This window comes from Crotalus tigris, unplaced genomic scaffold (genome assembly GCF_016545835.1).
Source record: "Crotalus tigris isolate CLP2741 ecotype Arizona unplaced genomic scaffold, ASM1654583v1 scf7180000018018.2415403412:4055106, whole genome shotgun sequence".
Taxonomy (NCBI): Eukaryota; Metazoa; Chordata; class Lepidosauria; order Squamata; family Viperidae; genus Crotalus; species Crotalus tigris.
This window is the reverse complement of record NW_024096780.1, coordinates 113,972-186,060: the sequence shown is the minus strand read 5'-3', so window position 1 is coordinate 186,060 and position 72,089 is coordinate 113,972. Positions and strand designations below refer to the sequence as shown.

At 36.8% G+C, this 72,089-nt stretch overlaps 2 long non-coding RNA genes across 2 annotated transcripts; both read right to left on the bottom strand.

Moving 5' to 3' along the window:
• Positions 1–13,641: 13,641 nt before the first annotated feature.
• On the bottom strand, positions 13,642–43,034 carry LOC120309466. Its single transcript, XR_005557087.1, has 4 exons — positions 42,869–43,034; positions 32,651–32,731; positions 31,026–31,103; positions 13,642–13,840 (listed from the first exon to the last, which is right to left on the bottom strand). It is a non-coding gene; the product is annotated as an uncharacterized LOC120309466 (long non-coding RNA).
• Positions 43,035–55,823: 12,789 nt separating this feature from the next.
• LOC120309465 lies at positions 55,824–67,833 on the bottom strand. Its single transcript, XR_005557086.1, has 3 exons — positions 67,641–67,833; positions 57,420–57,500; positions 55,824–55,872 (listed from the first exon to the last, which is right to left on the bottom strand). It is a non-coding gene; the product is annotated as an uncharacterized LOC120309465 (long non-coding RNA).
• Between the last annotated feature and the right edge of the window lie 4,256 nt (positions 67,834–72,089).

Below are 72,089 nucleotides of genomic sequence, written 5' to 3'. Positions count from 1 at the left end.
AGGTTAAAGATGGTATTTAAGCCAAAGTGGGACACTGGCCTTTCTGAACTTGACTTTCACCTGCTCTTGAAGCAAGAATCATGAGTTTTAAAGGATCTTCATGTTTTGATCCTGTTCTCTCTGAAAAAGGAGACATAACCCCATTGGGATTTAACAAAGCTACAGTGCTGAAATCTGAATAATTTCTGAATAAACTCTTGGTTTGAATTTGAGATTGTTTTTCCACCCAGTCTCTGATAACTTCAGATTTCTAGTGCATCTAAGCTGGATCTGGGGTGGTGAAATACAATTGGGTATGATCAGCACGTTGATAGTACCTCACCCTGAACTGATGGCTGGCTCAGGATTTCTGGGAGTTGAAGTCCACGAGACATAAAAGAGCCAAGGTTGCCTACCCCTGATCTAGGCCCTTGTATAATTATCATTGTCAGGACTAACTAAAACAGTTTTTGTTCCATAATCAGGTGTGAAACAAGATCACTATCAGCCTCATTAGTTACAACTAAATCAGAAAATTAACTCCACAGGAAAACTAAAGCTATATTGCTTTTAAAGACAGGCTGTAACAATTGAATTCTATAGGCCTAATTGTGCTTCCCTTCCCCTTTCAGAGTTATTGGATTCTGATTGCCCCCCCCCCCCATGGCTCATTAATTTCAGCCTGGATACCATTCCCAGTCTTTTCCCTAACTACTTTAATGAGCCAGAGATCACCAACAATTATTTCCTCTTGCTTGAGATTCACAGTCTTAAAATAGTACTCCCAAATACTATCACAATGTATACTGTAATCTCTGTCATTTCAACAAATTCTATCCATTTGTTCAACTTAGAACAAATCATTATTTATCCAAATAATGCTTGAGCAGATTATTACTATTTATACTCACTGGTTCTCTCAGTCCATCCTTCCATAATACCATATAGGACACGGGTGCAAAATTTGATTGTGTCATGTGATGTATTACGATGTTTTTTGACTTTGCGGAGCCAGGGTGGGTGTGGCCTGTGCATGATGCATCCAGCCCATGGGCTGCCAGTTTGAAACCCCTGATTTAGGACACTTTAACTGTTACAAATGGCCAACATTAACAGGAATGCAAGAAACGTGGAAAAGAATTTGTACTTTACTTCTGTTCTTGTCACCTTTTCAGCTCACACTTATATTCAGTCAAACTCACTTATTTTTTCATGAGTATTGATCCATGGATGTCAGTCCTTTAAGGTAGTAGTCCGACAATAAACCAAAACCATGAGTACTAACATGACCTTTATTATAAGGTTACACTAACAGAATCTTGCAAATTTGAAAGTACTTCTTCCCTTCCTCACCTTAATGTTCCAGAGAACTGGAGGATGTTGGGCTTTCTGAATCATCCCCCACATTTTAATTCCTCCCATGAGCTGAAATATCTCTTGTCTGACCACTGCCTAGGCTGTGGCTTCTCTTGTTTCCCTAGATTATTCTCTCAGAGCAGTATGAGTATCTTCGTCCATTTTATTCCCCTATGAAATGAACCCCTTTTCCAGTGATTACAAGATCCCAACAGAAACATACCCCATGCTGCAAATTCAAGTTAATCCCATTGTCATAACAAAGTGATCTGTCCTTTGCAAAGAACTGTTGGAGTTGTCCCCTCACCACCAGATCATATTTCATGGCCTTTGAAGTAAAAATCTAACCTTAATGTGTGATCAGCAAGGCAGGTTGGATCAGTGAAATTGGCATGAGCTCATGATTATTCTAGTGACCATGATCTTCTGAGCTGCCTCTGATTCAAAGTAGGGAAATATAAATCACTCTATATCAACAGCACAATTCCAGTAGTCATAGTATGGTACGCCAATACCTCATGAAGTTCCATGTGTCTTTGAACTGTCTTGAGTAAATAGCAATAGCCCTTAGATTTATTATACCACTCCAGAGTTCTTTGCAGTACTCTCTTCTGAGTGGCTTACAATGTCAACATATTGCTCCCTACAATCTAGACCCTCATTTTACTGACCTTGGAAGGATGGAAGACTGAGTCAACCTTAAGACTCAGAAAACATAAAGGGTTCAAATAGGGAGAAAGAACTGAAACAGTATTTCCCCTTTTCCTGTCAACATATATTGCTCATTGATTTAAGCTGTTCGAATAAATGGAATATCAGTATTAGCAGCAAACTATAGATGGTAATAGTTTATTAAATAAGCTACTGTGTGGATAATGTTGGTATATATAGATGGCATCTTCAGACTTCACTCTTCTCTATATTTCAGTGACTTTCTAAACCTAACATAAAATACACATCAAAGTTTTAAGTGCAAATAATAAAAGTTCTTCTTTTCACCTCACTATATTGCCTACACAAAGTTTAATGCATTTTTAATATATATATTTCAGCTCCTGTTGCTATTGCCAGTTGGTATATAAATTTAATTCCTTTTTAGATTAAATGGCTGGTTTGGTAGAATCTTATTGTAATGTGAATCTTGGAAAGATAATCAATCTCAAAAGAGGTTATTTGAAGAAGTGTTATCATATATAATTTACCTCTGAATTGTTGTATTAGTTTCTCATCTTCTATTATTTTTTCTCCTACTCACTATTTTTTCCAGTCTTATTAAACTTCCTAGACTTTGGCTGGATGAAAAAATGAATTATAATTTCAGATATATTGGAAGTAGCTATAAAAACAGATAAAGTATTGTCATCTTTCATTACCAGATCTTCTAATCTGAGTTCACCAAAAATTAATATTTTCAGAATTACTGATTGACCATGTTCATATTGATTAAGGTTTTTTAAGCTGATAACCAATAGCTATTAATTTCAATTTTCATATTTTCTTTGATACTTCTAATCAAATAATTCTATCAGTCTGTTTAATAAACCAAATGCCCTAGTACTTGCCTTAAAAGGGTATCTTTTTTTAAAAAAAGCAATAATTTTTAAATAGCTCCAGATTCTTTAAGGACTAAATGATAGGCACACAAATATAAATGAACTGTTACCATATCTGTAACCAATTTCTTCAATTCCCTTCTTCCAAGGGAGGTCAAATGAGTACAAGTGCCTTGTATCCTCAGGTTTCAGAGACTTTATCAATTCAATTCAATTCTATAGCCACCCAACTCAACCAAGTGATTCTAGACAGCTTGATTATTCAACTAATAATAAAGTCAAGTAGCATAAGAATAAAGCCCGTAACATGTTCCGAGCCCCAGGCCCAGGTGCATAGCCAAGTTTTTAAAGCCTTGTGAAAGGCCAACAGGGTTGGGGCCATTTTAATTTCTGATGGAGAATATTCCATAAGGCCAGAGCTACAGTAGAGAAAACCTATCTTCTAGTTGCTGCCAACTGACACTCTTTCACTTATGGGATCCACAGCATGCCCAGTCTGTTAGATTTGATCCGAAGGGTAGAAACTCTTAGGAAAAGATGATCTCTCAGGTAATCGAGGACAAGACCATGTAGGGCTTTAAAGGCGACAACCAGCACTTTAAGTTGCACTGGAAACACACTGGCAAACAGCACAGTTCACATTATTATTATTATTATTATTAGTGTATTAAACAGGAGATCACAATGTAATTGCAGAGTAGTAGTATGGCTGCCAATTTACCAACTTTGTTGTGGGACATGCTTCTGTACTTCCCAAGGTGTGCTATAGGAGGGTGAGCTGGCTTCACACCAGAAAGAAAGACCAGTGGCTCTTCTTGCAGCAGCATCCAAGATCCCCTCCCTTCCCTAGAGCGGTCTCACAAACATGTGCTGCAACCAGGAAGGTTCAGAGCCAGCAGGATTCTGATCATCTGCACAAATCACCGGGTTGTCTTCCTATCAAAGTGGTACCTATTTATCTCCTTGCATAGAACATGCTTTTGAACTGCTAGGTGGACAGAAGCTGAGGTGAGTGATGGGAGCTCACCCTGCCATGCAGTGCTAGGGCTCAGCCGAGGTGGCGCAGCAGTTAGAGTGTAGTACTGCAGGCCACTTTAGCTGACTGTGTTCAGCAGGTGAGCGGTTCAAATCTCACCGGCTCAAGGTTGACTCAGCCTTCCATCCTTCTCAGGTAGGTAAAATGAGGACCCAGATTGTTGGGGGCAATGTAAATATATATATACATTGCTTACTGGTGTACACCGCTTAGAGAGTGCTTGCACTTAAAGCGGTATATATAAAAACAAAACAAAAACCGCTGGAACAGAGATCATCTCCAGCATCATTAAGCCACTGATCCACCAGCCCTCTTAGCTCACATAGTAGTGTTGTTACATATGCCACATAGCCGGCACTATTTATTACCCACTATTTATTACACAAGTTTACAAAGGTATGGGGGATGGTGAGCAGGGCCTCCTGCTCACATATTCAATTGAATTATTATGGTCACAGACCACAATTAAAAATTAAAACATAAATAAAATAATAACAAAACAAATAAAATAGAACAGAACAAGACAAAATAGTATATTACACTTAGTGGTGAAATCACTGGTGGGCCTAATTTTACAGACAGTATAGTAGAATTTAGACACATTTGAAGAAACTATATCATACTGACCTGATAGTAACAGTTGTATAAAAGAGAGATCAGAATTTCCCAGATGTTTGGTCAGGTAAATAATTACAAAATGAGTCCATGAATCTTCATAAGGGTGCAATATAACAGGACATGAGCTGTGGTTTCAATGGTCCCTTGTCCACAGGGGCAGCTCATATGGGACTTTTTTGTATCAGCCTTATAGAACTGCAGGGAAAACACTACAGCTTGCTAGAGTTAATGTCTTCCTAAATTCAGAGACTGTTATTTAAGTATCTTGCTGGTTTGTCAAAGGGGGTCTAATTGCTCAAGAAAGCATTCTTAGGTAAAGCAGACAGATCCTGTTGCACTGCCTGATCTTTAATTCATTGTTTAAATGAACTAAGTGCATGCTCCAAGCCCATCATTAAGAACTTCTCCTTGGAGAGGCCAAGATGTTGGAGTTTTTCTGAAATAGTCCCATGTTGTTTTTTAATTATCCTCCATAAGAGGATGGCTCAGACCTGTGGGAAAGAAAGTAATTTCAGCCAGTATACTATAATACAAGTCCATGTACCTGTTTTGACCTTAGATAGACCTGAATCTCTCCACAATACAATGTTTGGAATGCAGGGGACAACCTGAAATAAAGCTTTAGAACAGTGGTTCTCAACCTGTGGGTCGGGACCCCATTTGGGGTCAAATGACCATTTCACGGGGGTCGCCAAACAAGGCTGTCCGCCATTTTTTCCCCTTTTCATTGGCCACACCCGTGGCACCCGGTGATGTATAAGTGGTTGGGGGGTCACCAAAACATGGGGAACTGTATTATGGGGTCACGACATTAGAAAGGTTGAGAACCACTGCTTTAGAAAATTGGGTTAAATCTGTTGAACTGTTTCTTGCACAGTCAGCCAGATGTTCCAACTGGATTTTTGTATGCATATTGAGTCATTCCCAAGGAATGAGCCCTTATTATTTATTTATTTTTACTACTACTACTACTACTACTACTACTACTATTATTATTATTATTATTATTATTATTATTATTATTATTATTACTATTACTATTATTATTAGTATTATTAGTATTATTAGTATTAGTATTATTATACAGTGCCTCACTGGGGGATGATGGTGGTGATAATGATGGTGATATTTATATGCTGCTCAGTTCATTGCTTGAGTTGAGTCTGAGCAGCTTACAATGTAATAAAACATATAGATATAAAACAATTATAAATATAAAAGCATTAAAATTACATAGATTAAAACAAACTAAAAAAAAACATGGATTTGGAGCAGGGCCCCATGCCAACTGACATAACTAAGCTTTAAGATATGCAGAGGATGCTGTGCTCCTCTAGTGAAATAAAAGGGTTGGATTGCAGCCACTGCTTTCTGAGTATTTTGTATAATGTAATTTTGATATGGACTGCATTTGGTGGAACTGTAGAAAATTTTGCCTGAATATTTATTTACTTGTTCAATATTCTGCCCAGTTATCCTCTAGGCATGCTGTTTAGCTGGCCAGGGCATTAAGGGGTCATTTGACTCTGATTAATGCTAGTGACAAAAGTAGAGTGGCCTAGAGGTAGAGCTCTTGCCTCACAATCAGGAGACTGTGAGTTTGATACCAGGTAGCGGCCAGATATTTCTCTCTCTAGGTGCAAAGAGAAAATCTCTGCTGTGAGCGCTGCTTAGGTGTCAGGAAAGGCATCCGGCCAATAAGCGTTCAGCTCCAGTCACCTCGACTGCATCCTGATGCAAGGGATTACAGGATTGTTAAAAGAGAAAAAAATAGTTTGTGACGAAAGTATTGTGTTGTATGTATACAACAAAGTTGCAACATGTCTGTTTGCTAATTTTGAAGGGTGATATTCTTATTGATTCATTTTGGTCACAAGTGGTTTATATACAAATTAAACAATAGAAGTGCTAAAATACATCCTTGCCTCACTCCTCTGTAATCTTGTTGTATGGTGGCCTTGCATACTGCAGCAAAACTTTAATCTATTATTCTTTTAAAGCTTATGCATCAGCAGTAGTAACCATCTATCAATAGAGTGTGGAGAAGCTTAGTCCAAAGCCTTGCTCTGGGAAGTAGATCAAATGGAGACCTAAAACTGATAAATTTGGTCTATAATGTGGTCTATAATCTGGAGCTTGGTTTAGATATATATTTTTTTTAGTCAGATGTTGGAGTATAAGGGCATGCTCACAGGTAGAATGTCCAGATCGAAAAACCACTTACTTACAAGCCAATATTGCTCTGAATCAATCCAGTCAACTAATTTATTATACAGTATGGTGTATGGAGTAGAGGTTGCTTATCATGCTTAAAAGGCAGATTTCCAATATCCATTTTTTAAATGGTTATAGTAGCTAAGCCCCAGTCCTCTGGAATTTGCACAGTGCAATCAATAAAGGTGAACAGGGAAACAAGAGCAGGGATCCACTACTTATAATATTTTGGGCATAATAAAGCTATTGCCTGGAGCTTTTCCAGGCTTTAACTATTTACTAAGGTTATGTATTTCAGCACTTGTGACTGGAGCCCAGTTGGGGACCTGTCACATATATCAGGACAATTATAATTTATAGAAGCCCCAAGGCTGCCACAGTAATCATGAAATTCCTGGCTGATCCCATTAAGTGGATTATAACATACACATTATAACCTCCCTGGAAATCAGTCTGCAATTCTCCTACGCCATTGCTGAGATCAGCTTAGTAAGTTTTCCAAGGTTTCCAAGAACATAGTTACTAACCTTCTTCACAAGAATACGGGAAGTAAATAAATGACTGTGATATTCCACATTCTGCAATACAGGCTTATTGACCTGTATCTATTAAAATTTGATATTTTTCAGTTGGTGGACTGCGTGTTGCTTGGGTTGACCTTTTAGTGGATAATTATAGGCTTTTGATTCATATTAACGGGAGATATGCCTATCCAGTTACGAACTCCATTAACTTTCAACATCACCTTTAACGCTTTTGTTGTTGTTGTTCACTTGATTAAGTATTTTATGGACTCTGTGCCTTAGCCCCATACACATAAAGCCAAATTCTATTTTTCTTATAGCAACTGTAGATGACAAAGATTTTTTTAAAAAACAAAAACAAACAAACAACAACAAGTGACCAACACAAGTTTGGTGGTGAAATTGCAAAGTGGAATCAGGTTCAGATCCTTATTAAATTGCTGAATTCTTTGGGAAGTCTTCAGCAAATTATTATTGTTCTGCTGAAGGTTTATTATGAGGAAGGTAAAATAAAGTTGCCCTAGTATGTACATACTAGAGATTTGGAATGCAAATTTTATAAATGCTTCTATTAATTACATTCTAAAATGGAGAAAGCAGCCTGGCTCAGATTACCATTTACTGAGCAGTTCATATAATTCTGCCCGAATGTGTTTTTTTCCCCTACATCTCTGTCTTACTCTCTTTCCATGTATCACTAATCATCCTAATCAGAATAGAGTAATAAAATAATAATTAAAATCCATAAAATCAATGTACGATTCATCAAAATGTCTAGTTAAACAGAAAAATGTGAATAATGCTTATTTTATGATACTCTTCTTTTATAATTATAGCTATTAAATATAGTATATATATATTTATAACTCCAGGGAAAACAAGCTAAAGCTACATCATTGGGGTTAATATAATATGTAGTTAATTCCCAGGTCAAGATTATTTTGGTGTACCTGACAATTTATCAATTTATAATATAGAGTGTAATCCTTCAGGCACAACTAATAGCTCCACAGCTTAATAAACTGTGATCAGATCAAGAGACCTAAATTGGGATCAGGTTCTGTTGAAGCATAGGAATCAGTACAATATACACAGTCTACATAAGCATTTCTCCAAGATCTCCCTTTTCCCTATTGGATATATCTTTGTATAAAATGTGGAATAGATTTTGATAAATTTGATAACATTTTACTTAAATTGTGGAGGAAGGAAACTGCTCAGAAATTCATATTTTTCTATACTTTATTCCTACAGATATGCATTTACCATATAATTTCTAATAATGTCAGATTGTTAGCCCTTCCAGGTAGACAGGATCAGAAAACAAAAGCCTTGCATTTGAATGCTACTTTCATTATAAGACTACAGGAAGTGAATCTTGCAGGTCTGAATGACTCAGTGTCTCAAATAAGATCCCCCTCTCTCTTTATTTTCATGAGAACTGAGTAGGGTCTTGACTGAGATACTTGGGTTACAGTTCTGCCCCAGACTCAGACTTCTTTTATCTGACCATTGTCTTGGTTGTAGCCAGTGGTGGGATTCAAATATGTGAACAACTGGTTCTCTATGCAGATGCCACTTCTGGAAGTCCATTCTGGACCAGGTCAACAAAAAATTAGCTACCGGTTCTGCCAAAGTGGTGCAAACTGGCTGAATCCCACCACTGGTTGTAGCTCTTCCTCCTGTTCTCCAGGGTTATTCTTTCTGCCCAATTCATATGTTTCTGTCAAAGTGGATTTCAGAAATGCAAATAATTTCTACTTAGATGTAACAAGCTATGTTGTAATGGGATTAGTCTGGAAGATACATTCTTCAAAAAATGGTCCCTAAAGTCAATCTTTAGAACACTAATGGCATATTATTCCAATGACATATCACTCTAAGCTCCAAAGCTACATTTGTCCCCCCATCCCCAATGTGATATTAACTGATTAAATAATAATTCTATCTAATTTGATTAGTTAATTTATTTTAATTAAATTGAAATCTTATTTAGCATACATCATGGGCCCATCTCTCTCTGAGTGGGGATCCAATCCACTATTGAAAGTCTAAGTACAGCCTGTGGCATGATAAATGCTGTTCATCCAGTGCACCCCGTAGCAAATCTAAGGCTAAGCTCCAACTGTGTTTTGGAGATCATCCTATTTACAGTATACTACTAGCTGTTGTTTTCTATAAGTAGGCTAAAAGCTATTCCTTTCAGGAAGGAAAGGTTCCTTAAATGTCACTTAATGCTGAATGCTACTTAAAAAAAAAAGATCCATACCTGGCCAATACTACATTTTCTGTAGACTAAGCAAGGTGACAAGTTAATGAATATTACTGTACTACTGAGGATAAGATTGCATATTTTTAAGCCACATAGATAGATAGATAGATAGATAGATAGATAGATAGATAGATAGATAGATAGATAGATAGATAGATAGATAGATAGATAGATAGATAGAAACAGAGAGAGAGAGAGAGAGAGAGAGACAGACAGACAGACAGACAGACACAGACAGACAGAGACAGACACAGACACAGATACAGACACAGACACAGAGACACAGAGAGACTAATAGTTTCACTGAATATATAAACTGATGCATATTGGATGAAGATAAATCATAATTTCTTATATAGATTTGTGGAGTTTGGGCTAGCAATGATTCATTAGGAAATGGGCTATGGAGGCATGACAGACTCACTAAAATATTAACCCTTGAATAGATGCTATAAATAGTTTGAATGTTAAATACATATATTGTACATCCATTATGTAATATAGAGAAAATAATATTTTACTATCACAACTTTTTAAAATAAATCTAAAGAGCAACCATACTTGGAGTATTGTTAGAGTTTGGAAAGTATACATAAGCAAACACTTAAATGACTATAAATCAGGATTAAATCCCCTTATAAGGAAACATCATAATGTTTAGCATTATTCAGCTTATCAAACAAGGGAATAAGAAGAATGGGATAAAAGCTGCATGAAAAATCCTTTGACACAATGTCAGAAGCTGTGACTAGTTAATGAATTTGATTGGAATGACATTCACAAAAAAAGAAGTGATTCCTAAATTATGAAAGTGACTATAGTCTTTGACCCTTCCTTATTTAAAAGGTGATTTGATAAATGAAAGATATGGATATGCATGAATAAAAAAGATGCCTCACCTTACCAGTTGCTGTGAAGACTTATGATCTGGTGTCCTGATTATAGGAATCCCATCAGCATTTGGTGGAATTCCAGACTAAACAGCCATTTATCTATGAAAACCCATTTTAGTTTTACCTCATTGACTCATTCAACTACATTCCAGACTCAAAATCTTACAAGATTTTGATTTCATTCTATATTTTCTGATATTGTGAACTGCATTCAAAATAGGTGTATCTACTAAAATTATTTAAATAGATAACAAATTTTCACAAAATTAAGTGGCCTGAATGACAAATGCTACCAGATGTATTGAGCATCAAGTTTTCCTTAGACCACATCCATATTACAAAAGGTAATTCACATTTTAATTGAAGATGTTACCTTTCACTCTTAGATAAAAATGTTTTGTTCTTTTTTTCTACTGTGCTACGAGTTTATTTTTATCCTGAATGAGTGGATGACAGCATAAGAATATAACAAGAAGAGTTCTTATCAAATAATCTCTAAAACAGTTTTTTAAAAGCTTAAAAGAATAGTTCTCTGCAAAGCAGCTACCCCATCAAAAAAAAAAAAACAAAAAACAAATCACCTTATGGTTTTATCTGTAACTGACTTTGAAACTGAAACAGAAGAATAGGCATTTTGGAAGAATTATTTGACATAAAATGTCAGATCGCCAAGATATTAATAAGCTGGCAAATTTTCTCACTCACAAAAAGAATTATTAAAGTGTCTTAAAAATGACTGATGTTGAATGCCAGAATTCCTTAAAATCATCATGTTATTATACACTGTGTTAAAAATATTTTTTTTTCAAAATATTTAATGCTTACATGAATAAAATGTAACACAGTTAAGATTGTGTTACAGAAGCTGGTACCAAGTTTTCAAGAGAATCTAAAAGTACTAAATTAAAGATTAAGAAGGCCTCAAAGTAGAGCTTTTCCACAATAAGATGGATATATTTTCCTTTTTTTAAAAAAAATATGATGCTGTTACAAACAAACACATAGTCACGTTACATTCTTCAACTTAATAAAAAATACAAATTAAGGATGCAGAGAATTATGAGGTTTTTTAAAATTAAAATACAAACAACATTATAAGGAGGAACTTTGATACTAGGTTTTCCCCTTCCATTCCACTCATCACTTCACAAGTATGTGGTTTGTAAAAATATTGGCTATTGCTTACATTTATTTCGTTGTTTATTTCAATCATTTCAACTTGAAAAACATTGTAGCTTCTATCTATACTATTTGTAGTTACCCTGACTAATATGCTACATTTTTCCACTCATTATATTGCTTTCCCGGTATTTATTTTTAATTATTTATTTCATTGTACATGTGTGTGTCCCGATATGTATTCCTGCTACAATATATAGTTTTGTATGTAAAGCTGCAAAGTATTGATCTGGTTACAGGATCCCAGCATTGCTATCTGCTCTGTCTGTTCAGTCTGAAATGATTTTATTTCATTTTTTAATTCAACTTAGAAGAAGGAAGGAAGGAAGGAAGGAAGGAAGGAAGGAAGGAAGGAAGGAAGGAAGTTGTCTTTCTCCAGAGCCCATAGATTAAACAGCATCATCTGATGGACCCTCTGGCACAACATATTCCCTGAAATCTGTATTGCTTGTAGCTAGCCTGCTTAAACAAGTCACTAAAACTAGGACAGGGGTCTTCAAACTTGGCCCTTTTATGACTTGTAGACTTCAACTCCCAGAATTCCTCAGCCAGTGTACCTGGCTGGGAAATTCTGGGAGTTGAAGTCCAGAAGTCATAAAAGGGCCAAGTCTGAAGACCCCTGGGCTAGGAGGTGGTCCCTTGGATGTGCGTTTGGAATGATGTTGCCTTTATTTCTATACTTGCTATGGAACTGGACAGCTGTGCCATTTTGATAATAGAAAGACAGATACATTGTCTGTCTTTGACAATAGAAGAGACAACACTTGGAGACTATAAGAACAATCTTGAATTGAATCAAGGTCAGGTGAGTTCCATGTTCATTTCTAAAGTGAATATGACTAAAACGTCTCATTCAAACCTGAAACAAGGCTGTGAGGTTGACTATTTGTATTCAGTATTGATCTTAAAGGTAGAAGGATTATCATTTGAATATAGATCAATACTGTGAATGCAAAAAGTTCCAAGTTTGAGGCATATTTACTCAAAAGGATCTCAAAGCAGCTGATGGCAATGATTTTTACCTAAAACCCAAAATAGCTGCTACATAGTCAGTTTGATATGTATCAACAGATATTTGTCAGAGGTAGAAAAAAGATATGTAGCTATTTGCTGGTATTCTTAAGTATATCTCCAGACTTTATAAAATTCTTTTTAAAGCCATTACTTTTTGGTTTTCAAGTTAGGAAAGTAAGCAACAAGCAATAACAAATTGATAGCTCTTTTGCCAATGTATAGATTTATACAAAATCATTTTTTGTTCTTCTTTGATGACAAAAGAAGGGTTATAACCCACCTTCACCATTCATATTTGTCCTGGTCTGAGAACTCTCTCCTATCAACTATTGTTTGGGATAAATATAATGACACTTCTTGAATTTTTAGTTTTACTATGAACTAGGAGCAATATTCTGGTTGCTACAACAAGAACAATTTTGTTCTAAATTATGGTGATTATGCTTTTTTTTCTTTAGTAAAATATAGTAGTCTGCAATTAAAGCAATTCCTTATATTTTGTAGTGATATTAATAGTTACTTAAAATACATTCAACATCAAATCTTTATTCTACCCCCTACCTTTTAAATTGTACACATACACTATGATGTTTGAGAGCTAATAACTATAGATATTATAGACTTAGACTTTATTGTAATATTCATTTAGCTTCCATTATACTCATTTTTAAGATTACCATAAGGTGATAAATATTTGTCAGTTGCATTCATCAGATTGAAATAGTCACAAATACAAATATACAAATACAGAATAATGCAATTAATACATCCATAACGAAGGCATAATGTATAATTCAGTATCAGTATAGTGAACCTGTGGATGCTTTGGAAATTGTTTAAAAGAAATACTTTGGATCTTGTATAAGCATGGGACTAAACCCTTCTTAATCTAAATCATTTGGAAAGCACACAAATCAAAATTCATACTGTATATCTGTTCAAGTCAAGAATTATTTATTCATTCATATGCCACATACCTTGTGCAGATACAGGATTTGTATGCTTCCTTCTGCTATAATTATATCCTTGATTTCTGCTTCTCTATACCTGCTGGCAAGGAAGAAAACAATCTTGGCAGAGTTAATCCCTTTCACCACTCCAGTACTCCTCCTTTAGACTGCATCAAGATCAGTCCCACTCAGATGATGACTTATCAGGTAAAAAGGGAAAAATAAATGGCTGGTTTTCTGGAATCAGTTGGGCTGTCACAAAGACATCATTATATGAAAAGAAAAAGAAAGATTTTGTTTTTGAAAATGGCTATATAGATATCATATTCTTACATGCAATTCTCAACTTACAACCATAACTGGGATCACAATTTCCATCATAAGTTGTTGCAATTACAAGACAGGTCTGACCCAATTTTATGACAACTTTGATGATGGCCCTTAAATCAAATCACATGTTCATCAGGTGAATCATGCAATTGTTAAACAAATTCAGCTTCCCCCAATAGGCATTTTTTTTAAACAGAACTCAGCCAAAAAAAGTTGCAAATCACAATTATATGACTGCAGGTTGCTACAACTGATTCTAAATACAAGCCAGTTGCCAAGCATTTGAACTGAACACCCCACATAACTGCTGGGTGGGGTTATAGTTGCAAGTACAGATCCTAAGTTGCTTTTTCCAAGGTTATTGTAACTTTCAACTGTCATTAAACAAATGGTTGTAACTCAAGGATTACATGTATTTCTCACTTTTAACCACACTAAAATCTTATTATTTTGCTACAGTCAATAATTTAAGTGTGGTTCTAATCCAGGGGTGTCAAACTGCCGGCTGGTGGGCTGGATGCGTCAGGCCAAAACTGCACCCACCCCATTACTGGCAAAGGAAAAAAAGTTGCGATACATCATGACACGTCACGTGAGGTTGCGAGTTTGACACTCCTGTTCTAGTCTATTTGTATGAATTAAACAGACAAAGGACTTATTTAAAGATATGATATTAATAATTATTTATACATCATGACAATCAGTTTTAGGTACAATTAAATATCATTCCTAATGTCTGAATATTCTTTTATTCCATTTAACTGTCCTATTAAAATCAGTTTGTCAGGGACCTTTTCCCAAAGTCCACTAGTCAGCTAGAACAGCTCACGTGTAATTTGAACTTCCAGGTCTTCTTTTGCTATGGACACAGGTTTAAAAAATGTATTCCAGATGTCAGTGACTTTATACTCACAGCTCCCTGAAGTGAATTATCTAAATAATTATTGAGCTGATATTGGACATGAGGATTGCCTTATCAATGACCTCTCACATGCTCTTACTTGCCAGTCTACTGATCAACATTTATAAAATTGCAAGTAACTAAACCTTTCCCCTTCCTGATTTTTTTTTATTGAAAATTTTTAGATTTTACAAAACAATACAATTCCCTTCCCTGAACCCCCCCCCCAGCCCTACCCTACCCTCCCCCTACCTTCCCAGAGCTGAATACAGGCTTAATTAATTTTTTTTCAAAAAGTCTTAAAACAGATATAAACCATAAACAAGTCTAAATACATTAATTAAACAAGTTGTAAAATAGTTAACAATAATATATGTATAAAAAGACAAAAATACAAGGAAATACAAGAAAATAGGAAGAAAGAAAAAGAAAAGAAATAAAAAGAAAAAAAGAGAAAAAAAGTCTATAAAGTCTATAAAATATCTTAAATTTTAAATATAGGTTATTGAAAAGCTAAATAGTATTTTTTTATATCCAACTTATATTATATAAAGTCTATCCATTTTTTCCATACCAAAAAATACTTCTCTTGCGATTGGTCTTTCAAGAAAGCCGAAATCTTTGCCATTTCCGCCAAATAAGAAACTATAAAAAACCACTCTTGCAAGGTAGGCAAAAATTCCTTCTTCCAACATTGCCCTACTAACAACCTTGCTGCTGTAATTAAATTTAACATCAATGTAGTCTCTTTAGTATTACAATCAGAAACAATACCTAACAAAAACAATTGTAGGGTAAATTTTACCCTTCTTCTAAAGATTCTTTGGATATTCCACCATATCTTAATCCAAAAAGCTTTTATATTTTTACATGACCACCAAATATGATAATAAGTAGCATCCAAACATCCACATCTCCAACATTTAGGCTGTAAGTCAGGATACATACGAGACATTTTTTGTGGATCAAGGTGCCATCTATAAAACATTTTGTAAAAATTTTCCCTTAAATTTTGGGCTTGTGTAAATTTAACATTCCTCACTCCCCTTCCTGATTTTTGAAAAACAAGAAGTATTTAAACTTCTTCCACTGACAAGTCTGCTAAAATCAGAATTACTTCCTTATTAATACAAGGGGGATAGAATCAAGATCACGTGAAGTATTAATACCACTCTTCAATGCCTTGGTAAGGCCACACTTGGAATACTGCATCCAGTTTTGGTCACCACGATGTAAAAAAGATGTTGAGACTCTAGAAAGAGTACAGAGAAGAGCAACAAAGATGATTAGGGGACTGGAGGCTAAAACATATAAGGAACAGTTGCGAGAATTGGGTATGTCTAGTTTAACGAAGAGAAGGACAAGGGGGGACATGATAGCAATATTCCAATATCTCAGGGGCTGCCATAAAGAAGAGGGAATTAAGCTATTTTCCAAAGCACCTGAAGGCAGGACAAGAAGCAACGGGTGGAAACTAATCAAGGAGAGAAGCAACCTAGAACTAAGGAGAAACTTCTGACAGTGAGAACAATTAATCAGTGGAACAACCTGCCTCCAGAAGCAGTAAATGCTCCAACACTGGAAGTTTTTAAGAAGAGACTGGACAGCCATTTGTCCGAAATGGTGTAGGGTTTCCTGCCCAAGCAGGGGGTTGGACTAGATGACCTCCAAGGTCCCTTCCAACTTTACTACTATTACTATTACAATAGTAGTCAATAAGTTCTATTCTATAGCTTTCTTGGAAACATCATCATCTGCAGCCAACTGTGGTGACCCCCAATGATGACCCCATGCAATGATAGCCTTATGGAAAAGCCAAGATGCATCCCAATGTCTAATGGAAGGACATAGTGTGGCATTTGTGTGATGACATCATGGGACATGTTTTGTCAGTTGCTCCCCTATGCCCCTTCTGATGATGCCCTTGCATTTGGAAGATGACAGGCTAACAACAAGAAGACTAAGTTACAAAATAACTATTAGACTTGATTCAGAGATAATCTTTTTATCTTTGCTTTTTACTGCTTACTAGAAAATCAGTACAAAATATGCACATTTATAAATATTTATAACATTTGAATACCACTGAATACAAGAGCCATGGTGGTGCAGCAGTTAGAATGCAATATTGTAGTATTTGCATTTCACTGCCTGGAGTTTGATCCTGATCAGCTCAAGGTTGACTCAGCCTTCCATCCTTCCAAAGTCAGTAAATTGAGGACCCAGATTGTTGGGGGCAATAAACCGCTTAGAGAAGGCTGTAAAGAACTATGAAGTGATATGTAAGTCTAAGTCAGGGGTGTCAAACTGCCGGCCCACGAGCCATGTGCTTCATAGCAAAACCGTGCCCACCCCATTGCTGGCAATGGCAAAAAAGTTTTAATATATCATGTAATGTTACCCCTAGTCTAAGTGCTATTGCTATTTTTTTACCTCAGTATTTCAATAAACACCACTTGAATCTCAATCTCTCTCTCTCACACTGGCTCTCTTTCCCATATGTATGTACATTGTTTCTGCTGCTTTGTCTCTTTTTCATTACGAAAGATCCACCTGCCATGCCATGCCATTTAGTCTAAACTATGCTTGGAAAGCTAGTTTGATATAGTGGTTAAGACACTAGTCTAGAAACCAGGAAACTGTGAGCTCTACTGCTTCTTAGGCACAAAACCAACTGTATGATTTTGGGCCAGTCACTTTATCTCAGCCCTGGGAAGTAGGCAAAGGCAAACCACTTCTAAAACATTTGCCAAGAAAACTGCAGAGGCTTGTTCAGACAATCACCAGGAGTCAAGTGGAAGGAAGGAAGGAAGGAAGGAAGGAAGGAAGGAAGGAAGGAAGGAAGGAAGGAAGGAAGGAAGGAAGGAAGGAAGGAAGGAAGGAAACACACCAATATAGTTAATAGTTTACTTTCAGAAAGCAATCACAATACTTGCTATTCTTAATACATTGCCTGACACATGATATTCACTAAGAACCTACAGACTCTAAATTATTAAAGTAGGCAGCTACATGGTTTGAATGGAGCAATGTCTCCCTTTAGCGTGTTAAAGCTCCAAAATTACTTTTCTTGTTTAACCTCAATCTGCAGCATGACAGATTGCAAGGAATCTGACACACCGGACTATAGGAATACATTTGTGTATGACACAAGAACAGGATATAAGCTGTTTGTTCAAAAGAAGTTAGGAAAGGGGGCATTCTTGATTCCTGGAATAACATGTGTATTAGAACATAGCTGTAATCCATTCCAGTTTTCCATTTCACCAAATTTTTTGATGAGAGAGAGAGAGAGGGAGAGAGAGAGAGAGAGACAGAGACAGAGACAGAGACAGAGACAGACAGACAGACAGACAGACAGAGACAGAGATTGTACAATACACGTACAAACCCATGACAGAGTTACACAGAAATTGAAAGACCGGCTTCACAACTGAAACATATGGTGAAACTGAAATATTCCAGATTAATATAAACTATTATTTTCCTGGCATGTGAAAGAATCCTTAGCTAAAAAGCAATAGAATAGTAACAGGACATATGGTCTTTAACTAAACATACATATAGAAAAATGTATTTCAGCACTTGATAAAATGCTACAAATAAGATAAAAGGAGATCAAAACAACAGTATAAGTAAAGATAGTTTTCTCTTTACTGAAAGGCAAAAAAATGCAATAAAACATAAAACAGATTTGCTGCATCTTACATTACAATTCAGATCCTGGATACTTCATCACTGTTTATGCTCAAGAATGGAGATTTAAATAGGATCTGGTTCTGTTTCAATAACTTAGATTGACTATGACGTGATGGGCTTTTGTTAACAAAAGAGGCAGAAAAATATCCTATTCTAGAAGCAACTAAAAATCCATCAGTCACCTGGGGTGGACTGTTTTAACGTCTATTCTATAAACCACCTAAAATTAACTAAAGAGTAATTTACCCGGTGCAATAGATTTCCCGCAGTCTGAAATCACACAAAGAAAAGAAAGAGTCTGATCTATTTTCAAGGTGAATTTATCTTAATTGTTAACTATACTATCTTGAATTGCTTCTTAAAATTTACTGGCCACGTTATTCTCTGTTTAATACTTTGTTTGCTTAATTTTGCTGGTTATTGCATTGTGTGTTTGTGTGTCTATACAGTATATATGTGTGCAAGCACACACACAAACACTTTATTTTGTCAGGCACATACATTCCCACATACAGAAATACAGAATAAAATTACTGGAACTATACCAAGTGAAAAACATGTGGATTGTTTCTGTATATACCACATTAGGGAAATGAAAACTGAAGGTACTCCTCCCCCAAAACCAAAAAGAAGTTAATACATTCTAAAAATTAACATAGGGACAGTTACATTTTACTGAAACATTTTCATTGTTTGTTTTCAAGATATCATGCAGGTAGAATGTCAGTGGTATTTCCTTTTCCCTTCTGATTTTTTTTCTATGTCATTATTGATTTTTAAATTGTCCACTTGACAGCAGAGATTGTTGTTTCATACTCATTTGCAAGGCACTCCAAATAAAACAGTATTATGGCTGCAATAAACATTCTACTCAACAGAATAATGGTACTGGGCTATCAAATTTCATTGAGAACCTCAATCTTTTTATGAAGATAACATAAAATGAATGTAAATTTCATGCTAACAATGGAGATAACATGACATTATCTTTATTGAATATCAAGAGTATCCCAATATTTGAAGAGTTTTAGTTTATGTAATGAACAGAATATGTTGCAGAATTCTTTCATATAATATAAAGAACATGGTCACATAATATACAAGACAGTAAAGATGACACTTTTTTACTGCTAGCAGGTTTCAAGATCCTGCTTGAGAAAATTATTCTTAGAGTCATAACTACAAAGGTTATAGATTGCTTACCAGACTCTCTGCTCACATAGATAAGACTGAGAATGAGAATACTCTTAAGCAGCCACAGTCATACTCCACTGTGAGCCCATTGCAATTATGGAGTTGAAAATGTGACAGTATGAACACAAATTTAGCCTTGGCTTTTAAGTGTAACTAGACCCCAAAACAGAAACAAATTCCAAGTGGAATTCATAAATTATTAAGTAGCAGTGACTGTTTTATTTCTGAATCTAACCATATTTATGAATTCTGGAATCTCAACATCTCAGATATAGGGATGAACAAGCAATTATAGCACTGAAGGGAAAAAAATGCCTATTGAGGGGTTTGTTTTTTTGGTACTTATAGAATACTGTATACTTTTCAGTTAGGAGCCAGCCAATATATTTTTTCCCCCTCAAGATTGATATTATTTCGGTTGTGCACTTTGATGGAAACACAACCAATTACACACATTCACAGACATACATATCCCATGTAATATAAACTCTGGCTGTAAACTAAGCTTAGGGAAAAGTCAACATGTTCTGCTTCTTCAAAAGAAGGAACTCCCCTCTGCTAAACTGCACAGCTATTAAGAACTTTAAAAATGCAAAGTACACATGGTAGAAATAGAAATGAGCAGTCTAATGGCTTGTAATGTAATCAGCAAATTTTTAAGTATTATTTGGAAGTTTTTGAAAAGATATTTTTTGAACTATGCATTCCAGGGATGATATTGTTGCTAATGATAATAAAACCTCTGCATAACACAGATTGCAAATAATGTGTCTCAAGAGAAATATTAATCAGAACCTATTTGGCTCCTAATTGAATTGAATGTTCATGTGAACCAAATAAAAGTTTTGGAAAAGCTTGTGGGCATTGCAATCTACCATATTATAAGTCTATGCATAAATTCCAAGCAATGTTATTTTCAGATCCCCGAAGGAGTTTTCAACTGTATCTTCCTTTTCTTTCTTATTTTTTGAATTGAACCAAGGATTATTTTTAAGAAAAAAAAATCTATATTATCCATTGAGCAGCATCATAATTGTAAGGGTTTTTTTTTCTGAAGCATTTGCTCTATTATTCCCCTTGACTAAATTGGCACCATATACTCTACATTTTCACCTTTTTTTCTATGGATTATATTTTACATTGACAGGCCTCTGCTTCTTCAAACACCTATTCATTAGTTGGGTTTTCTTATGGATATAAAAATGGAGGTAAGAAAAGAAAAAAGAGAAACAAGAAAAACAATTCTATCAACAACCTGCAAGAAAGATAAAAGCTGTAATTTTTGCTTCTGTAGGGGTCAATGAAAGAGTCTAAGATGGAGTTCAGTAGCCATATACAACAGTGACACAGTATGAGCTGACTTTTCAACAAATCTAGAGGAAAAAACAGAGGAAAAGAGAAATTCACAAAAAGTGAGAAGTAGAAAGATAAACATTTAAGCTAAAATAATTAGCTGAGTGATCTATGAGAAAGCGTAAAGATTTCCACAATCCTCTTGATGGAGCAGGACTCAGCACGGAGCAGATGGACTTGTACAAAGAAACTCCTTGCTGGTTACAAAGAATAGCCCTTATGGAGGCCGTGGAATAGCTACACACTGGGAAGTCAGGAAAGGTCAAGCTTTCAAGACTGCAGGCTAAGTGAAGTACCACATGATAAGACTGTATTTGGGGCATGGGGAAAGGAGAGTGGAGAGAAGAATGTGTTAGTATTTTGCAAAAGAAAACTGGGGAAAAAAGCAACATTTTGGTTTGCTTCACATGCAAACAAAAGGCATTTGTATCCAGATTTTCTTCTACAACCCGTGCAAAGATTTGATCATCAGCTATATATCTGGAGTACAGTGAAATCAGAAAAGGAGTGTGGCTGTGCAAAATGGGGTGAAACCTAGAGAGGTTCACCATGACTTGAGGCAATGAAAAACCTACATGAGGGTATCTTAGGATACTTATTAAGCCATAAGTGAGATATTCATCAACTGTGAGCTAAAACTTTCAGTGCAATGTAACTGAACTGCTCTTCCCTCCAGGACATATATAATACAAAGGCATTTCCTTTCTCTTCTCCAAAATAATAATAATAAAAAAGCTTATGGCACCAGCATTTTTTTTTCTTTAGCCTACATTCAAGCATAGTTGTCATCCAAATTTGAATGTGATCAAAATAATTGGAAACAAAGGACCCAAACAATGTGGGCATACAAATCTGCATAATAACAAAAGACAGACAAAAACAATGCTAATGAAGGAGAATATTTGTAGCTCAGGATTGAAATGAGGGGTACTTGGTGCTCTCTGAGTTTGCTTGTTTTCTTACAGATGTTTCATTACCCTAACTAGGTAACATCATCAGTGCTAGTAAGGAGTGCTGTTTGCTGTCAGTTTATATTCTAGTGTCTTGCCTGTTTGGGTGGGTGGGAGCAGTCTTAGGGATTCTTTGGTTGAGCTGTTTACTCATGGTTCTTTGGCAGTTTCTTGACTGAGGTTGCTTACTTGATTGTTGGTCTGAAGGTGACCTTGAGTTAATCTATGCTGATCTGAGTGCTGATTATTGGTGGAGAGGTGCCAGTCTTTTTCTCTTTTGGGCTATTGACTGTCTCTTTTGCATAATCTATAGATGTTGTTAATGTCTATGTGTCTATTGATGGCTGATTTGTCGGAGTGCCAGGCTTCTAGAAATTCCCTGGCATTTTGGGATTTGCTCCCAAAAGATGCAATTACTTGTAAGCACTGAATTGGGGACTGGCAGTTTGAAAGAAAGAAAGCAACAGTAGCAGCATTTTTTCCCTGCTTAAGAATCTAAAAATATCAGTTACTCCTGACAACCTACACAGTACTAAAAGCATCAGTCCTAGGAGTGGGCAGGTGGGAAGGAAGTTGGATAGTAGAATGACTGAAACACTTCTCCTCCCATCTATAGCCATCCTGCACATATAGATAAATATTGTGTAAATTATTTCTAAATTACTAATCTTTTTAAGTCAGGAAACATTAGTGTTCTTAATTTTAATTATTACATTTTGTAAATTTTCATTAAGACAGATAAGCTTTAGATGTGTAGCTTCCGGTCCTGTTTACAAAACTACAACTAACTCTGTCAGATGAGTGTATATATAGATATATATCTGTCAGATGCGTGTATATATAGATATATAGATATAGATGAGAGAGAGAGAGAGAGATGGATATGGATATTCAAAATTTTGTGGCTGACAAAGAGTTAGTGGGAGACTAGTATAGCTGTTTCAGGCTCATTAGCCCTCATCAGCTAGTCACACCCTTCAGGGATTTGAACCAGGGCAGCTTGCATGTTAGGCAGCTGTATTACCCTTTTGAGCCACAGGTTTCCCCTGACTCCTGTCAGCAGAAACCAGGGAGGATATATATCAAAATTTTAAATTTATAGTGTTTTGCAGGCAGACCATCAGATAGATAGATAGATAGATAGATAGATAGATAGATAGATAGATAGATAGATAGATAGATAGATAGATAGAACCATGCAATATTTTGCAAATATAGGTAGGTAGGTAGGTAGGTAGGTAGGTAGGTAGGTAGAGGTAGAGGTAGAGGTAGAGGTAGAGGTAGAGGTAAAGGTAGACAGAGACAGAGATAAAGGTAAAGACTTTGGAGTGATTATAATCCCACTAGCAAGAACTAAAGAAAAACCCCATGGGGCTGATTATGGAGGAATTGTCATTGTCCAAATTCAGCTAGTTTAGCACTTTGTTTTATCAAGTTTTTTTAATGCCCCCCATCCTGCCCTCAAACAAGTGGGGCAACTTAAGCCAAGTGAATTTTGTGTTGTTAAGAGCTTCCAATAAGTGTTGTCTCAACAGTAGAATGGTACCTGTATTTCTATACTTTCCTCTGCTATGAAAGTGAAACATTGATGAACAGTACACTGGTGTTTCTGCCTGTAATTTTCATGGTTTTAGGATGAAATGTAGTTTAAAACATCTTAAACTTGGCTTGAAAATTGGGGTTGTCACAACTGAGAGAGATCAGAGAATGTTTGAATCCTTAATAAGAAAGGCAAGGGAGTTTCATTGAATGTTAATATTCGATGCTAATTCACTGTGTTAGGAATTTAATTCTAGATTTTTTAAAAATGCAATAATTTCATTCCCTACATGTGTGTCATTTTATTGTCAAATCCACTAAAATCAATACACCTATAATAGAAATATAAAAATGATTGTATTTCCCATGGCAATGTGTAATTCCAGATGAAAGTGAAAATTTAAAATGATGCTCAGGCAAGGCATGGGAAATCTGTACTTTTAAAGGCTTTAAAGTGATTCCAGAGGCTTCAGCTTTGATTCTTGCAAAGGCACTAAGAAAAGGGAAATAATCCTTTCCTCAATCCCATTGTCTTAATCTAAATTGGCTTTGAAGCTTCTCTAAGCCTCCTGAGGGGGAAAATTCAGGCACTTTACCAATATCTACATTTTCCTCCTTACAAATCTAGTGGAAAACCATCATGTATTTTAAGTACAAAACATATGATACTTTATTCTACTCAAATTCAGAGAAAATGTCAAGATTGAGAAGTTCCCGTTATGTAACCCTGATAAATCTTGCTACAAGAAGTTGAGAAAACTGATTTTATTTTAGTCTACACTTAAGGTATACCTAGGCTTAACATTTCAACTGCTTTCAGTTTTATGTTCATGCCAACTTGATTCAAGATTGGTTTAAGGAAATCCTGCGTAGGCTGATAAACTTTGGTGACAGTTTACAAGATATTCAGATCAAAGTGCAGATTACCACATCTCCTGCCATTGAATAAAGTGAGGGGATAATTGGTTGTAGGGATGTCATTCATTTTTCCTCTAGAGGAATGGTTGCCAGCCAGTTCTGACAATGAGGTAAGACATAAGTCACAATTTCCTTGTTAGTGAGCGATTTATACCTACTTACACTACATACATAAATACATCTAGGGCAAGGATCAATATTTTTCCTATCTATCTTGGCAAACACGTAGATTATTGTTATTATCTGATAGGCACAGAAGAGGCCTGTTTGGTAATATTTTCAGTAACAAGGAGCACCTTTGATGAATGTTTCTATTTTTGGGGAAGTAAAAAGCAGATTCTCCATGTGGAATGTTGATTCTGATAAGGATCAGTTCCAGCTAGCTGCAGGTGAGAATTGCCTAGAAAAGTGAACTCTAGTAACTTTGAAAAAATCATTATAATGGTTAAAAATTCTTGAATATTAAATTAGCCATTAATAAGATAATACTAAGAATATTATGAGAAAAAATATTCCAAACTCAATATGTTTGAACTGTATTTAAAGTTATTTCTCCCCTTCCTAAGGGTCTTTCCCTCTTGTACCTGTGGGAGACATATCCTTTACATATGCATAAATAAAAGATATTTATTTACCTTTCCAGCTCAGATGCTATTTTGGCCAGGGGCACAACTGACTAAAGAACCCAACCATTATTTACAGCTTTGAGGTAATCCAAACAAGAAGCACAACAATGAATACCAGCTCTGTCATTATTGTTAGCTTATATTAACAGTAACTTGCAAATCTGAAAGTATTTCTCTATCTTCTTACATTTTCTGAAAAACTAGAAAGGGTCCCTTTTGAAATGCTTCCTATATCAGCCACATCATTCTGTGAGCTGAGATATTTTGCAGGTTGTCCAGTCTGTGGATCTTCTTCCTTCGCCTAAGGTCTTTTCTACCTATTATTGCACTTATATTTTGAGAAGGTCCAGATCCAAAGGAATTTAAGGCAGATGTGCACCCCAGACAAGCAGTGCAATGCAATCCTAAATTAATTTATTCCCATACAGTTCCATGGGCTTTACTACTAAGTAAGTGGGCACAGAATGTCCTTTGTATTATTAAGCAGATTGCTTGGAATAAAGCACAAGCACACATAAATACTGTATGTGGCTTGGAAAGTGAAAAAACAAAAGACAGACTCACCACAATTTAACTTGCAGAATTAGAAATGCTTATTGGAGTTCAAGTCAGGTAAGCAGTTTGATTTTGTGAAAGTGGGTGTGGTGAGGAATAGACAGCCAAGTGACTCCTGCATGGAGTACTTAAATTGCTGGCAAAGTATAGTCAGTGAGAAGAGCTGTGTTGAGATAGGAGTGGATGACTGATTGTGTTTCACATTTCTCTTTCTCCCCAATCTCTCAAGGAACCAATTCAGGTCTTCCTAGAACCCAGTTTGAGCATTGTAGAAAACGATAGGTGACCCAAGCTTTATTTACTCAGTTACAAAAATGTGGTTTAAATAGTTAAAAAATATGGCAAAAATAATCTTAAAATAGCTGCAGCTAAATAAATTATCTGAATGTGTTTGGCCATATTTCTTCTCAGCAGATCCAGCTTGAGGCAAGTAAAATTCTCATGTTTCCCGCATAGAGTTGCATATTCCAGATCATTACTCAGACAATGTCTTTCTCTCTCCCTCTCTTTCCCTTCATGTAACCATGGGGTAAAAAAGATAGGGAATAGGGAGGAGTTTGGACCTCTGATAAAGTTATAGATAAGGATCTCCTTTTATTATGATACTTGCAAGGCAGTTGTTTAAATGTTTATGTCACATCAAACCCCACAGATTATACTGTGGAAAGGCAAATGCAACTCTTTCCCATCCAAACATTGCTCAGTTTTAACAATTCCTTTGCAGGACTAAGAAGTTCCTTTATGTTACTTCCCAAGCTGTTTTGGATTGCATGGTTCAAACACATCCCAGTTGTGTGTGTGTGTGTGTGTGTGTGTGTGTGTGTGTGTATAATAAAAATAAAAGCTCTACCATGATAATTGAGGTGACACTTATCTAAAAATTAAACCTAACCCTTTACACATTGCAGTGCCTTGAAAGTTATGGAGGAATATGGAGATGACCCTGAAAAAGGGAATTCAGTGATAATTATATAAACATTTATATATCTAGCCTTGATAGACAGGAGGAAGCAAGGGGAAAAAAGATCAAGATGTTATCTGTTAGTTTTCTTTAGTATAAAAAGAGAGAGAGAAAAAAATCTGTTAGGCTTCAAGGTTATTGTTATTGTACACTCTAATAAGAAAGGAGAGTTTCATTAATTCATGTAGTGTCCATCTGGTCTGGCTCAGTTGCTTCTCTCACTTCTGATAACTTGGTGATTTTGTGGAATGTCTTTAGTCTGTTCAGTCAGCTTATCAAATGAGAGGAAAAGATGATGAAAAGAAATATGCAGTGTGGAGAAATTCTACAGCAGATGCCTACTTCTGTTCTGTTCTTTTTTCCAATTGCCTTTGGATTTTGATGCAGTGTTCTAATCCTGAGGACATTATTCAATTATTGTAGAGAGGGATGGTTTAAATTGCCACTAGTGTGTTTCTTGTTCAATTCTACCCTTTAAAAAAATAATATTAAAATTTGAGCAGGAGAAGCTAATGTAAACGAAATCTGGATGCTGGACCTGCATGCCACACAGAAGTAATAATAATAATAATAATAATAATAATAATAATAATAATAATAATAATAATAAAATACAAAGACCTACAAATAGAAATAGAAAGACTGTGGCAAAAGCAAGCAAGGTAGTACCAATAGTCATAGGCGCCTTGGGTGCAATCCCAAAACAACTGGAGCACCACTTGAACACCATTGGCATGGACAAATTCGCTATTAGTCAATTGCAAAAGGCGGCCTTACTAGGAACTGCTTCCATCCTGCGATGATATCTGTAATACCATCAAACATCCACATCTGCCTATCCCAGGTCCTAGGTAAGGACTCGATAGGTAGACAAAATGCCAAATCCAGTCTGAACATCTGGCTGACTGTGCGATGATCCATAATAATAGTAATAATAATAATAATAATAATAATAATAATAATAATAATAATAATAATCGCCAGCCAATTTGAATGTTCAGTTGACTGAGGTTCATGTCTAATGAATAAAAGATAATAATAATAATAATATTAATAATACAAAGATTGATGGCACAATGGAAGACACAATTGCAGATCAATGGTGAGAGACTGGGAGAGGTTAATATCAAGAGAGGAATATTTCAAGGAGATTCATTGTCATCATTACTATTTGTTATTGCACTGTTTCCTCTGTCAACAATACTGAATAACTCAGGCCATGGCTATCAAACATCAAAAACATCTACCAGACTATCCCATCTCCTTTGCATGGATGATCTGAAGCTGTATGGAAAAACATCATCTGAAATAGAATCGCTGCACAACACTGTCCATATATATAGCCAAGATATTGTTATGGAGTTTGGCTTGGACAAATGTGCCACACTTACTATCAAACAAGGAAAAGTAGTGAAAACTGAAGGAATCAAAATGTCCCACGAAAATAGCATTAAGAGTCTGGATGAGGAAGATTACTACAAATACTTGGGTATCCTTCAAGCTGACAATATCAAGCACACTGAAGTCAAGAAAAAGATTAGAGGTGAATACATCAAGAGAGTGAAGAAGATCTTAAAGTCCAAACTCAATGGAGGAAATACCATAAAGGCAATCAACACCTGGGCAGTTCCAGTCATTAGGTACACAGCTGGAATAGTGGACTGGACTCAAGCAGAACTAAAAGCAATGGATAGGAAGACAGAAAAATAATGACAATGAATCATGCCCTTCATCCACGCAGTGACATTGACAGACTTTATCTACCAAGGCAAATAGGTGGGCGTGGAATGCTACAAGTACATCAGATGGTTGAAGAAGAAAAAATGGCTTTGGAAGAATATCTGAAGAACAATGATGAAGATGCACTGAAATTAGTATAGCAGGAAGGCTTACTGACTACTGGAGAGACCAAACTGGCCTACAAGAAAGACCAAATGAAGAACAGAATAGAGGCATGGGAAGACAAGCACTACATGGCCAATACATGAAAAAAATAGCTGGGAAAGCAGATAATAATAACCTGGCAATGGCTAAGAGCAGGAAAATTGAAGAAAGAGACCGAGGGACTAATTCTGGCGGCACAAGACCAAGCCTTAAGGACAAATGCATACAAAGTCAAAATTGAGAAGACAGCAACAGACAGTAAGTGCCGCCTATGCAAAGAAGCTGAAGAAACAGTGGACCACCTGGTAAGCTGTTGCAAGAAAATTGCACAGACTGACTACAAGCAGCGGCATGACAAAGTAGCATACTTTGGAAGATCTGCAAAAAATATCATTTGCCTGTAAGCAAAAACTGGTGGGATCATAAAATAGAGAAAGTCACAGAAAATGATAAAATTAAACTGCTCTGGGACTTCAGAATTCAATTAGACAACCACCTGCAACATAACACCTACAAAGACCTACAAATAGAAATAGAAAGACTGTGGCAAAAGCAAGCAAGAGTAGTACAAATAGTGATAGGCTCCTTGGGTGCAATCCCAAAACAACTGGAGCACCACTTGAACACCATTGGCATTGACAAATTCGCTATTAGTCAATTGCAAAAAGTGGCCTCACTAGGAACTGCTTCCATCCTGCGACGATATCTGTAACACCATCAAACATCCACATCTGCCTATCCCAGGTCCTGGGTAAGGACTCGATAGGTAGACAGAATGCCAAATCCAGTCTGAACATCTGGCTGACTGTGCGATGATCCATAATAATAATAATAATGGTGGTGGTTGTGGTGATGATGGAAGGGATCTTGGAGGTCATCTAGTCCAACCCCTGCTCAGGCAGGAAACCCTATACCAATAATGGCGAACCTTTTAGAGACGTAGTGCCCAAACCGCAACCCAAAACCCATTTATTTATCGCAAACTGACAGGGCCGCATCACCATTATGGTGCCCTCAGAGGGAGGGGCAGGGAGGTGTCTCTGAGTGCTGCCTCTGGCATGCAAAAACCGGGGGCGCAAAAATGGCCCACCATGCTGCAAGGCGTAAAAACAGCCACTGTGATGCCATGGGATGAAGATACAAGTGGCTGTACCATGCAAGAATGGGGCAGGGCTACTGAGTATCAAACAGGTGCTAGCCCCGCTCCATTTGCAGCACATGCATGCTTGCAGCCCCATGCATGGATGCATGCATGTAAAATGCTTCCCCCTCCCTTTTCTTCCAGTCCACCAATTGACAATGGTTGGTGACCTCTGCTCTACCACCTCTACTCAAGCTTGCTAGTTGGCCGCTTAGCCTCCTTTGTGCTAGGTGGGGCTCCTGCTCCGGGTGGCAGTGGTGGTCTGATGGACCTGCTGCTGGCGGTAGTGGTGCGCATGCCAACAGAGAGGGCTCTGAGTGCCACCTCTGGCACACATGCCATAGGATCGCCACCACTGCCCTATACCATTTCAGACAAATGGCTGTCCAGTCTCTTCTTAAAAACTTCCAGTGTTGGAGCATTCACCACTTCTGGAGGCAGGTTGTTCCACTGGTTAATTGTTTTAACTGTCAGGAAATTTCTCCTTAGTTCTAGGTTGCTTCTCTCCTTGATTAGTTTCCATCCATTGCTTCTTGTCCTGCCTTCAGGTGCTTTGGAGAATAGCTTGACTCTCTCTTCTTTCTGGCAGCCCCTGAGATATTGGAACACTGCTATCATGTCACCCCTCGTCCTTCTCTTCATTAAACTAGACAAACCCAATTCCAGCAACTGTTCCTTATAGGTTTTAGCCTCCAGTCCCCTAATCATGTTTGTTGCTATAACATATGTTACATTTACATTTTTCATTTCATACTCTTAGGGCTCAGATGAAGGGAGCAATCCACCATCTTTCAACTAGTCAAACAGGCACATTCTAAGAGCTGGAACAGCAATTAATTCAGAAGCAAGAAATACAATGAGATCCTTTCACCCAACTATTGTTTAGCTCTCTTGAAGGTGTGATAAACTTATATGAGTGGAGCTTCAAGAGCTTAGAAGTTGAATGTAAGGGTAACTAACAAAAAAAGGAAAAATAACTAGGAGTTATACTGAAGAGTAGGGTGGGTCTCTTAAAATACAAAGTAACAATTTTGCAATTGTATTGTCTTCTTTCCTGGTAATTATGTATTCATTGCACTGTAAAATCTTTCAACCACTTGGTTGTCATCATCACAGAGAGGTCTTTGAGAAAAATTAAGACTTTTTTCTGCTTGGTAGAAGAATGGTTCTACTATTTTGACTATAATGTGGTTGCAAGACTTCATTCCTTTCAGGATATATTAGAGTTAATAGCAGCAAAATTATTGTAGTGTGGCCTAGCTGACCATGATTATTTCTGCTTTTTCTTTCCATCCTTCCCAGCCCTGTTTTTGTCTGTTCCCAAACAGAATGCCATTAATGCAAGCACACACATAAATCTAAGAGTAATGTATAAACAGTACATACCGGTAGTAAACCAGATCTTATCTGCTTTCCTGGAATTCACAACAGTCTGGAGGTGTCTTACAGAAGAAAGGTGTAGAACTAAAGCAAAACAAAATGGAAAATGTTATGTATATTGGATGGCAATTTAGTTCAGAAAACCATGTAAATCCAGCTAAACCAAGCAATTGTGCAAGGCTATGCCTCAGAACATATTTTTCCTTCGTAATAATTTTAAAATAGACCAATCTTTTATCTGCTCAAAGATTTTGCTTAGGTAAGCTGGGTCCTAATGTTGTAGTCTCACACATATTTAATGTGACCACAATGGCAAGTCATACATTAGATTAATGTAAAATATGACATATGTTTACCCACAAACGTTAGTAAGGAAAATATGAGAATTTGAAATACAGAGTGTTGCAAGCATGTGTGTGTGTGTGTGTGTGTGTTACATACTGTTTTGTTCCTGCATTTAAACTAAATAATAAATCAAAATAATAGTAAAAGCATCATTTTTTAACTTTTGGATGATCGCCTATCAGAAATAACACATAAAATTCAAATATAGTCTGATTATCAAACTTTCTCCAGGACAGATTACAAATTTAGTACAATTGTTATATGACATGAACTAGTGCATGATAAAACTAACAGGAAATGGGTTTTTTTTTAGGTATTGGATACAGTAAATCAAAGCTAATGAAGCATACATTGGCAGTTTTATGTTATAGGTTCTAATTAGGAAGTATGTTAGTGAAATTGGGGCATTTACTTAATTGCTGTGAACAATTATTTTCAAATTAAGGCTGGCAATTAAAATCCATGATTAAGCTCAGAGAATATGTTTTCTCTTGTCCTACAGATACCGGTAACTTATTTTGCTCAATGTGCTATGCTTGGTAGTCAACAATGAAAAGTATCTGTCAATTAACCAAAGTAAATCACATGTCAGGCCTGGTGTAAATCTTGACTGAGCACACATTAGGGAAAAAAGCAATTTATGTTCTATCTCAGTATTTAAGAAACTTAAGATCACCTAGGAATGCATTAAGCCAAATTTTTCCCCTTTCCCTAGGAATGCATTAAGCCACATTTTTTTCCCTTTCTAAATTTGAATGTAAATTGGAGCTGATAAGGTCAAAGAAAAACTGTAATTATCATTTATATAACTGGTTTATGCAACCAATCTTTATTTCCCAGCTAAATATTTTCCCTCTGTTGGCATATAGATTTTTCACTATTAGAATTTAAGATGCAATACCATGGTCTCTGAGAAAATATCCTTGAGACACAGGATTTTAAAGCACTTGTAAGAGGAGAAGGAAATCTGCAGACACAGGAGAATAGCAATCCCACTGAGACAGTGAAAATCTACTTCCATTGGTCCTCTGTCACTGATGTTCTTTTAGAAAAAAAAGAAGCATGTCAAACGCATGCTGATGATCAAAACAGATCTGGGATTTTCAAGATCCAAAGCTTTCTCATTCCTCCAACACTCTCAATAAGAAGGACACTTACTAGAAAGAGGCATTGCATTTCTGACTATAATGCAGATTTAATCACTTGCAAATTTAAAATGATATGCAGATTGTTACAAACATGGAATGAAATTACCACTACTTATACTATATAGTATACAAACTTACCATGGGAGCTTTAGTAATAGTGGCATCAGCAGAGTGATCAAATAAACCCCATGTGATGCAGATGTCATTAGATCATGAGTCCTATTGGATAGAATCTGTTACTTAAATCTCATCAAGAAAGGCTGCTAGCTGGTCCTCAGGTTAATGATTACCCTTCCACTTGTCTGTATTGACTTCAGGAACACTAGGCCTGTACATCTGAAGTGAATTCTATTTTGATCACCTTTAGAATAAATAAAGCTGTGATAAATTCATCATTTCTGTTGAGTTTTAAAATCAGCATCTTAAATGCGGGAGTAAAATCTACAAACTCTGTTTTCTACTTTTTTTCTATGCTAAACATTAAAGGTACATTTTTTTCTGCAAAGTTTAACTGGAAATATATGCACAGTTACCTATGCCAGCCCTCCATCCCCCCCCAAAAAAAACAAATTTCCAACAAGCAATGGGGAAAAAAATGAGCATAGCAGGGAAAAACATATTTTGCGCTTTTTTGAAGAAAATATAAAACACTAAAAGTTATTCTTTATACTGACTGAATCATTGATAATCTACCACTATAAATTGGTATACACTGTAGCTACTAACATATCTGAACTTGACATTATAATTAGTACTCCATCTTTTCCTGGTACTTATTCATAATGGGCAAGTAGGTTTTTCTGTTGTCTAAACATTCATTGGCTAATCTCCTAAAATACAATCTAAACAAAATGTACTTTAAAAAAAAGTTAGTAGATAAATCACTTCTGTCAATTTATTTGTCTTTTTGACATTTATTTTCCTAATTATTGTGTGGATTGTTAAATCACTTTGATTTCAAGTGTTTCCTCTGTATAATTGGCCAGCATCTACAGGGAAGAAAAAAAGAGAAAAAAAATCATTTTTTTTTGGGTGAGAGGAATTAGAGTAATTAAATACTTGTATTATTCACAGTTCAGTAGAATTACATAACTACACCTTATTATTAAAGGCAACAACTTTTCCTGACTGAAGATGTGCTATTAAGGCAGTATCAGCTCTTAGCAACCACAGAAATAGACTTTCTACAGGACGAGCTATTTATGTATTTATTAGATTTTTTATCCCTCCTTTATTAGTTTATAAGTAACTCAAAATGGCAAACATACATAGTAATCTTTCCTCCTCTCACTTTCCTCACAACAATCATCCTGTGAGTGGGTTGGGCTGAGAAAGAGTGACTTTATACCTAAGATGGGACTAGAACCAGCTGGTCTGGTTTCTGGGCCAGCATCTTAATCACTAGACCAAACAGGCTCTCTATGATCTATCCCACCCTGACTCTGTGAGTCTTCTGGTGATGCCTCCACTCTCACTGTAATAATCCCCTTTCTCCCTCTCTCTCCCTCCCTCCCTCCCTCTCTCTCTCTCTCTCTCTCTCTCTCTCTCTCTCTCTCTCTCCCTCTCCCTTCTCCCTTCTCCCTTCTCCCATTACAGATTTCTTAAGAGAGTTATATCTTCACATAATATGTCCAAAATAGATTAATTTGAGAGCTTGATTATTTCTGCCTCATGAAAATCTTGTATTGATTTTTTTCAGTGATTCATTAGGTAATTTTTTGGGCTATCCATTGTATTCTCAGGACTCTTCTCCAATACAAAAAGCATCAATAATCTACCTTACCTACTTTTCCAGAGTCCAAATTTCACTTCCATAGAATTAGGGCTAGCTTTAAGTTAAGATCAAATAGGCAATGATCCAGGGATCAAAACTTAGGAAACACCACTGCTCTCCCTTCTTCTAAAATATCAATCTTTGCATTGGTGAGAACCAATTTTTGCATTGGTGAGAGGTGGTGCCATTAATGTGTCCTTGGGACACCACGTATCCTTAAGTTGACAGGGTGTAGAATATCATCACTAAATCTAGTGCCTGCAAAATTCCTTTGTAAGTATAAACACATCACAGCATCTAACTATCTTTTCCAAGGTCCTCATTGCTACCAAGTTCTAGTCTCTGGAGTATTTCTTATAACTACGGACTTCTTTACTATTAATAATTGATTCTAAAAAGCAGAAGCTATCCAGTAATGCAACAGTCCCCAACCTCTGTGGCTTGGCAGTCCAGATTGGGGGAAGAAGAGAACCAGGCCGTGTGTGTACTGGCCCACTGCTCACACGAGTCGAGCTGTATATGCCACTTGCATGGCCCAGTCCCTAATAGGCCACAGTCCCCTAGTAGGCCATGGCCCAAGGGTTGGGGTCCCTGCTCTACTGAACAACGGTCTACTAAAAAAAAAATCTGAGTCTAAAGGAGAATCTCTTCTGAGATACATCCTTCACCTCTACTCTTCTGGACTTAGCTTTCTCTTAACAGAATGTTGTCTAGGCTGCAACTCTTCTTCCTTTCCCTGAAGGTTCACAGCCCTTTACAGGTATTCACTGAACTGACTTGATTTATTCTTCCACAGAAAACTGTTTTGTGTGTGATTTTGCACTAAAGTTCTGAAAAACTTCAATTAACCACATATTAAAATATGAATTTTAGGTAAACACTTATTTTTAGAGTGAAAATAATTAAATATACATTTTCATTAATAATGTTTATATTTGTGAGTTAACAATTTTAATATCCTTTTTTTCTCTCTAGACTCCTGTGTAAACTTACAAAAATGATACAGAACATAAATCGATTAATCTATCCATCCTCGATGTACTGTCTACCTTTGGGCCAGTGATCTTATCCAAGAGAGGAAAACCCGAAATAGCAAACAGAATATTCTGTTTGATTGGATTGGAAGAAACAGATGGTAACTTCCTATAAGGGTTTTCAACCAAACATTAATCCCTGTAATCTTTGTTAATTTATATTAATTTATATGGTTTCCCATCTCATCAATGCAATTCTCAGTGACTAACAGAAATTCAAATACAATAAAAGCACAATTATGTATGTATATTTATACTATGAATTAGAATAAACATACATTAGAATTAATTTATTATTTTTCCTTGATAAAGAAAGATTCCCAGTATACAAAGTCTATTAGCTTGTTGAACCCAACCACAATTAAAGAGACATGCTGGAAGATACGCAGCAGGATGAGCTTACATATGAATACCAACAATGCCTTTATAGGACCTGCCTCAAAGGAACACAAATATTTTTTCAAAATTCTCTAATATACTGTATGTATAAGTAACACAGTTTTTGAGATTGATTATCTCGGCAACATTTTCTCAAAATTCCATTTTCTTGGGGAGAGTAGCCCAACTATTGAAAAAGCTCAACAAAAGGAGTTCCCTTAAAATGCCTTCTCTTAGAATATAATTGGAGTATAGGAATCAAGGAAGTCCGCAAACCACTGGACCGATGATTGTACAATAAAAAGAAAGTCACGCATGTTCTATGTTGTAACTATGTATGTGCAAAAGTGCCACACACTCTACACTTGACAATTTAATTGAAATGTTGTCTACCTTTAAAATAATTCTAAAGTAATTTCTGTTTCATTAGATTGAATGACAAATGGTGGGGGGGAAATGCAGGAGAATTCTTTCTCTAGCCCTAAACTGTTATATTAAAACAAAACCTAATATAAATGTATAGTATCAATACATTTTTTGGTACCATTTTTGTTAAACCTATTCTTCACATGCCACCTTCTATCTATAGCTATCCAAATTTATATACTATTTTCCTCCAAGCTGAAGGCCAGGTTACAGTATAATTAAAAAAACATAACACAAACTTTAACAATCTAATTTTTTAAATATTATACTATAATGACTGTGAACATAATTAATAGCAGCAATAAAAAGATATAGCTTTCAGGCTTTTAAACTGTCCTTCAACTACAGTTGAACAGATGGGCATCAGTTGTGACAACAATGGAATTCAGTGCCATAGCTTTTCTTCGAGTTTCTTCCCCATACTAAACAGACTCCATAGGAGAGTGCATTGATTTCATTAACCTTGAATAAGTCCTTATTGAATTATATGGAATAATAAGTAGTAAAGCACATATTTGGCACAAAGAAGGTGTCCAGTTATTTACTAATAAGTTAGAATACTCTACTGTCCTTTCTCCAAGCACTCGAGACAACATACAAATGTTTTCTCTTACCTGAACAACTGAGCTAGTTACTGCGATAAAAGAAATAACCAAGCTGGAAACTAGGAGACCCTGAGTTCTAGTCCTGTCTTAGCCATAAAAGCCAACTGGGTGACTTTGGGCCAGTCACTTTCTCTCAGCCCAACCCACCTCACATGGTTATTGTTGTAGGGAAAATAGGAGGCAGATGTGTTCACCACATTGAGTTATTTATTAAAATAATGACAGTAAATAAATAAACAAACAAATAAATCCTCTTGTGTTGAACTGAGGAACATGACAGAGAGAGAGAGAGAGAGAGAGAGAGAGAGAGAGAGAGAGAGAGAGAGAGAGTCACCAGGTGGTTTTCCATGGTGGAGAGTAAAGCTAAACTTGGGTCTCCTCATTCCTAGTCTAAGTCTTTAACGAATGTACCCCGCTAGTGGTTCAGTTGGTAGATTTACCCAGAATGGCTAACTTTCAGAGAATTCCCATTCTTTTAATGAACAAAACTGACCAATCTAAGCCTATGGTTTTATCTTGTTATATAAAGGTAAAGATAAAGGTTTCCCCTGTCAAGTCATGTCTGACTCTAGGGGGTGGTGCTCATCTTTGTGTCTCAGCTGAGGGAGCCAGTGTTGTCCTATAGCAGCTTTCTATATGTCTCATTATATGAACAAGTTGATACATAGGCTCTTCCCCAGGGTATATTAATGTCAGAACAATTTCTAAACTGCATCTCTTACTGGACAGAGTAAGTTAAAAGAGAAGCCAAAGATTAAGATCTTTGTGAAATGGTGTCTTACAGGTGAAAGACATCATGCCAGTAGATGCCTTCAGATCTGAGCATTAGCAGATTATATTAACATCTGTATAAAGATGTGACAGATTAAAACTCAAACAATATGCTGTTCCTCCCCCCCCCCATTTTCCTTCTGTCTATCAAGAGATGTGTTGATTCTTGGTGGGATTTTTTTGTACTATGCAGTATAGGATGAGACAGGAAAGAGCAAACCCTCTTATAGGCATCTCTGTAAGGTACGTAAGATCCAACATTAATGGAGAAAGAAAATAATGTAGTAATTGAAAGGGACTAGCCTCATCTAATCTTAGGAAAAGCAACGAAGCTTCAATTTGTCTTGATTATTCTTCTTGGCATTTAAGTTGTACAGAATATCAACAGCTGCTAGGGCAGGGTTCTCAACCTTGGCAACTTTAAGACTTGTGGACTTCAACTCAAAGCTGGCTGAGGAATTCTGGGAGTTGAAGTCCACAAGTCTTAAAGTTGTCAAGGTTGAGAACCCCTGTTTAGGGCATGTGTACACCAGAAATGCAATGTTTTGTAATTTTCTTCAAGGAATCTAATTTTCTAGGACATGGGCTGAGACAGAACTAAATGTACTTTTTTTCTGTGTATTGTTATTACTGTCAAGAAATTCCAGCCATTTTAGATAGCTTTTCCCCCTCAATGCACCTAAAAAAAGGACTTATATTTACTTGTATTAAATAAATACTAATGCACTTTATTCATATTAAATAACTACAAATGGACTTGCTCCAGAAAGCAAAGTAGATAATCCCTTGCTCCCTGCCAGAAATGTAAATCCCATTCTTTAAATTGATTTAATCACCCCATTTTATGTCATTTCAAATAATTCAGACAAAATGTACCTACCTTCCAAAATATCTAAACTCTAAAAATCAAACAAATGAGTGTAGCTTTCATTAAAGTAATTCAGGGAATGGCAGCCAAACATCTGCTTAATTATTTTAAATCATTTAGTAGTAGGTTACTGCCTTTAGCCATATGGAGCTCTTCTTTTTGGCCATTCTGTTCCTCTTAAATCCTTCCTTTGACATTTATTTATCCTATGTACACACTTTTTCCCAGATGCTTAAAATGTTCTCAGTTTATTTTCTTTTTCATGCAGTATACCTGTCTTCCTAAATTGTTTTAATCCCTACCATTTTATCTCCTTACCCTCCCCACCTTCTGCTTTCTTTAATATTGAATTTCATTCAAAAACATACAGAATTCCTTCAAAGCAAGCAGCATGACCAATATCATTCACTGTTTTTTCTACTTGTCTGGTCTCTGTCTGATATTAGAGTACCATGTCCAAAAGCTTCACAATGATTACCACCCCTAAATTTCTTCATATGTTGTAGGTATGATTGCTGAGCATGCAGGACTGTCACATAGCATGGGTTTAACTAATGATCATTGGCATCTCACTGAACCTGGCTTGGCAATCGCTGCAAAAATTAGCTTTCTGATTTTATAATGTCATGCTTTAAGTCTTCTCCAAGACAGACAACTGTATCAAAACAGGGTAGAACTAAGAAATGGGTGAGTTTGTTTGGATCTTATCAGATGTCTCTTAACGGTTTCATTTATCTAAATTATTCTTAACTATATTCCCTGGCACTGCTTGAGTTTGCCTTTTAAGGGACTCTACACAACAACTGTGCGCAATTTAATGGAGTTGGATAAAAAATGGGATTAACTGAATCATGTCAATGGTAAACAGGGAGGAGGAGGAGGAGGAGGAGGAGGAGGAGGAGGAGGAGGAGACTAGAGAATGGAATTAATGGAATAACAAGCAAACCTGTTTTGATAATGTCACCCCAAAGTTAAGACCAGCAACCACCAGTCTTCTTAATTAGCATTATAGAACAATGAAAGAGTTAAGGCTTCCTCCCAAATGCACACCTAACACAATATAAATTGAAAAATTCCTTTTAAATGAAATAGTTGAAGGTTTTCAGATCAGGAAAAAAGAATTGTTGAGATTAAAGATCTCCCACATAATAGACCTGCACAGACCAAGGAATTGGATCAGGAAGAACTACATTGCAATCCAAATTCATTCATGATGAAATGCCTGGCCAAACCACACATTTTTTTCAAATCCAGTCTTCTTTGCAGAGTTGTGAGAATACCAGCAACTCTTAAAGCACAAGCAACATACAATAAAATGGAATGTGAATTAGAATAAAAATATTAACATTGCTGAAGTAATTACTTTAGATAGGATTGTTATTTGCTTATTTGGAATCTTGTTATTTGACGGTTTATTATGATTGAAACCATAGGTCATTATATAAAATTTACGCAGAGGAAACTACTGAACCAAGTGTATCAGAGGGAGCTCTTTATACTCATATACTTAAAAATTGTCCCATCACTTTAAGGCTTTGTAGCAAAAGTTCTGATTGATTTGGGCAACATGATCTCATTACACACAAACCTCATCATAGTTTAAGTGATGGGTGATAGTAACCTAGTGCTCTATTTTTTTTCTCAGCTCACAGATTAAGAACAATGAATATTTAGCCATTTATTTTTCTCACCGGTTGTATTTTCCAGTGGAAGATTCCTACAGAGGAGTTTATAAATCTAAGAAACTCAAACCAAATAACAAAATATCTGAATGCCAACCTTACTCTATATTATAAACAAATTTCTGGGATGGTTTTGATATTCTGAATCACAGCTGACTCTGTAGTAAATCCTTTTATTGTCATTATTATCTACAATCATGTCCTTGAGATGGGCAGCCATATAAATTCAATAAATAAATAAATATTTTTTTAAAAATGATTTCTATCACTGCAGAACTGTGGGGTATTCACAGAATGCTGTGGTGTGAACACACTATGTATCTCATGGGGAAGCAAGCTGCAATTATCAATTAAAAACTGGCTTGTCTGAAGTTTCTACTGCAGGGAAGGTCTTCTTATTCTGCGAAGCAACAATTAGGGGATTTATAATCAAAGCAGCCTTACCAAGTTCTGGCAGTGAAAGAAAGAACACAGCAAAGTCCTTCAGCTGATAATGCAATTAGAGGCTTGGTTAAAGATTGACAGGGTTACACCAGGCCATTGAAAAACCCTTGATTGCTGGAAAGCAGCTTGATTTGCTAGGAATGACAGAGATGGGGAAGGCTTTTTCTTTAAACCAAGGTTTTTATGAAGTAGGAACATAGCCTTCTTTCCAGCATTATAAATATAATAAAGATCAACACCAAAAGTAGGTAATATGATTCCTATAGATGTCACGGGTCTTCCACACTCCCCATTCTTTTAAAAGATTGATATGATTTAAAAAGGAGAAGAATCTTGTTCCTACAAAGTAAAGCATCCTCTTCTATTGTGGAAAGGTTTCACCAGTTTGAGCAACACATTGTAAACATTCTGGACAATATCTTCTAGAAACAAACATCTATAGTTATCTGCAAGAATGCCTCTCCCTGAGAGCAGGTTCATTGTCCCATCAAGATGGACAGGGTAGTCATTCTTCAGGTACCTTCCCTTCAACATTGTCATATTGTTCATCCTTGGAAGCAGCACCTGTCCTTTGGAACATCTGTCCCCTTGAGATCTGATAAGTCTTTTTTTTTAAAAAAAACTTTCTGAAGAATACTTAAGACCTGGGTCTTCCCCCAGCCACTAGGATAAAGTGAAGACAGAGTGGGAGAAGATTTTCATGGACTGCATCAGGCAGTGAGGTTATGACACCATGTTTTCTGTTTTTGGTTTTATTCTGGTGTTATTTATGGTTGCATGCCTTGCTTTATTGGTTTTCAATTGCCCAGAATTGGTTTTCAATTGCCCAGAATTGGTTTTTAAATTGCCCAGAATTGGTTTAAAATGGGTAGCTATGCAGATGTTTTAAATAAAAATAAATAAATAAATATAAAACATTTGAAAACAAAGCACATTGTCATAGAGGAAATTTAAGATGCCATTTTCATAAATAAAGAAATCCAGATGAGACCCACAAAAAATCTATGTGTGGTTTAGATACTGTCTCTAAATACTGCTGCTAAATTTCTATGAGTTTGGATCACATTCTGTAGGCCAAGATGCATATCAATTGGGCACTTTCAAATCTTGCTTGTAGCCAAGGGTGCTTTTGCTTAAACTGAAAGCATTTCTGGTTTTACAAGATAGTGCTCTCATGTTTCTCTATTTTACTGGAGTCCCAGGATCTTTAAAAAGCTATTCTACTTAACAAACCCAATGAAACAGTATGAATAAGATGCAGGGAAACTACATAAATAGAAAATAGGGCTGAAACTGAACCAATTCCTTACATGATTTATTTTTTTCCCCATACAATGTCCAAATGCTTCAGATGCTTCTGATAAGAAAACTGCTCTTCTTTCTCATTTGTTTAGATTTTTTTTTAGTATTTAATCTAGCTCTACATCTTAACATAATACATAATATCCTTTGTGGGATTTAGCAAACCAATTGGTATATGATGCAGTTAATTCTGGAGCCAGTGCACATTATTCAACTTATAATCCTTTGGAGCCATTTAAAATCTGTTCACCATATGTAGCAAATTCATCTTGCATTTACTTCTTGTTTAAGTGGGGGGAAATGTGATTCTTGAGGTATATAATAATTTGACTTGTGATCCCAAACTGTGCAAGTGTGTAATATATGTGTGTGTGTGTGTTTTCTGAGGTTTTCGCGGATGTTTGTATGTAGGTCTTTGGTTATTCGGGTTTTCTCCTGCATAAAATTGGAAGTGTCTTGGCAACGTTTCTATGAAGTCCCATTTGTCATCTTCAGGCTGGTCCCATTCGTCATCTTCGGGCTGGTGTTTTCAGCTTTGTGCTTCGAGGAGCATTGCTCCTCGAAGCACAAAGCTGAAAACACCAGCCTGAAGATGACGAATAGGACTTCATCGAAACATTGCCAAGACACTTCCAATTTTATGCGGGAGAAAACCCGAATAACCAAAGACATATATTAGTAATTTTCAATAACTTTCCTCAGTAATTCTTAATCATGAACCTCAAGACAAAAACAAATAAAAAATTCTTAGACATTTATTCATTTATTTATTTGGGTGTATATCTTGCTCCAATCTATTAGGACTCCAATCAGTTTACATTCCCTGAATTAACTAAATAATATTAAAAATAAACAGAACTATAATAGAAAAAAACAATAGTAAAGGAATCATCAAAAAGATTATGGTCACTAAACTTCCAAGCACAACTGAAGAGGGTTACTAACTTATAACAAAATCCCTCCTAAATTTTGACAGCTGTCCTAAAACACAAGAGGGTAGAGATTAGTTTGATCTCAGGAAAGAAATCATAAACTATTTCAGGGAAGTACAACTGTAATTGAAAAGACTTACCAGTAACTTGGTAGGCTCTGTAGATGACATCATGTAAATGCAGACTTTAAAAGATGGGATTAGCCATCCAGCCTGAGTCATGGAAGGCTGTGAAGATGACAACCAGTACTTTCAGCAGACTAGCAATCAGTGAAACATTTGAAATAGTTATGCTATATGGAAGCACTGCCACCTCATCACTAATCAAACAGCTGTATTCCAGATCAGTTGCAGCCAGACAATCTTCAAGATCAACCCTATGGAATACAAATTATAATAATTCAAATGGATGCACAATGGTCAGAAGGACCTTTTATTCCAGGAACAGTCAAAACATTTTCTTTATTTTAAAGTATTCCATTTGTGTTTACACAGAGAGAGATTTTATGTTTCTTCTTCCTCTTTTCACATTTATAGTCCACTCAGAAATTAGAATTTGACTGACCCAGGCTTAAGTCTCTTACCTTAATCACTTAATCAGTGTTAGTAGGTTTCTTAACAAAATTGCTTTGTGGGTCTTCTTTCAGTAGGATCAAAATGTGGGGGAATCTGAAATCTTTTCAGTTTCCCCAACTTATTCCAGGCTTGATCATCCCTCTTATGGATCTATTTATTTTTCTAGAAGATTTAATAATTTAATTTAATAAAATCTACCATGACAAGCAATTAGGTTCACAATGGCTAGTGGATCAGCTATCTAAAGGGACATCAATTTTCTCCAATAATTCTATAATGCAATTTAAGTTATGCATGAAACTAAAATGTTATATAAACATTTTATGTAAACACCCACACACCACAGATTTATTGTTCTATATAAACCACATCAATATTGAAATGTTAAATGCTGATCCATCCTTTAATTGAATAAATATATAACATATACTGTAATTTTACCATTTTATCTCTAATCTGGTGAACTTTCCTGTGTCAGAATCAAGAACCTCCTCCAAATGTTATGTTATGAATGATATTTTCACAATATCTTTCCATCTCCCCATATCTGGGAGAAGGTTATAAAAATGTTTCCATTTCTGCTGAGCTTTAAATAAGATAGAACTTCTTAAGAGTTTAGTGACAACAAATAAGTTATATCACTGGCTTAGATAATTAGATAAGTCTCAGAAAAAGGAGAGGAACAGAAATATTGATTCTCTATTAATTAATAAGTAGATATCTGGAAACTTTTATCAAATGTAAAAGTGATTAATGTACATAACATTTACCAGCTGCAGTGGATGAAACTCAAATAATCACTTACTGTCAGAATCCAATCATATTTCATCTTTAATTATCAAATATAGAAACGCCCAATTCTGCCTTCTTTGGATTCTGCCATAAGAGGGAGAGAAGGGGGAGAACAAAGGGGCTTTATGGCCCTCACTTCCTTCAGTAGACTTCAAAGAGCTGAATGCTGAATGTGTGTTTATTGGAACCTATTGTAACCTCAAAGCGTTAACACCAGAGAACATTAGCATTAACAAAGAAGAGTATTTGCCTTTCATGTAGTTATCTGAAGTCTCCATCCAGACGGAAGAAAGAAGAAACGGGGTGGAATTGTGATACTTGAAACTATCACTGGGAAGGGGGGTGGATTGGGTGGGACTACTGGGGAACCCCTTAAAACCTTGAATGGGAGAGCTTGGACCCCAAGTCCTGTCTAGCATGCCTGCAACCATTTTCTCTTAATAAAGGATTCCTGTTGGAAGAACTATTCCAAGAGTTCTGTCTTCTTAAGATGCAAAGTGGGGTGGGTCCTTACATTAGATAGGACTTGCAAAATTAATCCACCTGGAAGGTAGACCCTTGCCGGGGGATTTTGCAAAAATTTACCATGTCAGACAACGAAGCAAGAGAGGGAGAAAACTCCCTGGAAAGAGAGCCGCTGACCCAGTTGGAACCTTGCCAGATGTTGGGATCCGAGAGGCCAGATTTCTCAGAAGAAGAAGTGAAGGGAAAAAAATGCCTATTGAGGGGTTTGTTTTTTTGGTACTTATAGAATACTGTATACTTTTCAGTTAGGAGCCAGCCAATATATTTTTTCCCCCTCAAGATTGATATTATTTCCGTTGTGCACTTTGATGGAAACACAACCAATTACACACATTCACAGACATACATATCCCATGTAATATAAACTCTGGCTGTAAACTAAGCTTAGGGAAAAGTCAACATGTTCTGCTTCTTCAAAAGAAGGAACTCCCCTCTGCTAAACTGCACAGCTATTAAGAACTTTAAAAATGCAAAGTACACATGGTAGAAATAGAAATGAGCAGTCTAATGGCTTGTAATGTAATCAGCAAATTTTTAAGTATTATTTTGAAGTTTTTGAAAAGATATTTTTTGAACTATGCATTCCAGGGATGATATTGTTGCTAATCATAATAAAACCTCTGCATAACACAGATTGCAAATAATGTGTCTCAAGAGAAATATTAATCAGAACCTATTTGGCTCCTAATTGAATTGAATGTTCATGTGAACCAAATAAAAGTTTTGGAAAAGCTTGTGGGCATTGCAATCTACTATATTATAAGTCTATGCATAAATTCCAAGCAATGTTATTTTCAGATCCCCGAAGGAGTTTTCAACTGTATCTTCCTTTTCTTTCTTATTTTTTGAATTGAACCAAGGATTATTTTTAAGAAAAAAAAATCTATAGTATCCATTGAGCAGCATCATAATTGTAAGGGTTTTTTTTTCTGAAGCATTTGCTCTATTATTCCCCTTGACTAAATTGGCACCATATACTCTACATTTTCACCTTTTTTTCTATGGATTATATTTTACATTGACAGGCCTCTGCTTCTTCAAACACCTATTCATTAGTTGGGTTTTCTTATGGATATAAAAATGGAGGTAAGAAAAGAAAAAAGAGAAACAAGAAAAACAATTCTATCAACAACCTGCAAGAAAGATAAAAGCTGTAATTTTTGCTTCTGTAGGGGTCAATGAAAGAGTATAAGATGGAGTTCAGTAGCCATATACAACAGTGACACAGTATGAGCTGACTTTTCAACAAATCTAGAGGAAAAAACAGAGGAAAAGAGAAATTCACAAAAAGTGAGAAGTAGAAAGATAAACATTTAAGCTAAAATAATTAGCTGAGTGATCTATGAGAAAGCGTAAAGATTTCCACAATCCTCTTGATGGAGCAGGACTCAGCACGGAGCAGATGGACTTGTACAAAGAAACTCCTTGCTGGTTACAAAGAATAGCCCTTATGGAGGCCGTGGAATAGCTACACACTGGGAAGTCAGGAAAGGTCAAGCTTTCAAGACTGCAGGCTAAGTGAAGTACCACATGATAAGACTGTATTTGGGGCATGGGGAAAGGAGAGTGGAGAGAAGAATGTGTTAGTATTTTGCAAAAGAAAACTGGGGAAAAAAGCAACATTTTGGTTTGCTTCACATGCAAACAAAAGGCATTTGTATCCAGATTTTCTTCTACAACCCGTGCAAAGATTTGATCATCAGCTATATATCTGGAGTACAGTGAAATCAGAAAAGGAGTGTGGCTGTGCAAAATGGGGTGAAACCTAGAGAGGTTCACCATGACTTGAGGCAATGAAAAACCTACATGAGGGTATCTTAGGATACTTATTAAGCCATAAGTGAGATATTCATCAACTGTGAGCTAAAACTTTCAGTGCAACGTATCTTGCTGAACTGCTCTTCCCTCCAGGACATATATAATACAAAGGCATTTCCTTTCTCTTCTCCAAAATAATAATAATAAAAAAGCTTATGGCACCAGCATTTTTTTTTTCTTTAGCCTACATTCAAGCATAGTTGTCATCCAAATTTGAATGTGATCAAAATAATTGGAAACAAAGGACCCAAACAATGTGGGCATACAAATCTGCATAATAACAAAAGACAGACAAAAACAATGCTAATGAAGGAGAATATTTGTAGCTCAGGATTGAAATGAGGGGTACTTGGTGCTCTCTGAGTTTGCTTGTTTTCTTGCAGATGTTTCATTACCCTAACTAGGTAACATCATCAGTGCTAGTAAGGAGTGCTGTTTGCTGTCAGTTTATATTCTAGTGTCTTGCCTGTTTGGGTGGGTGGGAGCAGTCTTAGGGATTCTTTGGTTGAGCTGTTTACTCATGGTTCTTTGGCAGTTTCTTGACTGAGGTTGCTTACTTGATTGTTGGTCTGAAGGTGACCTTGAGTTAATCTATGCTGATCTGAGTGCTGATTATTGGTGGAGAGGTGCCAGTCTTTTTCTCTTTTGGGCTATTGACTGTCTCTTTTGCATAATCTATAGATGTTGTTAATGTCTATGTGTCTATTGATGGCTGATTTGTCGGAGTGCCAGGCTTCTAGAAATTCCCTGGCATTTTGGGATTTGCTCCCAAAAGATGCAATTACTTGTAAGCACTGAATTGGGGACTGGCAGTTTGAAAGAAAGAAAGCAACAGTAGCAGCATTTTTTCCCTGCTTAAGAATCTAAAAATATCAGTTACTCCTGACAACCTACACAGTACTAAAAGCATTATTCCTAGGAGTGGGCAGGTGGGAAGGAAGTTGGATAGTAGAATGACTGAAACACTTCTCCTCCCATCTATAGCCATCCTGCACATATAGATAAATATTGTGTAAATTATTTCTAAATTACTAATCTTTTTAAGTCAGGAAACATTAGTGTTCTTAATTTTAATTATTACATTTTGTAAATTTTCATTAAGACAGATAAGCTTTAGATGTGTAGCTTCCGGTCCTGTTTACAAAACTACAACTAACTCTGTCAGATGAGTGTATATATAGATATATATCTGTCAGATGCGTGTATATATAGATATATAGATATAGATGAGAGAGAGAGAGAGAGATGGATATGGATATTCAAAATTTTGTGGCTGACAAAGAGTTAGTGGGAGACTAGTATAGCTGTTTCAGGCTCATTAGCCCTCATCAGCTAGTCACACCCTTCAGGGATTTGAACCAGGGCAGCTTGCATGTTAGGCAGCTGTATTACCCTTTTGAGCCACAGGTTTCCCCTGACTCCTGTCAGCAGAAACCAGGGAGGATATATATCAAAATTTTAAATTTATAGTGTTTTGCAGGCAGACCATCAGATAGATAGATAGATAGATAGATAGATAGATAGATAGATAGATAGATAGATAGATAGATAGATAGATAGAACCATGCAATATTTTGCAAATATAGGTAGGTAGGTAGGTAGGTAGGTAGGTAGGTAGGTAGGTAGGTAGGTAGAGGTAGAGGTAGAGGTAGAGGTAGAGGTAAAGGTAGACAGAGACAGAGATAAAGGTAAAGACTTTGGAGTGATTATAATCCCACTAGCAAGAACTAAAGAAAAACCCCATGGGGCTGATTATGGAGGAATTGTCATTGTCCAAATTCAGCTAGTTTAGCACTTTGTTTTATCAAGTTTTTTTAATGCCTCCCATCCTGCCCTCAAACAAGTGGGCAACTTAAGCCAAGTGAATTTTGTGTTGTTAAGAGCTTCCAATAAGTGTTGTCTCAACAGTAGAATGGTACCTGTATTTCTATACTTTCCTCTGCTATGAAAGTGAAACATTGATGAACAGTACACTGGTGTTTCTGCCTGTAATTTTCATGGTTTTAGGATGAAATGTAGTTTAAAACATCTTAAACTTGGCTTGAAAATTGGGGTTGTCACAACTGAGAGGGATCAGAGAATGTTTGAATCCTTAATAAGAAAGGCAAGGGAGTTTCATTGAATGTTAATATTCGATGCTAATTCACTGTGTTAGGAATTTAATTCTAGATTTTTTAAAAATGCAATAATTTCATTCCCTACATGTGTGTCATTTTATTGTCAAATCCACTAAAATCAATACACCTATAATAGAAATATAAAAATGATTGTATTTCCCATGGCAATGTGTAATTCCAGATGAAAGTGAAAATTTAAAATGATGCTCAGGCAAGGCATGGGAAATCTGTACTTTTAAAGGCTTTAAAGTGATTCCAGAGGCTTCAGCTTTGATTCTTGCAAAGGCACTAAGAAAAGGGAAATAATCCTTTCCTCAATCCCATTGTCTTAATCTAAATTGGCTTTGAAGCTTCTCTAAGCCTCCTGAGGGGGAAAATTCAGGCACTTTACCAATATCTACATTTTCCTCCTTACAAATCTAGTGGAAAACCATCATGTATTTTAAGTACAAAACATATGATACTTTATTCTACTCAAATTCAGAGAAAATGTCAAGATTGAGAAGTTCCCGTTATGTAACCCTGATAAATCTTGCTACAAGAAGTTGAGAAAACTGATTTTATTTTAGTCTACACTTAAGGTATACCTAGGCTTAACATTTCAACTGCTTTCAGTTTTATGTTCATGCCAACTTGATTCAAGATTGGTTTAAGGAAATCCTGCGTAGGCTGATAAACTTTGGTGACAGTTTACAAGATATTCAGATCAAAGTGCAGATTACCACATCTCCTGCCATTGAATAAAGTGAGGGGATAATTGGTTGTAGGGATGTCATTCATTTTTCCTCTAAAGGAATGGTTGCCAGCCAGTTCTGACAATGAGGTAAGACATAAGTCACAATTTCCTTGTTAGTGAGCGATTTATACCTACTTACACTACATACATAAATACATCTAGGGCAAGGATCAATATTCTTCCTATCTATCTTGGCAAACACGTAGATTATTGTTATTATCTGATAGGCACAGAAGAGGCCTGTTTGGTAATATTTTCAGTAACAAGGAGCACCTTTGATGAATGTTTCTATTTTTGGGGAAGTAAAAAGCAGATTCTCCATGTGGAATGTTGATTCTGATAAGGATCAGTTCCAGCTAGCTGCAGGTGAGAATTGCCTAGAAAAGTGAACTCTAGTAACTTTGAAAAAATCATTATAATGGTTAAAAATTCTTGAATATTAAATTAGCCATTAATAAGATAATACTAAGAATATTATGAGAAAAAATATTCCAAACTCAATATGTTTGAACTGTATTTAAAGTTATTTCTCCCCTTCCTAGGGGTCTTTCCCTCTTGTACCTGTGGGAGACATATCCTTTACATATGCATAAATAAAAGATATTTATTTACCTTTCCAGCTCAGATGCTATTTTGGCCAGGGGCACAACTGACTAAAGAACCCAACCATTATTTACAGCTTTGAGGTAATCCAAACAAGAAGCACAACAATGAATACCAGCTCTGTCATTATTGTTAGCTTATATTAACAGTAACTTGCAAATCTGAAAGTATTTCTCTATCTTCTTACATTTTCTGAAAAACTAGAAAGGGTCCCTTTTGAAATGCTTCCTATATCAGCCACATCCTTCTGTGAGCTGAGATATTTTGCAGGTTGTCCAGTCTGTGGATCTTCTTCCTTCGCCTAAGGTCTTTTCTACCTATTATTGCACTTATATTTTGAGAAGGTCCAGATCCAAAGGAATTTAAGGCAGATGTGCACCCCAGACAAGCAGTGCAATGCAATCCTAAATTAATTTATTCCCATACAGTTCCATGGGCTTTACTACTAAGTAAGTGGGCACAGAATGTCCTTTGTATTATTAAGCAGATTGCTTGGAATAAAGCACAAGCACACATAAATACTGTATGTGGCTTGGAAAGTGAAAAAACAAAAGACAGACTCACCACAATTTAACTTGCAGAATTAGAAATGCTTATTGGAGTTCAAGTCAGGTAAGCAGTTTGATTTTGTGAAAGTGGGTGTGGTGAGGAATAGACAGCCAAGTGACTCCTGCATGGAGTACTTAAATTGCTGGCAAAGTATAGTCAGTGAGAAGAGCTGTGTTGAGATAGGAGTGGATGACTGATTGTGTTTCACATTTCTCTTTCTCCCCAATCTCTCAAGGAACCAATTCAGGTCTTCCTAGAACCCAGTTTGAGCATTGTAGAAAACGATAGGTGACCCAAGCTTTATTTACTCAGTTACAAAAATGTGGTTTAAATAGTTAAAAAATATGGCAAAAATAATCTTAAAATAGCTGCAGCTAAATAAATTATCTGAATGTGTTTGGCCATATTTCTTCTCAGCAGATCCAGCTTGAGGCAAGTAAAATTCTCATGTTTCCCGCATAGAGTTGCATATTCCAGATCATTACTCAGACAATGTCTTTCTCTCTCCCTCTCTTTCCCTTCATGTAACCATGGGGTAAAAAAGATAGGGAATAGGGAGGAGTTTGGACCTCTGATAAAGTTATAGATAAGGATCTCCTTTTATTATGATACTTGCAAGGCAGTTGTTTAAATGTTTATGTCACATCAAACCCCACAGATTATACTGTGGAAAGGCAAATGCAACTCTTTCCCATCCAAACATTGCTCAGTTTTAACAATTCCTTTGCAGGACTAAGAAGTTCCTTTATGTTACTTCCCAAGCTGTTTTGGATTGCATGGTTCAAACACATCCCAGTTGTGTGTGTGTGTGTGTGTGTGTGTGTGTGTGTGTGTATAATAAAAATAAAAGCTCTACCATGATAATTGAGGTGACACTTATCTAAAAATTAAACCTAACCCTTTACACATTGCAGTGCCTTGAAAGTTATGGAGGAATATGGAGATGACCCTGAAAAAGGGAATTCAGTGATAATTATATAAACATTTATATATCTAGCCTTGATAGACAGGAGGAAGCAAGGGGAAAAAAGATCAAGATGTTATCTGTTAGTTTTCTTTAGTATAAAAAGAGAGAGAGAAAAAAATCTGTTAGGCTTCAAGGTTATTGTTATTGTACACTCTAATAAGAAAGGAGAGTTTCATTAATTCATGTAGTGTCCATCTGGTCTGGCTCAGTTGCTTCTCTCACTTCTGATAACTTGGTGATTTTGTGGAATGTCTTTAGTCTGTTCAGTCAGCTTATCAAATGAGAGGAAAAGATGATGAAAAGAAATATGCAGTGTGGAGAAATTCTACAGCAGATGCCTACTTCTGTTCTGTTCTTTTTTCCAATTGCCTTTGGATTTTGATGCAGTGTTCTAATCCTGAGGACATTATTCAATTATTGTAGAGAGGGATGGTTTAAATTGCCACTAGCAATTTAAACACTAGTGTGTTTCTTGTTCAATTCTACCCTTTAAAAAAATAATATTAAAATTTGAGCAGGAGAAGCTAATGTAAACGAAATCTGGATGCTGGACCTGCATGCCACACAGAAGTAATAATAATAATAATAATAATAATAATAATAATAATAATAATAATAATAATAAATAGAAAGACTGTGGCAAAAGCAAGCAAGGGTAGTACCAATAGTCATAGGTTCCTTGGATGCAATCCCAAAACAACTGGAGCACCACTTGAACACCACTGGCATTGACAAATTCACTATTAGTCAATTGCAAAAGGCGGCCTTACTAGGAACTGCTTCCATCCTGCGACAATATCTGTAATACCATCAAACATCCACATCTGCCTATCCCAGGTCCTAGGTAAGGACTCGATAGGTAGACAAAATGTCAAATCCAGTCTGAACATCTGGCTGACTGTGCGATGATCCATAATAATAGTAATAATAATAATAATAATAATAATCGCCAGCCAATTTGAATGTTCAGTTGACTGAGGTTCATGTCTAATGAATAAAAGATAATAATAATAATAATATTAATAATACAAAGATTGATGGCACAATGGAAGACACAATTGCAGATCAATGGTGAGAGACTGGGAGAGGTTAATATCAAGAGAGGAATATTTCAAGGAGATTCATTGTCATCATTACTATTTGTTATTGCACTGTTTCCTCTGTCAACAATACTGAATAACTCAGGCCATGGCTATCAAACATCAAAAACATCTACCAGACTATCCCATCTCCTTTGCATGGATGATCTGAAGCTGTATGGAAAAACATCATCTGAAATAGAATCGCTGCACAACACTGTCCATATATATAGCCAAGATATTGTTATGGAGTTTGGCTTGGACAAATGTGCCACACTTACTATCAAACAAGGAAAAGTAGTGAAAACTGAAGGAATCAAAATGTCCCACGAAAATAGCATTAAGAGTCTGGATGAGGAAGATTACTACAAATACTTGGGTATCCTTCAAGCTGACAACATCAAGCACACTGAAGTCAAGAAAAAGATTAGAGGTGAATACATCAAGAGAGTGAAGAAGATCTTAAAGTCCAAACTCAATGGAGGAAATACCATAAAGGCAATCAACACCTGGGCAGTTCCAGTCATTAGGTACACAGCTGGAATAGTGGACTGGACTCAAGCAGAACTAAAAGCAATGGATAGGAAGACCAGAAAAATAATGACAATGAATCATGCCCTTCATCCACGCAGTGACATTGACAGACTTTATCTACCAAGGCAAATAGGTGGGCGTGGAATGCTACAAGTACATCAGATGGTTGAAGAAGAAAAAATGGCTTTGGAAGAATATCTGAAGAACAATGATGAAGATGCACTGAAATTAGTATATCAGGAAGGCTTACTGACTACTGGAGAGACCAAACTGGCCCACAAGAAAGACCAAATGAAGAACAGAATAGAGGCATGGGAAGACAAAGCACTACATGGCCAATACATGAAAAAAATAGCTGGGAAAGCAGATAATAATAAAACCTGGCAATGGCTAAGAGCAGGAAAATTGAAGAAAGAGACCGAGGGACTAATTCTGGCTGCACAAGACCAAGCCTTAAGGACAAATGCATACAAAGTCAAAATTGAGAAGACAGCAACAGACAGTAAGTGCCGCCTATGCAAAGAAGCTGAAGAAACAGTGGACCACCTGGTAAGCTGTTGCAAGAAAATTGCACAGACTGACTACAAGCAGCGGCATGACAAAGTAGCATACTTTGGAAGATCTGCAAAAAATATCATTTGCCTGTAAGCAAAAACTGGTGGGATCATAAAATAGAGAAAGTCACAGAAAATGATAAAATTAAACTGCTCTGGGACTTCAGAATTCAATTAGACAACCACCTGCAACATAACACATACAAAGACCTACAAATAGAAATAGAAAGACTGTGGCAAAAGCAAGCAAGAGTAGTACAAATAGTGATAGGCTCCTTGGGTGCAATCCCAAAACAACTGGAGCACCACTTGAACACCATTGGCATTGACAAATTCGCTATTAGTCAATTGCAAAAAGTGGCCTCACTAGGAACTGCTTCCATCCTGCGACGATATCTGTAACACCATCAAACATCCACATCTGCCTATCCCAGGTCCTGGGTAAGGACTCGATAGGTAGACAGAATGCCAAATCCAGTCTGAACATCTGGCTGACTGTGCGATGATCCATAATAATAATAATAATGGTGGTGGTTGTGGTGATGATGGAAGGGATCTTGGAGGTCATCTAGTCCAACCCCTGCTCAGGCAGGAAACCCTATACCAATAATGGCGAACCTTTTAGAGACGTAGTGCCCAAACCGCAACCCAAAACCCATTTATTTATCGCAAACTGACAGGGCCGCATCACCATTATGGTGCCCTCAGAGGGAGGGGCAGGGAGGTGTCTCTGAGTGCTGCCTCTGGCATGCAAAAACCGGGGGCGCAAAAATGGCCCACCATGCTGCAAGGCGTAAAAACAGCCACTGTGATGCCATGGGATGAAGATACAAGTGGCTGTACCATGCAAGAATGGGGCAGGGCTACTGAGTATCAAACAGGTGCTAGCCCCGCTCCATTTGCAGCACATGCATGCTTGCAGCCCCATGCATGGATGCATGCATGTAAAATGCTTCCCCCTCCCTTTTCTTCCAGTCCACCAATTGACAATGGTTGGTGACCTCTGCTCTACCACCTCTACTCAAGCTTGCTAGTTGGCCGCTTAGCCTCCTTTGTGCTAGGTGGGGCTCCTGCTCCGGGTGGCAGTGGTGGTCTGATGGACCTGCTGCTGGCGGTAGTGGTGCGCATGCCAACAGAGAGGGCTCTGAGTGCCACCTCTGGCACACATGCCATAGGATCGCCACCACTGCCCTATACCATTTCAGACAAATGGCTGTCCAGTCTCTTCTTAAAAACTTCCAGTGTTGGAGCATTCACCACTTCTGGAGGCAGGTTGTTCCACTGGTTAATTGTTTTAACTGTCAGGAAATTTCTCCTTAGTTCTAGGTTGCTTCTCTCCTTGATTAGTTTCCATCCATTGCTTCTTGTCCTGCCTTCAGGTGCTTTGGAGAATAGCTTGACTCTCTCTTCTTTCTGGCAGCCCCTGAGATATTGGAACACTGCTATCATGTCACCCCTCGTCCTTCTCTTCATTAAACTAGACAAACCCAATTCCAGCAACTGTTCCTTATAGGTTTTAGCCTCCAGTCCCCTAATCATGTTTGTTGCTATAACATATGTTACATTTACATTTTTCATTTCATACTCTTAGGGCTCAGATGAAGGGAGCAATCCACCATCTTTCAACTAGTCAAACAGGCACATTCTAAGAGCTGGAACAGCAATTAATTCAGAAGCAAGAAATACAATGAGATCCTTTCACCCAACTATTGTTTAGCTCTCTTGAAGGTGTGATAAACTTATATGAGTGGAGCTTCAAGAGCTTAGAAGTTGAATGTAAGGGTAACTAACAAAAAAAGGAAAAATAACTAGGAGTTATACTGAAGAGTAGGGTGGGTCTCTTAAAATACAAAGTAACAATTTTGCAATTGTATTGTCTTCTTTCCTGGTAATTATGTATTCATTGCACTGTAAAATCTTTCAACCACTTGGTTGTCATCATCACAGAGAGGTCTTTGAGAAAAATTAAGACTTTTTTCTGCTTGGTAGAAGAATGGTTCTACTATTTTGACTATAATGTGGTTGCAAGACTTCATTCCTTTCAGGATATATTAGAGTTAATAGCAGCAAAATTATTGTAGTGTGGCCTAGCTGACCATGATTATTTCTGCTTTTTCTTTCCATCCTTCCCAGCCCTGTTTTTGTCTGTTCCCAAACAGAATGCCATTAATGCAAGCACACACATAAATCTAAGAGTAATGTATAAACAGTACATACCGGTAGTAAACCAGATCTTATCTGCTTTCCTGGAATTCACAACAGTCTGGAGGTGTCTTACAGAAGAAAGGTGTAGAACTAAAGCAAAACAAAATGGAAAATGTTATGTATATTGGATGGCAATTTAGTTCAGAAAACCATGTAAATCCAGCTAAACCAAGCAATTGTGCAAGGCTATGCCTCAGAACATATTTTTCCTTCGTAATAATTTTAAAATAGACCAATCTTTTATCTGCTCAAAGATTTTGCTTAGGTAAGCTGGGTCCTAATGTTGTAGTCTCACACATATTTAATGTGACCACAATGGCAAGTCATACATTAAATTAATGTAAAATATGACATATGTTTACCCACAAACGTTAGTAAGGAAAATATGAGAATTTGAAATACAGAGTGTTGCAAGCATGTGTGTGTGTGTGTGTGTGTGTTACATACTGTTTTGTTCCTGCATTTAAACTAAATAATAAATCAAAATAATAGTAAAAGCATCATTTTTTAACTTTTGGATGATCGCCTATCAGAAATAACACATAAAATTCAAATATAGTCTGATTATCAAACTTTCTCCAGGACAGATTACAAATTTAGTACAATTGTTATATGACATGAACTAGTGCATGATAAAACTAACAGGAAATGGGTTTTTTTTTAGGTATTGGATACAGTAAATCAAAGCTAATGAAGCATACATTGGCAGTTTTATGTTATAGGTTCTAATTAGGAAGTATGTTAGTGAAATTGGGGCATTTACTTAATTGCTGTGAACAATTATTTTCAAATTAAGGCTGGCAATTAAAATCCATGATTAAGCTCAGAGAATATGTTTTCTCTTGTCCTACAGATACCGGTAACTTATTTTGCTCAATGTGCTATGCTTGGTAGTCAACAATGAAAAGTATCTGTCAATTAACCAAAGTAAATCACATGTCAGGCCTGGTGTAAATCTTGACTGAGCACACATTAGGGAAAAAAGCAATTTATGTTCTATTTCAGTATTTAAGAAACTTAAGATCACCTAGGAATGCATTAAGCCAAATTTTTCCCCTTTCCCTAGGAATGCATTAAGCCACATTTTTTTCCCTTTCTAAATTTGAATGTAAATTGGAGCTGATAAGGTCAAAGAAAAACTGTAATTATCATTTATATAACTGGTTTATGCAACCAATCTTTATTTCCCAGCTAAATATTTTCCCTCTGTTGGCATATAGATTTTTCACTATTAGAATTTAAGATGCAATACCATGGTCTCTGAGAAAATATCCTTGAGACACAGGATTTTAAAGCACTTGTAAGAGGAGAAGGAAATCTGCAGACACAGGAGAATAGCAATCCCACTGAGACAGTGAAAATCTACTTCCATTGGTCCTCTGTCACTGATGTTCTTTTAGAAAAAAAAGAAGCATGTCAAACGCATGCTGATGATCAAAACAGATCTGGGATTTTCAAGATCCAAAGCTTTCTCATTCCTCCAACACTCTCAATAAGAAGGACACTTACTAGAAAGAGGCATTGCATTTCTGACTATAATGCAGATTTAATCACTTGCAAATTTAAAATGATATGCAGATTGTTACAAACATGGAATGAAATTACCACTACTTATACTATATAGTATACAAACTTACCATGGGAGCTTTAGTAATAGTGGCATCAGCAGAGTGATCAAATAAACCCCATGTGATGCAGATGTCATTAGATCATGAGTCCTATTGGATAGAATCTGTTACTTAAATCTCATCAAGAAAGGCTGCTAGCTGGTCCTCAGGTTAATGATAACCCTTCCACTTGTCTGTATTGACCTCAGGAACACTAGGCCTGTACATCTGAAGTGAATTCTATTTTGATCACCTTTAGAATAAATAAAGCTGTGATAAATTCATCATTTCTGTTGAGTTTTAAAATCAGCATCTTAAATGCGGGACTAAAATCTACAAACTCTGTTTTCTACTTTTTTTCTATGCTAAACATTAAAGGTACATTTTTTTCTGCAAAGTTTAACTGGAAATATATGCACAGTTACCTATGCCAGCCCTCCATCCCCTCCCCCCCAAAAAAAAACAAATTTCCAACAAGCAATGGGGAAAAAAATGAGCATAGCAGGGAAAAACATATTTTGCGCTTTTTTGAAGAAAATATAAAACACTAAAAGTTATTCTTTATACTGACTGAATCATTGATAATCTACCACTATAAATTGGTATACACTGTAGCTACTAACATATCTGAACTTGACATTATAATTAGTACTCCATCTTTTCCTGGTACTTATTCATAATGGGCAAGTAGGTTTTTCTGTTGTCTAAACATTCATTGGCTAATCTCCTAAAATACAATCTAAACAAAATGTACTTTAAAAAAAAGTTAGTAGATAAATCACTTCTGTCAATTTATTTGTCTTTTTGACATTTATTTTCCTAATTATTGTGTGGATTGTTAAATCACTTTGATTTCAAGTGTTTCCTCTGTATAATTGGCCAGCATCTACAGGGAAGAAAAAAAGAGAAAAAAAATCATTTTTTTTTGGGTGAGAGGAATTAGAGTAATTAAATACTTGTATTATTCACAGTTCAGTAGAATTACATAACTACACCTTATTATTAAAGGCAACAACTTTTCCTGACTGAAGATGTGCTATTAAGGCAGTATCAGCTCTTAGCAACCACAGAAATAGACTTTCTACAGGACGAGCTATTTATGTATTTATTAGATTTTTTATCCCTCCTTTATTAGTTTATAAGTAACTCAAAATGGCAAACATACATAGTAATCTTTCCTCCTCTCACTTTCCTCACAACAATCATCCTGTGAGTGGGTTGGGCTGAGAAAGAGTGACTTTATACCTAAGATGGGACTAGAACCAGCTGGTCTGGTTTCTGGGCCAGCATCTTAATCACTAGACCAAACAGGCTCTCTATGATCTATCCCACCCTGACTCTGTGAGTCTTCTGGTGATGCCTCCACTCTCACTGTAATAATCCCCTTTCTCCCCCCCCCCCCTCTCTCTCTCTCTCTCTCTCTCTCTCTCTCTCTCTCTCTCTCTCTCTCTCTCTCTCTCTCTCCCTCTCCCTTCTCCCTTCTCCCTTCTCCCTTCTCCCTTCTCCCATTACAGATTTCTTAAGAGAGTTATATCTTCACATAATATGTCCAAAATAGATTAATTTCTGCCTCATGAAAATCTTGTATTGATTTTTTTCAGTGATTCATTAGGTAATTTTTTGGGCTATCCATTGTATTCTCAGGACTCTTCTCCAATACAAAAAGCATCAATAATCTACCTTACCTACTTTTCCAGAGTCCAAATTTCACTTCCATAGAATTAGGGCTAGCTTTAAGTTAAGATCAAATAGGCAATGATCCAGGGATCAAAACTTAGGAAACACCACTGCTCTCCCTTCTTCTAAAATATCAATCTTTGCATTGGTGAGAACCAATTTTTGCATTGGTGAGAGGTGGTGCCATTAATGTGTCCTTGGGACACCACGTATCCTTAAGTTGACAGGGTGTAGAATATCATCACTAAATCTAGTGCCTGCAAAATTCCTTTGTAAGTATAAACACATCACAGCATCTAACTATCTTTTCCAAGGTCCTCATTGCTACCAAGTTCTAGTCTCTGGAGTATTTCTTATAACTACGGACTTCTTTACTATTAATAATTGATTCTAAAAAGCAGAAGCTATCCAGTAATGCAACAGTCCCCAACCTCTGTGGCTTGGCAGTCCAGATTGGGGGAAGAAGGGAACCAGGCCGTGTGTGTACTGGCCCACTGCTCACACGAGTGGAGCTGTATATGCCACTTGCATGGCCCAGTCCCTAATAGGCCACAGTCCCCTAGTAGGCCATGGCCCAAGGGTTGGGGTCCCTGCTCTACTGAACAACGGTCTACTAAAAAAAAAAATCTGAGTCTAAAGGAGAATCTCTTCTGAGATACATCCTTCACCTCTACTCTTCTGGACTTAGCTTTCTCTTAACAGAATGTTGTCTAGGCTGCAACTCTTCTTCCTTTCCCTGAAGGTTCACAGCCCTTTACAGGTATTCACTGAACTGACTTGATTTATTCTTCCACAGAAAACTGTTTTGTGTGTGATTTTGCACTAAAGTTCTGAAAAACTTCAATTAACCACATATTAAAATATGAATTTTAGGTAAACACTTATTTTTAGAGTGAAAATAATTAAATATACATTTTCATTAATAATGTTTATATTTGTGAGTTAACAATTTTAATATCCTTTTTTTCTCTCTAGACTCCTGTGTAAACTTACAAAAATGATACAGAACATAAATCGATTTATCTATCCATCCTCGATGTACTGTCTACCTTTGGGCCAGTGATCTTATCCAAGAGAGGAGAACCCGAAATAGCAAACAGAATATTCTGTTTGATTGGATTGGAAGAAACAGATGGTAACTTCCTATAAGGGTTTTCAACCAAACATTAATCCCTGTAATCTTTGTTAATTTATATTAATTTATATGGTTTCCCATCTCATCAATGCAATTCTCAGTGACTAACAGAAATTCAAATACAATAAAAGCACAATTATGTATGTATATTTATACTATGAATTAGAATAAACATACATTAGAATTAATTTATTATTTTTCCTTGATAAAGAAAGATTCCCAGTATACAAAGTCTATTAGCTTGTTGAACCCAACCACAATTAAAGAGACATGCTGGAAGATACGCAGCAGGATGAGCTTACATATGAATACCAACAATGCCTTTATAGGACCTGCCTCAAAGGAACACAAATATTTTTTCAAAATTCTCTAATATACTGTATGTATAAGTAACACAGTTTTTGAGATTGATTATCTCGGCAACATTTTCTCAAAATTCCATTTTCTTGGGGAGAGTAGCCCAACTATTGAAAAAGCTCAACAAAAGGAGTTCCCTTAAAATGCCTTCTCTTAGAATATAATTGGAGTATAGGAATCAAGGAAGTCCGCAAACCACTGGACCGATGATTGTACAATAAAAAGAAAGTCACGCATGTTCTATGTTGTAACTATGTATGTGCAAAAGTGCCACACACTCTACACTTGACAATTTAATTGAAATGTTGTCTACCTTTAAAATAATTCTAAAGTAATTTCTGTTTCATTAGATTGAATGACAAATGGTGGGGGGGAAATGCAGGAGAATTCTTTCTCTAGCCCTAAACTGTTATATTAAAACAAAACCTAATATAAATGTATAGTATCAATACATTTTTTGGTACCATTTTTGTTAAACCTATTCTTCACATGCCACCGTCTATCTATAGCTATCCAAATTTATATACTATTTTCCTCCAAGCTGAAGGCCAGGTTACAGTATAATTAAAAAAACATAACACAAACTTTAACAATCTAATTTTTTAAAGATTATACTATAATGACTGTGAACATAATTAATAGCAGCAATAAAAAGATATAGCTTTCAGGCTTTTAAACTGTCCTTCAACTACAGTTGAACAGATGGGCATCAGTTGTGACAACAATGGAATTCAGTGCCATAGCTTTTCTTCGAGTTTCTTCCCCATACTAAACAGACTCCATAGGAGAGTGCATTGATTTCATTAACCTTGAATAAGTCCTTATTGAATTATATGGAATAATAAGTAGTAAAGCACATATTTGGCACAAAGAAGGTGTCCAGTTATTTACTAATAAGTTAGAATACTCTACTGTCCTTTCTCCAAGCACTCGAGACAACATACAAATGTTTTCTCTTACCTGAACAACTGAGCTAGTTACTGCGATAAAAGAAATAACCAAGCTGGAAACTAGGAGACCCTGAGTTCTAGTCCTGTCTTAGCCATAAAAGCCAACTGGGTGACTTTGGGCCAGTCACTTTCTCTCAGCCCAACCCACCTCACATGGTTATTGTTGTAGGGAAAATAGGAGGCAGATGTGTTCACCACATTGAGTTATTTATTAAAATAATGACAGTAAATAAATAAACAAACAAATAAATCCTCTTGTGTTGAACTGAGGAACATGACAGAGAGAGAGAGAGAGAGAGAGAGAGAGAGAGAGAGAGAGAGAGAGAGAGGGAGAGAGAGTGAGTCACCAGGTGGTTTTCCATGGTGGAGAGTAAAGCTAAACTTGGGTCTCCTCATTCCTAGTCTAAGTCTTTAACGAATGTACCCCGCTAGTGGTTCAGTTGGTAGATTTACCCAGAATGGCTAACTTTCAGAGAATTCCCATTCTTTTAATGAACAAAACTGACCAATCTAAGCCTATGGTTTTATCTTGTTATATAAAGGTAAAGATAAAGGTTTCCCCTGTCAAGTCATGTCTGACTCTAGGGGGTGGTGCTCATCTTTGTGTCTCAGCTGAGGGAGCCAGTGTTGTCCTATAGCAGCTTTCTATATGTCTCATTATATGAACAAGTTGATACATAGGCTCTTCCCCAGGGTATATTAATGTCAGAACAATTTCTAAACTGCATCTCTTACTGGACAGAGTAAGTTAAAAGAGAAGCCAAAGATTAAGATCTTTGTGAAATGGTGTCTTACAGGTGAAAGACATCATGCCAGTAGATGCCTTCAGATCTGAGCATTAGCAGATTATATTAACATCTGTATAAAGATGTGACAGATTAAAACTCAAACAATATGCTGTTCCTCCCCCCCCCCATTTTCCTTCTGTCTATCAAGAGATGTGTTGATTCTTGGTGGGATTTTTTTGTACTATGCAGTATAGGATGAGACAGGAAAGAGCAAACCCTCTTATAGGCATCTCTGTAAGGTACGTAAGATCCAACATTAATGGAGAAAGAAAATAATGTAGTAATTGAAAGGGACTAGCCTCATCTAATCTTAGGAAAAGCAACGAAGCTTCAATTTGTCTTGATTATTCTTCTTGGCATTTAAGTTGTACAGAATATCAACAGCTGCTAGGGCAGGGTTCTCAACCTTGGCAACTTTAAGACTTGTGGACTTCAACTCAAAGCTGGCTGAGGAATTCTGGGAGTTGAAGTCCACAAGTCTTAAAGTTGCCAAGGTTGAGAACCCCTGTTTAGGGCATGTGTACACCAGAAATGCAATGTTTTGTAATTTTCTTCAAGGAATCTAATTTTCTAGGACATGGGCTGAGACAGAACTAAATGTACTTTTTTTCTGTGTATTGTTATTACTGTCAAGAAATTCCAGCCATTTTAGATAGCTTTTCCCCCTCAATGCACCTAAAAAAAGGACTTATATTTACTTGTATTAAATAAATACTAATGCACTTTATTCATATTAAATAACTACAAATGGACTTGCTCCAGAAAGCAAAGTAGATAATCCCTTGCTCCCTGCAAGAAATGTAAATCCCATTCTTTAAATTGATTTAATCACCCCATTTTATGTCATTTCAAATAATTCAGACAAAATGTACCTACCTTCCAAAATATCTAAACTCTAAAAATCAAACAAATGAGTGTAGCTTTCATTAAAGTAATTCAGGGAATGGCAGCCAAACATCTGCTTAATTATTTTAAATCATTTAGTAGTAGGTTACTGCCTTTAGCCATATGGAGCTCTTCTTTTTGGCCATTCTGTTCCTCTTAAATCCTTCCTTTGACATTTATTTATCCTATGTACACACTTTTTCCCAGATGCTTAAAATGTTCTCAGTTTATTTTCTTTTTCATGCAGTATACCTGTCTTCCTAAATTGTTTTAATCCCTACCATTTTATCTCCTTACCCTCCCCACCTTCTGCTTTCTTTAATATTGAATTTCATTCAAAAACATACAGAATTCCTTCAAAGCAAGCAGCATGACCAATATCATTCACTGTTTTTTCTACTTGTCTGGTCTCTGTCTGATATTAGATTACCATGTCCAAAAGCTTCACAATGATTACCACCCCTAAATTTCTTCATATGTTGTAGGTATGATTGCTGAGCATGCAGGACTGTCACATAGCATGGGTTTAACTAATGATCATTGGCATCTCACTGAACCTGGCTTGGCAATCGCTGCAAAAATTAGCTTTCTGATTTTATAATGTCATGCTTTAAGTCTTCTCCAAGCCAGACAACTGTATCAAAACAGGGTAGAACTAAGAAATGGGTGAGTTTGTTTGGATCTTATCAGATGTCTCTTAACGGTCTCATTTATCTAAATTATTGTTAACTATATTCCCTGGCACTGCTTGAGTTTGCCTTTTAAGGGACTCTACACAACAACTGTGCGCAACTTAATGGAGTTGGATAAAAAATGGGATTAACTGAATCATGTCAATGGTAAACAGGGAGGAGGAGGAGGAGGAGGAGACTAGAGAATGGAATTAATGGAATAACAAGCAAACTTGTTTTGATAATGTCACCCCAAAGCTAAGACCAGCAACCACCAGTCTTCTTAATTAGCATTAGAGAACAATGAAAGAGTTAAGGCTTCCTCCCAAATGCACACCTAACACAATATAAATTGAAAAATTCCCTTTAAATGAAATAGTTGAAGGTTTTCAGATCAGGAAAAAAGAATTGTTGAGATTAAAGATCTCCCACATAATAGACCTGCACAGACCAAGGAATTGGATCAGGAAGAACTACATTGCAATCCAAATTCATTCATGATGAAATGCCTGGCCAAACCACACATTTTTTCAAATCCAGTCTTCTTTGCAGAGTTGTGAGAATACCAGCAACTCTTAAAGCACAAGCAACATACAATAAAATGGAATGTGAATTAGAATAAAAATATTAACATTGCTGAAGTAATTACTTTAGATAGGATTGTTATTTGCTTATTTGGAATCTTGTTATTTGACGGTTTATTATGATTGAAACCATAGGTCATTATATAAAATTTACGCAGAGGAAACTACTGAACCAAGTGTATCAGAGGGAGCTCTTTATACTCATATACTTAAAAATTGTCCCATCACTTTAAGGCTTTGTAGCAAAAGTTCTGATTGATTTGGGCAACATGATCTCATTACACACAAACCTCATCATAGTTTAAGTGATGGGTGATAGTAACCTAGTGCTCTATTTTTTTTCTCAGCTCACAGATTAAGAACAATGAATATTTAGCCATTTATTTTTCTCACCGGTTGTATTTTCCAGTGGAAGATTCCTACAGAGGAGTTTATAAATCTAAGAAACTCAAACCAAATAACAAAATATCTGAATGCCAACCTTACTCTATATTATAAACAAATTTCTGGGATGGTTTTGATATTCTGAATCACAGCTGACTCTCTGTAGTAAATCCTTTTATTGTCATTATTATCTAGAATCATGTCCTTGAGATGGGCAGCCATATAAATTCAATAAATAAATAAATATTTTTTTAAAAATGATTTCTATCACTGCAGAACTGTGGGGTATTCACAGAATGCTGTGGTGTGAACACACTATGTATCTCATGGGGAAGCAAGCTGCAATTATCAATTAAAAACTGGCTTGTCTGAAGTTTCTACTGCAGGGAAGGTCTTCTTATTCTGCGAAGCAACAATTAGGGGATTTATAATCAAAGCAGCCTTACCAAGTTCTGGCAGTGAAAGAAAGAACACAGCAAAGTCCTTCAGCTGATAATGCAATTAGAGGCTTGGTTAAAGATTGACAGGGTTACACCAGGCCATTGAAAAACCCTTGATTGCTGGAAAGCAGCTTGATTTGCTAGGAATGACAGAGATGGGGAAGGCTTTTTCTTTAAACCAAGGTTTTTATGAAGTAGGAACATAGCCTTCTTTCCAGCATTATAAATATAATAAAGATCAACACCAAAAGTAGGTAATATGATTCCTATAGATGTCACGGGTCTTCCACACTCCCCATTCTTTTAAAAGATTGATATGATTTAAAAAGGAGAAGAATCTTGTTCCTACAAAGTAAAGCATCCTCTTCTATTGTGGAAAGGTTTCACCAGTTTGAGCAACACATTGTAAACATTCTGGACAATATCTTCTAGAAACAAACATCTATAGTTATCTGCAAGAATGCCTCTCCCTGAGAGCAGGTTCATTGTCCCATCAAGATGGACAGGGTAGTCATTCTTCAGGTACCTTCCCTTCAACATTGTCATATTGTTCATCCTTGGAAGCAGCACCTGTCCTTTGGAACATCTGTCCCCTTGAGATCTGATAAGTCTTTTTTTTTAAAAAAAACTTTCTGAAGAATACTTAAGACCTGGGTCTTCCCCCAGCCACTAGGATAAAGTGAAGACAGAGTGGGAGAAGATTTTCATGGACTGCATCAGGCAGTGAGGTTATGACACCATGTTTTCTGTTTTTGGTTTTATTCTGGTGTTATTTATGGTTGCATGCCTTGCTTTATTGGTTTTCAATTGCCCAGAATTGGTTTTCAATTGCCCAGAATTGGTTTTTAAATTGCCCAGAATTGGTTTAAAATGGGTAGCTATGCAGATGTTTTAAATAAAAATAAATAAATAAATATAAAACATTTGAAAACAAAGCACATTGTCATAGAGGAAATTTAAGATGCCATTTTCATAAATAAAGAAATCCAGATGAGACCCACAAAAAATCTATGTGTGGTTTAGATACTGTCTCTAAATACTGCTGCTAAATTTCTATGAGTTTGGATCACATTCTGTAGGCCAAGATGCATATCAATTGGGCACTTTCAAATCTTGCTTGTAGCCAAGGGTGCTTTTGCTTAAACTGAAAGCATTTCTGGTTTTACAAGATAGTGCTCTCATGTTTCTCTATTTTACTGGAGTCCCAGGATCTTTAAAAAGCTATTCTACTTAACAAACCCAATGAAACAGTATGAATAAGATGCAGGGAAACTACATAAATAGAAAATAGGGCTGAAACTGAACCAATTCCTTACATGATTTATTTTTTTCCCCATACAATGTCCAAATGCTTCAGATGCTTCTGATAAGAAAACTGCTCTTCTTTCTCATTTGTTTAGATTTTTTTTTAGTATTTAATCTAGCTCTACATCTTAACATAATACATAATATCCTTTGTGGGATTTAGCAAACCAATTGGTATATGATGCAGTTAATTCTGGAGCCAGTGCACATTATTCAACTTATAATCCTTTGGAGCCATTTAAAATCTGTTCACCATATGTAGCAAATTCATCTTGCATTTACTTCTTGTTTAAGTGGGGGGAAATGTGATTCTTGAGGTATATAATAATTTGACTTGTGATCCCAAACTGTGCAAGTGTGTAATATATGTGTGTGTGTGTGTTTTCTGAGGTTTTCGCGGATGTTTGTATGTAGGTCTTTGGTTATTCGGGTTTTCTCCTGCATAAAATTGGAAGTGTCTTGGCAACGTTTCTATGAAGTCCCATTTGTCATCTTCAGGCTGGTCCCATTCGTCATCTTCGGGCTGGTGTTTTCAGCTTTGTGCTTCGAGGAGCATTGCTCCTCGAAGCACAAAGCTGAAAACACCAGCCTGAAGATGACGAATAGGACTTCATCGAAACATTGCCAAGACACTTCCAATTTTATGCGGGAGAAAACCCGAATAACCAAAGACATATATTAGTAATTTTCAATAACTTTCCTCAGTAATTCTTAATCATGAACCTCAAGACAAAAACAAATAAAAAATCCTTAGACATTTATTCATTTATTTATTTGGGTGTATATCTTGCTCCAATCTATTAGGACTCCAATCAGTTTACATTCCCTAAATTAACTAAATAATATTAAAAATAAACAGAACTATAATAGAAAAAAACAATAGTAAAGGAATCATCAAAAAGATTATGGTCACTAAACTTCCAAGCACAACTGAAGAGGGTTACTAACTTATAACAAAATCCCTCCTAAATTTTGACAGCTGTCCTAAAACACAAGAGGGTAGAGATTAGTTTGATCTCAGGAAAGAAATCATAAACTATTTCAGGGAAGTACAACTGTAATTGAAAAGACTTACCAGTAACTTGGTAGGCTCTGTAGATGACATCATGTAAATGCAGACTTTAAAAGATGGGATTAGCCATCCAGCCTGAGTCATGGAAGGCTGTGAAGATGACAACCAGTACTTTCAGCAGACTAGCAATCAGTGAAACATTTGAAATAGTTATGCTATATGGAAGCACTGCCACCTCATCACTAATCAAACAGCTGTATTCCAGATCAGTTGCAGCCAGACAATCTTCAAGATCAACCCTATGGAATACAAATTATAATAATTCAAATGGATGCACAATGGTCAGAAGGACCTTTTATTCCAGGAACAGTCAAAACATTTTCTTTATTTTAAAGTATTCCATTTGTGTTTACACAGAGAGAGATTTTATGTTTCTTCTTCCTCTTTTCACATTTATAGTCCACTCAGAAATTAGAATTTGACTGACCCAGGCTTAAGTCTCTTACCTTAATCACTTAATCAGTGTTAGTAGGTTTCTTAACAAAATTGCTTTGTGGGTCTTCTTTCAGTAGGATCAAAATGTGGGGGAATCTGAAATCTTTTCAGTTTCCCCAACTTATTCCAGGCTTGATCATCCCTCTTATGGATCTATTTATTTTTCTAGAAGATTTAATAATTTAATTTAATAAAATCTACCATGACAAGCAATTAGGTTCACAATGGCTAGTGGATCAGCTATCTAAAGGGACATCAATTTTCTCCAATAATTCTATAATGCAATTTAAGTTATGCATGAAACTAAAATGTTATATAAACATTTTATGTAAACACCCACACACCACAGATTTATTGTTCTATATAAACCACATCAATATTGAAATGTTAAATGCTGATCCATCCTTTAATTGAATAAATATATAACATATACTGTAATTTTACCATTTTATCTCTAATCTGGTGAACTTTCCTGTGTCAGAATCAAGAACCTCCTCCAAATGTTATGTTATGAATGATATTTTCACAATATCTTTCCATCTCCCCATATCTGGGAGAAGGTTATAAAAATGTTTCCATTTCTGCTGAGCTTTAAATAAGATAGAACTTCTTAAGAGTTTAGTGACAACAAATAAGTTATATCACTGGCTTAGATAATTAGATAAGTCTCAGAAAAAGGAGAGGAACAGAAATATTGATTCTCTATTAATTAATAAGTAGATATCTGGAAACTTTTATCAAATGTAAAAGTGATTAATGTACATAACATTTACCAGCTGCAGTGGATGAAACTCAAATAATCACTTACTGTCAGAATCCAATCATATTTCATCTTTAATTATCAAATATAGAAACTCCCAATTCTGCCTTCTTTGGATTCTGCCATAAGAGGGAGAGAAGGGGGAGAACAAAGGGGCTTTATGGCCCTCACTTCCTTCAGTAGACTTCAAAGAGCTGAATGCTGAATGTGTGTTTATTGTAACCTATTGTAACCTCAAAGCGTTAGCATCCAGAGAACATTAGCATTAACAAAGAAGAGTATTTGCCTTTCATGTAGTTATCTGAAGTCTCCATCCAGACGGAAGAAAGAAGAAACGGGGTGGAATTGTGATACTTGAAACTATCACTGGGAAGGGGGGTTGATTGGGTGGGACTACTGGGGAACCCCTTAAAACCTGGAATGGGAGAGCTTGAACCCCAAGTCCTGTCTAGCATGCCTGCAACCATTTTCTCTGAATAAAGGATTCCTGTTGGAAGAGCTATTCCAAGAGTTCTGTCTTCTTAAGATGCAAAGTGGGGTGGGTCCTTACATTAGACAGGACTTGCAAAATTAATACACCTGGAAGGTAGACCCTTGCCGGGGGATTTTGCAAAAATTTACCATGTCAGACAACGAAGCAAGAGAGGGAGAAAACTCCCTGGAAAGAGAGCCGCGGACCCAGTTGGAACCTTGCCAGATGTTGGGATCCGAGAGGCCAGATTTCTCAGAAGAAGAAGTGGTGGAGACACAGGACCACAAGCCTCGCTGGTCGATGGGCGTTGGAAAGAAAAGCGAGTGGGGAAAGGAATCAAGAAAATTGACCCTGAGACGGGGGACCAAGCAACCAGAATGGAAGCAGGAGATGGAGAAATCCCTGCACGCAAGTGAAGAGGGAGGAAGCTGTATGCCGTACTCAGACTGGATCCGAGAGAGAGCTATTGACCTGATGAAGAGAACTCTCAGCTCCCTAGGAGAGGAGATTCCTGAGCCCTACGCCCGCCCCAGTTCCTGGAGCCACAAGGGGAGAGACACCGAGGGGGACGTGGAACCTGCAACCCCAGGGACATTTACTGATCCAGGAGCTCCCACCCCCTACCGGACCACAGATGGAAATCTGGACGGAAGACACTACCACCCACAATGGAGGCACCGATCCATTCCAAGACGTCCACCTTTGGAGGTGAAATTCAAAGGGGAGCCAACACGCTTGGGGTTTTTCCTAACCCAAGTCCTCAGCTACATGGAGGAATATGGGCAGGACATCCCCAGCGACAAAGCCCGCATCCGGATCGTGCAATCTGCCCTGGATGGACCAGCTGCAGATTGGGTGGTGAACCTGCATGACTCCAATGCCCCAGAACTCAGTAACTTCAACCGTTTCATGTCCTCTTTGAGAAGACGATTTGAAGACCCCCTGGCTGAGCGCAAAGCCCGTGAAAGGATAACAACGATGAAGCAAGGCAAGCGCCCAGTGGCTGAGTATACACAAGAATTCCGGGCCATTGCCAGCAAACTGAATTGGCCAGAAGACATCCTCCTTGGCCATTTCAAAGATGGACTAAACTATGATCTATATGATGCTTGCCTGCCCCGAGGGGACCCACATCAACTTGAGGAATGGTACGTCTTGGCAGAGGAAGCAGAGATCGACATATTGAAGAGGCACCGCCGAGGAAAACAATGGAGCCGCCCCCCGCCTGAGCTGACACACCAACCGGTGAAATCATCGGATACAGCCAAGAAGCAAATGGGGTGTTTCAAGTGCGGAAGAGAAGGGCATCGAGCTGTAGAATGCCGCTCAAAGGCCCCCCAGCACAACCCAGACAGATCCCCAATCAACAAACCCGGAAAGTATTCAGCTAAGCCAAAAGAAACGGCCATGAGAATGATGGAAATTGCAGAAACCCCCACCTCTGCTCACCAAGGGGAAAGAATTCCAGCCTACACCACAGGGCCGGTGGATGCCTCAGACGACAGCTCGGAGGGCGAACCTCTGGTAAGTGGATGCATCACACCCATCTTCAAAACAGTGACTATATTAATCCCCCCCATGCCCGAAGCTGTGAAGGTGAAAGCTTTAATAGACTCTGGCTGCACCCGCTGCCTCATTAGCCCAACACTAGTGGGGAATCTGGGCATCCCATCCAGGAGACTGGAACAACCAATCTCATTTGGCCAGCTAGATGGATCCATAGCAGGGGGGGTGCCAGCTACCCTAGCCACTCTGCCAATACACCTCTCCCTGGGCAAACCATGAAGAGGACTTAACGTTTGTGGTGACCCCAGGTATGGAATGCCCAATGATTCTAGGGATGGAATGGTTGAAAAAATGGAACCCCTGGGTAAATTGGAGGACGACAGAAATCAAATTCCCGAAGGGGGACCCTATGGACTTAAAACCCCAAGGGAGGCTACCAGAATCAAGAATAGAAAAAGCATCCATAGGAGAGGAAAAAAGATTAACAGAAATACCAGAGGAATATAGGGACCTTGCTGAAGTCTTCAGTGAGGAAAGGGCGAATGAGCTTCCCCCCCACCGACCCACAGACTGTACCATTGAATTCAAGCCTGGGGCAAAACTCCCGAAGCCCAGATTATACTCCATGAGCCCAAAGGAGAAGGAGGAAATGGAAAGATTTATAAAAAAAAACCTGGAGAGAGGGTTCATTGAGCCAGCCAAGCCTAAAGTGGCTGCCCCGGTCCTTTTTAGAGAGAAGAAGGATGGTTCTTTACGTTTATGCGTGGATTATAGGGCCCTGAATACAATCAGTGAAAGCAACCTATACCCGCTGCCCCTCATGAAAGACATGCTGTCACACCTATCGAAAGGGAAAATTTTTTCTAAACTAGACCTAAGGGAAGCTTACTATCGCGTGAGAATCAAGGAAGGGGACGAATGGAAGACTGCATTTAACTGCCCCATGGGGTGCTATCAATTCAAAGTCTTGCCATTTGGATTACAAGGGGGCCCTGCAGTCTTTATGCAATTAATCAATGACGTTCTAAGGGAGCACCTATTTAAGGGGGTCCTTGTTTACTTGGACGACATTCTTATCTTTACTGAAACAAAAGAAGAACACGTCAAACTTGTCAGAGCGGTTTTAAAGAAGCTGCGAGCCGCTCACCTATATGCCAAACTCTCAAAATGCGAATTCCACCAGGAAAGGATAGACTACCTAGGCTATCGCATATCCCCACAGGGCATTGAAATGGACCCAGAGAAGGTCAGAGCAGTATTAGAATGGGCACCACCCCGC